Source organism: Phaethon aethereus (assembly GCF_964289735.1).
Source record: "Phaethon aethereus genome assembly, chromosome: 19".
Classification (NCBI taxonomy): domain Eukaryota; kingdom Metazoa; phylum Chordata; class Aves; order Phaethontiformes; family Phaethontidae; genus Phaethon; species Phaethon aethereus.
In genome coordinates this window covers 5365876-5437725 of record NC_138595.1, presented here as the reverse complement: position 1 = coordinate 5437725, position 71850 = coordinate 5365876, and the positions used below count along the sequence as shown (strand labels likewise).

The window sequence follows — 71850 nt, the reverse complement described above, 5'->3', positions numbered from 1 at the left end:
AGGAATTAACTTTGGGTATAGCTATCTAATAGATAAACTGGTGCAAATCCCAGATGCAGACATACAGAAACCTGTTTAGTTCTTCAAATGAACTAAATTTGCATCAGGAAATTAGCAGACTAAGCTAAACTAATTTAACTTTCCAGATGCCTACTACGATCATCTGCGAAGGCAGCAAGAGCATGCCTAATAGCACAGGACTAGAAAAGCATGCTGAATGTGCCCATTTAGTTTAGCTGTCGACAATAAACATCACAGTTTTCATACTGTCTGTTCCTTCAGAATTTCAGCAGACTTCTTCTAAACTGGTGGTCCACAGATGATCCTGTTTATTTTTGAAGCAGTCACTGAGTACATATCAAATGCAGATCTTATATTTTAAGTAAAATACTTGATAATTAATGGTAAAACATTATTCACATTTTTCGGCAGCCACCATTAGAGACTAAGGATTTTCACTTAGAGCTAGCATTATATTTTTATACGTGTGACAGAGAGAGCTGAGGCTCAGACTCTGCTGGTGTTTGCTGGGTTAGCTCCATGGACCTCACTAACTGAAGCTTTCACTCTCATAATTCAGGAAAATAGGCAATTTGTCTGCAGGAAAAAGTATAAGATCAAGATTCAGGAGAACCTGATTCTCAATTCCACCTTCTGACCCCATGGGCAGATCACTCCCTCTTACTGTTCCATTTAGTTCTCCCATCTGCAAAGTCAAATGATACCCGCTAATTTGACAAAACAAGTACAAGAACATATTTACATTGATAGGCTATGCTGAGCAGAATCGTGTTAAACACCATTGTTCCAACATTTGAAAATACAAATATTTACCTTTCAAGCATGTCCTTAATTTCCCCAGAAGCATGCCTCCAGACCCACATTATTTTAGAAGACAGAAACTGTAGTTTCAGAAAGTGGATGGTTTTATTTTTGTGCCATTACAAAAATGCCTTTTAACTTGTCAAATGATATGCTACAAATATCTTTGGCAGATGAATGAAACTAAGTTTCCTGTCATAGCTGCCAACTTCAAGGTTGAGATAATCAGATAAACCTTTAGTTTGCCTCTCCCAATACTTACAACAACATATGTTTGAAGTGATCCACATTTGTCTTACTTTTCCTACCGGGATTTGAAAAGGCAAAGTATCAGACCACTACATAACAAGTTTGCAAAACACTAGATGTGGTCCACAATTGTTACAGCCAACTTCTGTTCTCAATTTTCCTCAGGTTTCCCCTGTTCCAGGTTAAATAGTCCCCAATAGCTCTGCTTGCCTAAAGGTAAATGCAAAGTTTAGATAAATAGTGTCCAGCATCATCCTCAATGCCTGCTGGATACAAAGCTTCCTTATGGTACAAAATACCTGTTAGTTTATGGGAAAGTAGGAAGGGAGTTTGATTAGCTTGTTTTATTTCAGCGGTATCAGTAATACTGGATTTGCAGAACTGTACTATTTCATATTGGGGACACCTCAAAACCACTGATATTTCCAGGAAACTTGATAACCGAGAACACTGTCCTTTCAGACATAATCCTGAATTTAAAAGCGGAAGTAATCCCTACAAACACACCTTTTACAAACTTTGGTTCTTGTGTAACTGTTTCTATTAATTTATTATCAGGATGTCAGTACAAATTGTTATTTTGGTGATTCCTTGCCCCCACACTTCTGAAAGGGAAAGCAACTATAAACACAAGGGAGACTGACCTCAGTGATTTCCTCTGTTCAGACAGGAGCACAATGCTCTTAAACACCATGACAAGGAGAGGTGGACTGTTTAGAATTCCTCCAGCTGTAATCTATAGCAAAAACAAATAAACAAATACGTGACTACAAGACACGATAATTAATCCCTGCATGAAGCCAACTCTTATCTCTAGTTCATAGATGGAGATACCAAAACACAAAGGCTCAACAGCCTACCAAGTTCAAAACCCACCACTGAGCCAAGACCACAGCTCAGGAGGCCATGTGCTCGGTCCATGAGGGTTTTTTGGGGTTTGTTGGTTTGTTTTTTTTTTTTCCCTTTGCTCTTCTGGGCATAAACCAGATACAGTTCGGCCAAGGGCAGACAGTCTGAAACGCACCCATTTGGTCAGGCCAGTCGCACAAGAGTTAGCACAGCAGACACCTACCACCTCCTGGGATTATCGCCTCTAGCCAAGCTGCTCCCGGCCAGTGTGGCAGCTCCACTCAGCTGCAGGGCCTCTCCCCAGCCCCCCTGCCCCAAACCCACCCTCCTGTGCCCCAAACCCACCCTCCTGTGCCCCAAACCCACCCTCCTGTGCCCCAAACCCACCCTCCTGTGCCCCACCTAGCTCCCACCTGCCTCCAGGCCTCTCCCCTGCCCTCATTCTTCACCTCTCCACCCGTGTCCAGGCCCCACCTGCCACATCCCCAAGCCCCCCAACTCTCCGTCCCTCCTCGCAGCCCCCCGCTGAGCTGCCCCCACCCTTCCTCAGTTTCCCCATCCGCCTTCAAGCCTTCAGCCCCGCCGAGTTCTTACGGCCTCAGCAGCACGCCCCCACCATCTCCTCCCTCAGGCCCCTCTCACCCACCCGCCTCACGGTCCTCCGGGGCTCCCGCACACCCTCTCCCCCACACTCCCCTCTCTACCACCCCCGCTCCCCTCAGCGCCCCCCCCCCGCCCCGCGTTCCCTCCTCTCCCTCAGCGCCCCCTCGCCCTAACTCCCACCTCCCCCCGCATTGTCCCGGCTCCCTCAAACTGCCCCTCACACCAAGGCCTCCCCCGCCCCACTCGCCCCCTCCTCACGCAGCCCCCCACGGCCCAGCCGCCCCCTCACCCCGCCGCAACCGCCCCCCGCCCCTCCCGCCGGCCGCGGTGAGGGGGGGGGGAGAGGGCGGCGAAGTCTCGCGAGAGGGGCGGGCGGGGGCCGCTGGCTGCGGGCAGCGCGGAGCGGCGGCGGCGGAGCAGCCGGAGCCCGGGCGGCGCTGAGGGGAGGCGGCAGGCAGGCAGGCAGGCATCCCGGCGCGGCGCGGCCCGGCCGAGGGACCCGCTCCGCCGCGGCAGGCACGGCCGACGCCGCCCGCCCTCCCGCACGCCGTGCCCCCGCGGCGCGGCGCGGCCTGGCCTCGGCTCGGCGAGCGGGGCCCAGGCGGTGGCGGCCGTGGTGGTGGTGGCGGCGGCGGCTGGGCGCTCCGCCGCGCCTGCCCTGCCATCTTAGGTGCCGTGCCCCGCCGCCTTTGTGCCCGCCGCGCCCGGGCACCCGTGGGGGCCGGGCCCGACGCCCCTCCGGGGGCGCCTCCCCCCGCGGGGCCGCCGCCCCTTGCCCCGCTCCTCCTCCTCCGCCTCCTCCTCCTTCTCCTCCTCCTCCTCCGCGGGGGGCCGACCGGCGCTCCCAGCCCGGCTGCGGCGGAGGGTAAGGCGGGCATCGCGGCGGGGGGCTCGGCCGGGCCGGGGCGGGTCGGCGGCGGGGGCGCCCCCGGGAGGGGTGAGGGGGGACGAGGCGGGGGCGGCCCGGTGGGGCCGGCGCCTCCCCCGCCGCGCTCTGCGGCAGTGCCGCAGGACTCGGGGCAGTGCCTCGGCCCCGGCGGCGGGCGCGGAGCCCCGGCGGGGGAGCGGGAGGCGAAATGGCGCTTCCCTCGGAGGGGCGGCCGTCGCCGGCGGGGTGTTCCCCGCGGCCGCCGCTGTCAGGGGCCGCCAGAGGCCTAGGGCTGGGGCAGGGCGGCCGGCTCCCTCCGGCCGGGCGGGCCCTGCGCCGCGGGTCCTTTTTGTCTGCGCGGCGCCGGTGGGCTTCATCGGCCGAGCCCGGAGCCCCGGAAGGGCCGGGGGTCCCTCGGAGACCGGCGGATTCCTGTCTTTCCCCCCTCCCCCCTTTTTTTCCCCTACCCCTCGCTCCTCCCCAAGTGGTGAGTTTTCAGTGTAAATACCATTTTGTTCGTGCTGGTATGGGATTTGGATGAAAGTGACCTATTTTAAAGACCTTTTACTGCTTCCCCTCAGCAATGCATGTGGCGGCCGATTCCGTTAGCCAAATAGCGTTTCCCAACCATTTTAATTTGTCAAGATTAAAACATCTCATGGAGGCTCGATTTCTGTAACCCGCGTGTGGGTATGTCTTTAGAAATGCCGATCAGCTTGCTTTGCTGCAAGCACCTTTTGGAGCATTAGAGTTCACCTTTGTCAGTGTGAAAGCAGAAATAAATATAAACGCGATACCTGGGCCCCTGTAACATGCAGCTGTACCATTGTGTTGGGCGCGGTACAAGAAACAGGGGGGAACGGGAACCGGGGCTTAAAATGGTTGTTGTCAAAGGTACATCTTTACGTGTCCTCGGAAAAATGACAGAACAGTATTAGCCTTGAGGACTTTCATTTATTTTCTTAGAAAAGGGTTTCGTGTTTATCGTGCTTGTCTCTGCTGCTTATCATGGTGTGGAGTATTTCATTAGGTGGCATTTTAGTGGCTGAGTTGGTTAAATAGCAGTTGCATTAACTAGTTGAACAAATTGTGTCCTTCACCTTTGACTATTGCATTTTGAGAGCCCTTGCAGCAGTGTGTCCATGCATGCCAAGGACGGATTAATAAGATGTTACCTAAAGGTTTGGATGTTATTGATTCCTTACTATTAATGCTATTTATAGTGCGTTTGACATGGCTCTTGTTTTATGTATTTGGATAAAGGTTATCAGCTTGGAATGCTTCAAATGAAACGTTCCTGAAATACCACCCCTAACATTATATCTGAACAGTATAGTTCAGATCTTCAGTGTCTGAAAAACAGCTTTAGTAGATAGCACATCATAATAGTTAAAATATGGTGGGAAACTGTGATATATTTTGACACTAGTGAAGGTTTTTTCGTATTTTGGGGTTATAGAATAACGACTTCTGTTGCAATAAATATGATTTTAGATACATTTTTCTTGAAACTACTTTGAGCCTACATTTTCCTTGCCTTTGTGCCTGCTCATAGTGAGCATGTCATAGTTTTTGCTACTTATGTCCAAGGGCAAACCTAATCGACGATTGGTTTGAGCCTTCATATTAGATTCTCCACAATGTTGGCCTAGTTCTGACTAGTATGTTTGCCATTTTTAGGACTCCTCTTCCTTTTATCTGTAGACTCAAATACATTGATAAACTTGAAACTTAATTTGTCCTTTGAACTTGAGAGAATGTTTTTCTCCCCTGTTAAGAAAGTCTCACTGAAGAGAAAGCAATTCTGGTAGAACAGCTTAAATTAAATTTAATCCTGTTGAAAAACAACTGCCTGAAGTAAAACCTCCTTGGATAGTTTGGTATTTTTTTTCTTTTTTAACCAGGCTGAAATTAAGTGCTGCATGTAGAGGACCAGATGTTGGCATTAAAATTATGTACAGATAAGGTGACTTAGGCCTTAAGTTAGATTATTGGAAAAAGTTATCTATCATACGTCCTTCCGTTAAATTCTAGTGTAAGCTAAACTGGAGAATTTTAAATGTTTACTTCCATCTAAATAACATTTCCATTTGTGCAGCTTTCATCTTTGGCTACCTATTATAATTCAACAGTTTTTGTCACTAGAATAACATTTTTAATGAGTTGTAACACAGCCTAAGTTTTTATGCTTGGTGAGGTACACTAGAAGAGAAGCAAATATCACACTAATAATTACATCTTCAGATGTATCCTAGTAGTGGATTTCCTGTAATGAGGATGTTTTGTAGAGAACAATAGATACGGCAACAAATTCAGAGATTTGTTTTAAAGATGTTGTAGGTAGTTGACTCTGCAGTAGTGAGTTCCACAACCCTTGCATACTCGACAGCAACATTAGGTGGTTTCCAGGTACTTCGCTTTCAGGTGCTAATTGTCTTTCTAGCAAAGACAGGCTGGATGTACCACTGCTGTTGTGTCTCTCATCTATCTCTTCTGCAAGGGTATACTTCTGATCTAACTGAATAGAGACTATAGTGATTTGCACAATATGCCTCATATAAGTTTGTTTGATGATATAGGTGTTTTGTCCAATAAGAAAATGTTTAGGGTTGGTCTGTCTCTGTTTGTAATCCAGAAGTGGTAAGGAAGCTATGATAAATATCACTTGTCTTACTCCATTCTCACTGTATTTTGGAGAACACTTGTGTAATCACTAACTTATAAGCATTTTCTGTTGTGTTTCTTTTCATATTAAAGTCATGTACACAATGTATTGTTATGTTGAAGAACACACTAGAAACTATAAAAATCTTTGCTATTACCAGTGGTGACCCAGGCTCTTGTCTTCTGATTTTCAATGGTTATGGGTGGCCATTACATTTTTCCTGTTCAAGTATGCGATGTAGTGTGAAGGTTTTTCGTTTTATTTCCGTATGTGAACCTGGACAAAGGGAAGAGCTTAATTTCAACTCTGGACTAGAATCATGTCTGCATTGGAAAGTTATCCTGGGTCTGACAGCAGGGTTTCAGATATGGGTAACACAGATATCCTCCCTCGGTTAACCATGTCTGAGACAAGCTTGCCTATAGCAGTACGGAGAAAGATAATTTAATACCTTCTGAGACTGATGGCTGTCCTTTCTTCTATAACTCTTGAATGTGTCTTACTCTTCTCCATGAACGACTCATTTTTGAGTGACATGATGCAGGATGAACCCCCGGTCTGTGTGGTCTTGTGCTGTCTGATGAGTTCCTGCTATGCTAGAGGTTGATTTAGGCACGTGGTCCCGTCCTACACCTGCTTTTCCATGTATGTCATTCCATTGGCTCTGGTCTTTGATCCTGCATGGAGCCACATCAGCAGAAGGTTAACCTAAGGGAAAATGCAAAGAGTTTTGTGCCAGGCTGGTGATCTGAAATGGCTCAGCGTGCAGTTAGGTGATGCTAGAGCTAACCCAAGGGACTGGGCTGCACCACGACAGCCAGCAATTACATTATTTTATGCTTCCATAGAACGAAAGCTTGATCAAAGAGAAATGTTTGGAGACAGAGGTGGCTGGTGGCACCTTGTCCTCAACTTGTAGTAATTAGGTTTCAGGTTTCTTTGTTTTCATTGTTCTTTGACATGCTGAGAAGTTGCTCATCATACATTGATTTCTGTGTGGAGAAGAGATTGGAAAAAATCCAATGGATAAAGGGTCAGAAAACCACTAATCCCCTCATGTGAAGTTCCAGAGGGAGCTCAGCTGTGCAGAACTGCGAAGCAGAGTCCTTCCTGTGAAAGCAGAACTTAAAATATAAAAACGTGAATTCAGAGGTGAAGTGCAAAGTGTCTGAGGGGAAAAAGTGTGCACAGAACAGGAGGAAAGGATGGAGAGCTGTTTAAAAGCACAGTTGGCTTTTAGACACTGTATTCCCTTCTCCTTGTCTAAGTGCTCATTTACAGTACAAAACATGGAGGAAGGAATACTTTCTGAAGGTCCTTAGAAACACAATGGACATTAGGCAGCACAATGGGTGCTCCAAATGTCGTTTCTTAAAGCAGTTTTTAAACAAATATTTGATGATCACAAGAATTGACTGTATTTTTTTAATTACCAAAGGGAAGCCATTGAGAACTTTTAATACTTTGTCAGAAATTAGTGCATTGTTACTCTTGACAATTTTTTTTTTCCCTACATCCTGCTAAATCTTGGTTTCTTTGCCAGAAGAAAAGGCAAGGTAGCCACTGTAAACATAGCATGAAATTGCCAAAGCAACAATAAGTTTTGTCTAAACAGAAAAGTTTCTCCAGTTTAATCGGAGCTTGCTGAGCCCAGCTCTGCAGAGAGAGTTATGCACCTACATTGTAGCTTAGAGTTGAGGTTTTCCTTCTGTTAGGGGTGTGGTGAGGACAGCCCAACATGAGTTACAGTGATGATGGTTTCTTAATATGAGTGGACAGTAGCTAATAGTTTTGTCTGTTGTATTGCTTGGCTAGAAGCAGTTTTGATTTTTCTCTAGTGGTCAGGATGGGGTGACAGCATGAGATTTACATATTGAATATCGTCCTTAGAATGGAAAAGGCTAGAAATGTTTTGTTTTGGGAAAAACTTAGATCTTGAGGAAAGAAGTAAAAATCACAGAACTCTAAAGCTGGCAGGCACTGCAGTTTTCTGTGCCTGTGATCTTCCACTGACCCTTATTACAGTCCTGGCTACAGCCATGCAAATATTTTCTTTAGAGTGAGATGTAATTTTATAAAAACAGTTTTCTCCTACACTCATGAAGTGTAGCATGTTTACAGGGCAGTCTTCTATCAGAATGTGTGTGAGTGGTGGCGGTGAATTTAGTTGGAAGCTTTTGCTGCATGTCAGTGATGTCAAGCCATATTTGAAAAGTAAATTTTGATGTTTAATGTTAATCTCAGAGATTCTTGCTTATAGCTCTCAGACCAAAAGCCAATATATATTATACTTGAATTCTTAAAATGTGAATAAAGTTGCTTTCAGACTTTCACTTAGTTCAACTAAACTGAAAAGGCCCTTTTCCTTCCCTTTAGTCTGCTGCCAGTCACTGAGCATTAGTCAACACTTTTTGAGGGGTTAGATCCTTTAGGATCAGTCCTTTGCTTTGTGTTGCTGGTTTAGCTTCAGTTCATTCTGGTCTGGCTCATTCCTAACCTGAAGAAAGCTTTGGGATCCAGGAGCATGGGAAAGTGGAATATGCGAATGCAAGTATGTTGGAAGGGTAGGGAATGTTTCTTGTAACAGTCTTTGGCTTGTTCCCGGTCCATGTTTTCGGTCTGTTTTCCAAGCATCCAGCAATCCTTCCTCTTCCCTGACATACCGCTACTCAAAGGCAATAACAGACCTATGAGCCTGTTCCCAGAGAATTGTTGTATTGGGATTTCTTGGAAAGAATCACATGTGGTATTGCACATGTTTGTTATTTTTGCCTCTCTCCCCTTTCCTAATATGCAATTCTTATTTCCCGCCTCGGTCCCCTTTTAATTGGTGACTGTCACTCCCTCCCCCAGCTGAGGAGATGAGAAGAGAGGTTATTTTTGCGAACGCTGTTTCTGAAATAGGCCACGGGTACACAGTAAGTAGTGCAGTAACTTTCTCCATGGGAAGCCATCAGTTACTAGGATTTCTCAAGCTGCGTCCGGGTGGCAATGCAACATGTTTCTTCTTTAGTCCTGGCTTGCAGTTGTCACTAGCATTAGCTCCTCCCAGTTCCCACTTCCTTGTAACCCAATCTGAATAAAGATCATGGGATTTGAATGTGCCTTGCTTTTCTGCTGTTGCTCTGAATGTTTGGGTTGTCTCTGTGTTCTCCGTAAACTGTGCGCGGTGATCTTTGCTTTTTGGCTTTGCCTGTTGCAAAGACCAGTTGACAGTTGTTAAAATCAGTTCTGGGCCAGCCATTATTTGATGCGATTAAACTGTGTTAAATATGTTCCAGAACTGTTTCTTGGCCTAGATAGCAAACTAGTCAAACCCTGTTTTTTAAATCTATTTATTTATGATTTGGCCCTGTACCCCTAGGTAAGCTGTCTACCTCTTCAAGGGTCAAACAGAGCACAGGATCTAGGCACAGCACGTGACCTTCTGCCTTTAAATCCACCACCCTCCCACATCTCCTTGGGCTTTCTTAATACTCTCTGCGTATTAAAGTCTTGTCTTGAGAATTATGTACCAGACTAACTGTAGTAATGTGGTTTCACCACCCATAAAGACTAACTAACTGTTGCAGTGATATGATTTTCCCTGGCACCAGCTGAACTGGTACAAACCCCACTTTATACTTGCGCAGTATATATACATATAAAGATATGTATATATACATATCCTAGTATGCAGGCAGGCTCCTAGATTGAGGTTTTTATGAAGGTTTGCAACTTTAATTAAAAAAAAAAAGGGTAGCTTAGGCCTTGACAAAATTTTGTGCTGGCTTCTAGAAGTGCATATCAAAGTTGAGAAGGAAATAACGATACGTTTCAGATGCAGCGCCTTGCTAAGAATGCCAAGCTCCATTTTTATTATAGGTTAATTGCCATATAGGCAAACCCTGAACTCTTACCTGTGTTTTTGGCTTAATTTTCCTTCTTCCCTTTCCACACAAAACCCCCTCTAACCTGTGCTTTGAAGTATTTAAAACTAGGTTAGTCTCTGACTGGAGGTGTGCGGTAGAACCTCCTGTTAATTCTTGCTGGGACCTGCCCGTTTTGCAGCAAGAATGCAGGCGAACCCATCTGAATGCTGATCATCTGTCCTTTGTGGAGGATGGAAGATTATTTTTCCTTCATTTGACACAATACATGGGCAAAGGAATCCTAGAGCATCTCCATTCCAAAAGCCACGTCAAGTGCCCAGAGCAGGTACAAGCAAGAGTGCGTGCCCATGGAGGTGGGGGAGGAGAGCTTTATGAGGATGCTTGGTCTGAGTTTAGCTGGTTGCTTGACAATTACTGGAGATATTTCCTTCTCCTATTCTCAGAAGGTGTTGCTGTCAGCTGCTAGCTCAGAAGTTGACCACATTCTTACCAGATCAACCTACGCAGCAGTCCTGAAGTGACCAGAGTCTTTAAAATTTCACTCTGTTGCTGACTGGGAAGACAGAGTGCAGGGTCCCAAACACTAAGATAACTTGTGCTTAAAAAGAGGTCAATGTGCATGCTTTTTATCCAAAATAAGATGTTATGGAAGAAGCAAGTTCTCATCCTCACCATTACCTTTGATTTCATTGTAATACTGATGTTGTAAATTTGTTTGCAAAAACAAGACTGGGCAAAAGATTTGTTCCGGATTTGATAATAATAAGCAGAGTACTTTGGATACTAGACTAACATGAAAATAGTTTACTTATAAAGAACGTGATTTACCTTCACTAGCTCATAATTAGTCACAAAAACATAAAGAACACTTAATGAATTATTTGCTAGTTTATTGAAAAAGATTTGACATACAGTTTTAAAAAATATTTTGGAAAAGTCCCTACATTTTTCCAAAATATTTTAATGGTAGGTGCTTTTTCTTGAATAACCCCTCACTCTTGAAAATACTGACAAATTATTTTAAGAATCTTGTATTTTCCTCTGTTGCAGGAATTGGTAATTGTGGGTGACTGTGCAGGTGGGCCATCACGTGGGGCTCTGGAGTCTTTCCACAGTGGCTGGTCCAGCACCAGGGTGTATGATCCTCATTTGAACAGTCATCCCATTGCACTCTCTAGTATTGAAAATTAATTACTGTAGTGACTATAAATTGGTATAATCACTATGCTTTTTGTAGGTATTACAAATATTTTTATGTTTAAATAGAAATAGCTATCATTAATATTAATATGATGAGAAATGAAATATTAATACACAAATAGAATTTTAAGTAAGCTATAACACAGAAAGATTATCTTACATGGGTGATGTTTTTATACTTTTCTCTGAGTTGGCAGGGTAATAATAGTAATTCCCAGTTCTTAATTTCATCCATAAATCTCAAGGTATTTTAAACAAATTATGAATGCATATCTATTTTTCACGATTACAAGGTGGGGATACTGAAGTACAGGTGGAGGAATGAGTGATTTTCCCAGCGTAACTGGTGAAAGAGGTAGCAGAATTTGCCTCCTTAGTCCCCAGTTAACATCTGACCAGCAGGACTCCAGTACTGCCTACATTGTAGAGTAGAAGCAGAAGTGTATGAGATGCTGCATTGTCTGTGGTGTGTGGTGGAACAACACAGACCTCAAAGTTCAGCAGCACCACTGTCCCAGACCTCTTCCTGAAAGTCTGGCTGGCCTACTAATGATGCAGGGGGTTTTGTGCTCATATGGTGAAACTATGTAGATTTTTCTTATCATAATGGCAATTTAATGCTGTTCATGAATGAGCTGCCTAAATCTTGAGACTTGTAATATGAGATGTTACTGTGTGTTGCCTTGGCAAACACACACACAAAAAAGTAATTATTATTTTTAAAATAAATCTGAATAGGGCCTCTAATGCAGTGTAGATCAGTCCCTGAGCTTGATGAAAAACAAAGTCTTTTCATTTTGGGAGTCAGTCGCACACAGGGATAACTGAGGACTCCTCACCTAAGTAAAAAATATTATTGTGCATATATGATTGCAAGACTTGGGATTGTCTGGACATCTTTATAGGGATCTGAGGAGGCAGAGTGAATCCTTTTGTCCTTTTTGTGCAGTCCCTACTGCAGCTGAATCTCACATCTTCTTAAGGGTCTCGTTACTGTGTAATGCAAATGCTTACTGCTGATTCCTGTAAAAAGCTGAAAGTGTTCTCACCTGATGGCATGGGGAAGGAAGAAGAGCTTCAAGTCTTTGTACCTGTTAGGAGTCTGTAAGTGTTGCCGAGTGAGCCGTTGCTCAGCTCATCACAAGAACTTTCATCTGTTCTAGATTCTACTTTAACTGTCCCTGCAGAGGGGTTTACAGTGTTGATATTAATTTAAAACATATCTATGCAGTAAAATTGCTGAGACTTATTTGGAAATAATAAAACTAAGGATTTTGTTGCTTCAGTCATGTTACTTTTAAACTAGAATAACCCAAAAAGCATACAAACCTTGAAATTTGAGTACCTGTGTGGAAGTGCCCAGTATTGTGGGTCCTTGGTTTTCTGAGGGATTTTTGTTGAATGTTGCCACAGCTCTGGAGTATGAAATTTAGCAAGATTTCTTCCAAGATCTGCTTTCAGCTTTGGAACTAATGCTACCTGTGCTAGTTTGAAGTGGTTTGTACCTGTTTGTCATGCACATTGCAAAATCTATTTACCTATTTACATAGGTGTTGGGGAAACAAGGATGATACGGACTAGCATGAGTGGTACGGAGCAGCATGAGTGGAAGGAAAGTATGGTGTGAGTTGTGATTCTACTTGTCTGCTTATTTTCTGGTTTGGAGGCATCGAGCACCTGCTGATTTAGGGGTTTTCTATGTGTGATTTCATGCCTGTGATTAACATTTCTAAGGACATGACACATATGGTCTCACCACTAAAATACGTTCTGTAAATACGTAAACAGAAAATTACAGAGATGGTCATTGCTCGTCTGTCCTGACTAGTCTCCAGAGTTAAGCCAACAGGACTCAGCACGCTTCATCGGGCCCATCCGATATAACAGATCTCGGACTTCAAACTTAGGAGTAAAATTCCTCTCTGAGTGGAGTTACCACCTCCTTTTGATGCTTCCTTAATGGCAGTTGCTGGTCTCATTTTCTTTCTTTTTAACCCCTGGAGCAGGAGATTGAGATATTTAGATAGCGTATTCCAGTGTCTTACGATTTTACTGTTTAAAGTCTTAAAGTCAAACTATGGAAAACTTCAGCTGCTTCACAGAAATCTGTAACTGCATTTTATCTGAAATCAACCATTGGTTATGCCTAGATTTCTCAAGGTAGATGATGACTGTTAATAACAGGACTTGTAAGTTCTGGGGAGGTGTGAGAGATCTTGTATGATGGCATCTTTCTAAAAATGTTTTTCTGGACAAAATCTGAGAACGATACCTGTTCAGTTGATGTTACTGTTGGAGCATTGTCTCTAAGTTAATAGTGAGGCTATGTTTGTTTTGCTTCTTTGAGAAATTATTAGTATTCTGTCTGAATTGAGCAGGCTAGTAATACCAGTTAGCTTGTGCATAAGGTAGAGATGGCAATCTCCTTAATTTCATAGTTAATTACCAAAAAATCACAGCAAAGAGCTATCGAATGATTTGTCACCATTGTGCTGTTCAGTAGCTATCAGTGGAACCACTAGGTATTTAATATCTTCCCCTTCTGTAATTCTCCTTTTTTTTTTCCTTTGCTGTTTTTTGTTGTTGCTGTTTAAAATTAAGTCATAAATTGTTAGGAGCAAGGAAATCGTCATGTACCATGTAGCTTGGTGTCTGGAATCTCCAAGAAGCATCTTGGAGATTTGCTTCCAAGATCTTGCAGATATTTCTCTCTCAAAACCTGTTATTTCTGAGCTTGCCAGTCATGTCAATCTGTTGAGTTGAGGTATTACATGAAGGATAAATCTTGTGACGTGGAGCAGTCAGTGCACATGTTCTAGCATGGGCCTCTCTTGAGTTTTAATAAATACAGACAAGATATGAATGCCTCCTCACTGCGAGAGGTGTGTTTTTTCCCTTTGCAGGTGCTGCCTTCTGCATGCATACAGACCTAGCAGTTCCTCCGTCTCTGGTGTAGCATATGCACTTGCTCTGCAGGAAAGATGCTTTTTACAATGCTTACCTCATATGGAAGGAATAACTTTATAAAGCCTTTAAGAGCAGTTTCCAATTTACAGTGATTTAAACATGCTATGCTTTGCTTTTTTTCATCATGGTGGAAGCCACTTGCCTCTGTAACGTGAAAACACTAATAAGCCAGGCATAAACAGGCATAAAACAATGTGCTGTTCAAGGGGTCTTTATAGGCAGACAGCAGCTGAACACCTTTTAACTTTATTCTGCCTGGCCTGGAAAGCATCAGCGCTGTTGTCATCTTCCATTTTGATGGGCTGCCCTCATGGGCCAGGGGTCTGAAGGGAAAATTATTTTATCCCTGGACATGCTGAGTTTCGAGCGTCCAAGAGGTAACAGCCAGAAGCAGAGCTGCTGTTCTGAGCTCTTGTTTGAGGGAGAGCTGCTTCCCTCCTGTTTGGGTTTTGCCCCTTTTTTTTTTTTTTTGGTAGGTGTGATGTCATCATTCTGCGAGGTCTGCGCCGCCGCGCTCCAGGAAAACAAAACAGGGGACGAGACCTGAATGTCAAATGCAAAAAACAAGCAGATCTGATTCTTCCTCTCCTCCCTCCCCCTTTTTCTTTGAAAGGAGCTTTCAAGCTGACTTTATACAACAGGAATTAGCTTAATAGAAAAAAGAGAGCGAGGGAAGCACAGTTATTTCTTTTCAGTTCTTACTATCGAGTTGTGAAAAATAACTGCTTCCTGCCTCGCTGGAGGATGTGATGTATATTATGTGCCAGATGCAAATATATGGGCATTTTATAAATACCTAAGTCCTCCTTCCTTCAGGGATCTTCTTTCTTTTAATGGAACCTTTCTCTGTTTTTTTACTGTTTTGGGGGTATTTAAATAAGCACTGCACAGTGACTTCTTGTCACATTTGTGTTGGTTTCTACCAGAGAACTGTCCCATATGCTTCAGATGTTTGTCTAAATGTCATGGTAGCACTAACAGCAGCCTTCCACCAAGATTACTGTTGGGCCCTGGCCAGGGTCAGGGGAGCAGCCAAAACCAGCTGCAGGACTGATATAACCAGACTGATTTTTGTTCAGGCCTGTGAAATTTAATGTAAGAGTGCACCCGAGTTCTTCCCGCTTTCCGGGAGCCCACTCTGGCCTAGCAGCAAGTGGCTTTCATGCAGCTTGTTAGCTACACTGAGTGATACGGTTTGTGTAAATATGGGCAGGTTTATCCTTTTTTCAGCTGGAGCTTTAGATATTCCCTCACTCAAAATGACTTTGCAAAATAATCTGCAGAGAGGCGCTTTTAGGCATTTGGAGGCTATAAACGTTGTGAGGGGATAGGCTGGTGGTCTCTGAGAAGCTCTCCAGATGTAGTGAGAACTTCTGGGCAGTGAGCAACACTGGAGCTGATATTCTTTGCCCCTTTGTGTTCAGGAGCCTTAATTACTTCTTGGTTACTCTTTGTAGCTTGTGTCCAAAAAGTAAATACTGTTTTCTGGCATGGCGTGTTGAGTTTTCAGTAGCTCCCTGTCCAGCTGGGCTGCATGGGTGATCTGCATGCATGATGAGGGAGCAGTTCTTGCTTTTTGCTGGTTGGTTGTTAGGGGTGTATCTGCCCAAGGTATCAGGAGGTTGTCCTACTTTCCCAGCTCAAAAATCTAAGATCCTTGGAATTTGTAAAACGGACACCTGACTTTCCCTTTGTTTATTAGCCAACAGGAACAATCTGCAAATAGATCTTCTCTTAATAAAGGAAATGTTGCTTGAAATTTGGATGTGGTCCCCCCCCCCCCATTTGTCTGTTCCTACTGACAAACAAAAGGCATAATCCATTATTCCAAACTGCTGTAAAAGAGGCTTCAAATTGCCAGGTATGAAATTATGCTGCTTGTTCAGTTACCAGTAGGAAACAGCATATGAGATGTTTCAAAACCTACAAAGGAGAAAGTTCTTTGTATGTGTGAATTTAGTATTCACAAAAGGTGTCAGATTGACAGCCTTGGAGATTGTGGAGATTGGAATTTTATTTATCCCTAGAGTAGGTGCAGTGCAGACTGCAATAGTGCAAAAATTCCCTGTATTATTCTGCTCTTACACCCTACTAGTGCCCTTCCCGGGCAGGCTCTAGGGGCGAGGAGCTCCTCCTCTCTCTGTGCCCCTTCAAGTAGCTGGCTGCCAAAAGGATGTGAGGGTGGTTTTTTGTGTGTGTGATGTGGGTGCTTGTCTCCTGAAATCTAAACAGATGTGAAAGGAATTTGATAACATCTACCTCTAAACAGCCAGTGGAGCAGAGAAGCCTTCAGCCTCCATGTTCTCTGGTTGTATGCAGACTGGTAGTCTCGAGTCAAAAGATGCTAGCAGTCATGAATCTTATTCACTGACCTAGCTGCTCTTCTGCAAAGGTTTAACACTCTGTCCTGTGATAAATGTAAATTATATTGAGATATAATATTATAAAATCAGGTAAATAATACTGCCCCTTTATTTAATAGACTGGGCACTGGTAAAATGTGAAAAAGAAACACATACCCTATGTATTTAATGGTTGGCATAAGAAACGGGACATCAGACCTTTCTGTTCTTGCTGTGAACTTGGACAGGTCACCTCTTAGTCACATAGTTCACATGTTTGTAAGGTAAGAATGTTCACTCTACTAAGTACTCGGCAAGTATCAGGTGCTTTTTAAGCCTTGGTAATGAAAGGATAGGTCAGATGTGACATTGTGAGTTTTGGCAGTTGAATAATATCCTCTTATGAGAAAGTAGTGAAAATGAATTAAAAAAGGGAGATGGAGCAATCTCTAGTCAGCAGAGCTCTGGTCTTTCCACAGTTTTGCAGACCCAGCATAAGACCTGAGAAATGCCAAAGAACCTGTGACTGGAGACGTCGCAGGTGCCGTCTTTGCCATCCTGTCGAGTTGACACAATCGGCTGATGGTAGTCATGCAGAGCTGTCCTCCTTACTCTGCAGGCTGTGAAACCATCGGCCTGAGCTGTGATCTGCTTTCTTCAATCTGTGTGGACGATACATTTGAGTACCACAGACTGATAGCGTTTCAGCTTCAGAATGAATGGTCTTTATTTCACAGAGATGATTTTATTTTACTTTTCACCAACAATTAAATACCGTCAACTCCAGTGCAAACCATTGCTTCCATCCCAAAAGGAAAAGCTCTTTGTAAAAGCTTCTGCTGTTCACCAAGACAAAATTTCTAATACAGATTCTCAGTATAAAATATCTGTGGCATGATAAAATCTAAACATGCATAGCATGCATTAATTAAGCTGGATTTTAGGTAACAACTGATTGTCTTCTCATGTGCTCTTTTACTTTTGAAATTCCATGGGTTTTCTTAAAATTTAAGTGAAAAATGCTGCAATTTTTTTCTACCTCAGAATAAGGACTAGTTAACTGCAGCTGTAGCTGTGTATAAGGCAGATTCTTAAATACTGTAGGGAAGATAACCATTTTAAGGGACCTGGACAGATAATGGTGACAGTATGGAAACACTCATGCAGCCAGCTTCTCTTACTTTGTCTAAAAATGTTTGATAAACTCTCCAGGGAAATAAGAGGATCTCTGGGAGGGTGTCATGTAAAAAAAGTGTAGTGTTTTGTGTGAGTTGTCCATTTGCTAAAATAAAATGGAGAAAGAATACCCAGCCCTGTTTCTGGAAAAAAAAAAACCAAATGCCAAAACAAACCAGCAGGTGATTTATTTATGAACATTTCTTCTGTGCTGCTTTTCTTCTTCCATATCTTGATAGAGCCAGGCACCTGTGTTGCATACTTGCAGACAATCTTGAGGAAGCCCTTCAGACCATATAGCTTAATCCTACTCCAGCTGTGCCATGTGTTTATAGCTCTGAGTAGTAGCTTTTATCATCTCCAGATACCATCCCTCATTAGACGGCGTTATTGTGTGCCTCTCAGAAGCATGGTTTAGCTTAGACCAAATCACTGATTGCCTCCAGATCAGAGGCTCCTCACGACAGCCACCACTGCCATCCAGCAAGGTGCAGGGTGCTGTGCTGGCTGAGACAAAGGCCTTCCAGCTCAATCCCTGCCAGCTTGAATGCTTTAAGGAGAAGTATAAGATTATTTTAATTGGCTTTTTCTTTGCAATGCTGTTCCTTTACTATGTCTCTCAAAGATCGGGTCAGTCTTGGAAAAGTCACCTGTTGGCAGCTCCCTGCCTCACCTCATGCAAGAGCTGAGGTCAGAGTCCTTGAAACAGGCTGGACAGCCTTGGTTTCAGAAAGCCCAAGTGTGAGAGCAGGTTCCACCATATCTCAATTAACCTTTTATTTAAAGGCACAGAAAATAGTTTTGTCCATCGACTGAAGCAATCAAATTATTATTCACCTCAGCTAAAGGGTAGGAGTGGAAATGGTTGCTGATTATTTTTCGTTCATTTGCTTTTGTGAATGATTGCTGAGAACAGTTGGATTAAGCAGCTTTGTGTGTGAGCACACAAAGAACCCATGAAATATAAAGGTGTTTGGATCTGTGCTATTGGAGTAGACCAATTTCTGATTATTTTTCTGTCAGATGTAGGATGGATGTGTTCCTATTTGAGCCGAAATTGCCTTTTCAGCCTTAAAATATTGTAACGCTTACTAGGTACATTCAAGCAACTTAAGTGCTTTCCTCCTCTCTTCAAGCCAGAAGAAAGTGCAGTGTTTCTTGCTTGGGAGCTGAAGAGTTGGTGTACAGGAGAAGAATTTTTTTAAATGCTCCCAGTAAGAGTCAACCTGAGTAGGATGGACCTTGGGCATTAAAACCTGCTCTGTGGGCCTTGTTTCTGGATTGTTGTTCCAAGTATTTGCTTCAGGTGCAGATGCTGACCTACCTCTTTCATCCCTTGTGTTCAGCACAATTAGTAATACTGCCAAAACCAGAAAAGAGCCAGATAATTTTTTTAAAGCAGGTTTTTGGAGAAAAGATGTACTCATTTACTTTCTGTGTGTGCACAGTGATGTATTGACTTAACCGGTCTTTCTAGTGGAGAGGCAGTCATGCTACAGGATGTCTAAGTCTGTGATTTGATGGACTTTTTAGTAAACCTTCTGTAAGGAGAGATCTGCTGAATTTACTGGCTATGTTCCACTGCAGTGGATTCCACTCTTCACTTCTAGAGTGCTTGCAGATGCTGGTGTTCAGAGAAAACATAGCACTTGAGCATTCCATGCATGTGTCTTCCTCCTAGCAATATATATATAAAATAATGATTTAGGCAGGTAAGCATAAAGGTTAATTTGTTTCATACAAATTCCATCAAGATGGAGACTCTCTTTGTATTTGCAAAACGCCTCCTGGAACAGGGTCTTATTCCTTAATGGGACGCACTCTTGCAGTGCAATGTGCGATGGTAAACCATCGTAAGATGGTAAACCAGCGTTGCCTGGGCATTTTGCAGCTCCTGGTGCTGAGCAGGCAGTTATTCTTAGAGAGCAGCTCAAGATGCTCCAGCCCTGGGCTACGGGAGATCAGAAGGACTTTTCCCTGCAAGAGAGGCTCCTCGTGTTTCCAGTTCCTAGACTGTTGGGAATCTCTGTCCTGTGTTCACTGAATCATTCCTGGAGAGCACCCAGGCAGTGTGGAGGAGGAAGATGCCTGGTGTGAATGCAGGAGGTATAAAAGTCAGATGAGAGAGGAGAGATAAGAATACGTCAGGACAGAAGTATAGTGAAACTGGGGCTGCCGAGGGATTGGGGAGGAAGGAGCTACAGCTGGTGGAGAAACGGAGCTGGAGGTTTGCAGGAGAGGTGACTTGGGAGCCCGGGAGATGGGGAGGGAGGGAGGCAGCAAGCGAAGATGGGTTGGCAAGGGAGATGGCAGTCTGAATTCTGATGCTTTCTAGTTCTGGAGTGCTTGCCTTTGTAACCTTAATAATTCTGTTCTAATATGCCAGATACAAAAAATACATTATATTTCCGAGGAGTTTGGTTACTATGGTAGTGGGTATATAAGTACATAAGAGATAAGATGTCAGCAAACGGAACAGCCGTAATGTAGCACACAAACCTGTGACAGCCTGAATTTGGGAAGCGGGCCGTTACAACCGTCTCTTGCTTCAACCTCATACCTCGCTGCCGGGACATCTGTTCCCGTGTGAAAGTGATATCGGAGCTTTTACAATAAATCGTTCGGGTTTATGGAATTTCAGCAGATGTGCCCAAAATTCCTGTGTATAAACAGACCACCTACCGCCCTTCTGTGCCAGGATGGGGAGGTCTCTGTGTTCCCACCTGGCCTCTGGAAGTGCAGGACCAGTGCTGACCGGCCGGGCCGGGAGCGGGCTGCTGCCTGCGCTCTGCCCTGGCACCTTCCTTGCCCCTGCTCGGGGGCCGGGGCAGGCTGAGCCACGGGCGGGTGGCTCGTTCCCACAGTTGTGCGACCAGTTTCCCCCTCCCCACTGCTGGTGCCCTGTCTAGAGGGATTTTGGGAAGTGCAGCTGATACCTAGTTCTTAGTCTTTGCTGGAAGCCCTTGATTTCATTACGGCAGCGTGGTCTTGCTCAGTCACGGCAGTCGGGGAAGGTGATGGGGAGTAAGAGCATCCCGGGGAGTGTCAGGAGGACCTGTGGGGCAGCTGTTGGCACAGGAGTGGAAAGGACAATGGTTCTCACACACTTCTTGTCCCATCGTTCCCCTTCCCCCATCTGCAGCAAGGGTATGTTTTGTACGCCCACCCTTACCTTCTGATGTAAAAACTACTTGTGCGCTGTTTCTCATGCTTGGGGATGGAGGGGTTGTGAGGGAGGGAGGGACTGTCCTTGCCAAGAGAGGGTTGCTGGAGAGCTGATGGAGCAGCGCGGCGGCGGGGCCGGAGGAGCACCGCAAGTACAGCTCGTCTTGCGTACCTGGATGTCAGTACAGCCCAGGACGCAGCACCACGTTGGGGAGTTCTTAAAGCAGCGCGTGGTGTGTACGGGAAGGTGAGTTAGTCCTGTTGAAGGAGGAAGCGTGGGCTAGAGGGAAGCTGCTAATAGTTTTCGAGGACCAATTTTCAGGTAAATTTTAAATAGTGTTGTGGTCTTGATGTACACATGAAAGGACTGCGTTAATAAAATTGGCTGGGGCGAAGTTGGGGGGCACCGTCGGTCCAGGGCACAGGAGTCTCGACAGGACTGAACGAGCTGGAGGATTTGCAATAATAGAGGCATAAATGGGATAATACGGATAATACAAAGTGTATTGTCATGTAGTAACAACGGGTATATTGCAACATATAATATATAGAAATGTTTATCATAATATATGTGTACAATATTAAAAAATATATAAATGGGATTTGCCAGTTAGAAATGGGAAGGTGTGAAAAGCTTGGTAACATGGTGATTTTAAAACTTTAATGCTTTGTGATCAGGAAATACACAGATGTGGAGAATTCTTCTCAAGGATATTTAAAAAAAAAAAAAAAGGCTTTAGTTTGGGACAGATGTGAGGAAGGGCTGTTACCATGGTCTGGGAAGTGTCTCTCTTGTGTCATAAAGGGAGGCAAAATTGGCTTACTTTTTTCAGCTAACAGGCTAAGAGGACACGTATTATATCTCTGTACTTGTGCTTATCCCTCAATAGTGAAAAGGGAAGAAAACTGTTCAAACTTTAAGGACAGTATGGGAAAAAGAGTAAGGCAGTGTAAACTGACAAATAATAAATACAAACTGTGAACCAGTCTTAATCAGGTCTTAATCTTAAATAGGTTCCCAACCGAAATAGGAGTGGGGTTCTGGAGCAGCCTTGTAATCAGAGCAGTGGCTTTGAGAAGTTCTCAGGAGCTGGTTATTATTTGATGATTGGATTCTATTATATAGTTGCTTAAAATAGCAGGAACAGGACTTAATAGGACCTTCAGTCCTATGATCTTAACTATGCAATTGAGACATACTCTGTGTCTGAACCACTGCTACCTAAATTGGTTTGTATATTAGATGAAATAAGCATTTTCCCCACAAAAGCAGATAAAACTCATCAAATTAAAAGGGTTTGCTTGTTAATACACACTGAAAACGATTTTTTAAGTGGAAAGCATAAAGAGAAGTAATCTAGGCTGTGCAGAACCCAATGGAGAAGCATTTGTTCAAGTAGGTGCAGTAGTGAAAAAGGTGGGTTTGGATTTGCTGTTGTTTCCTTTTAGTTGTTTGACTCATCCCATTGCTGTGTGCCGTTTAAAAAATTGTTCTGCTCAGTTGTGTGGAGACAGGAAAAATAAATACTCAACCCGAGCGGGAGTAAAACTGGACAAATTGCCATGACTGTGGGGAATTCCAGCAGGAAAGGAGGTGCTCACAGGCTCTAGAAGTGTGTGAAATAATTGCTTAGTAAAGATGTGCCATTTATGGGTACAGATAATCTGCTAGAACAGATTTAACAGTTATAGAAGGTTTTAAACTCTTTTGATGCTGCAATATGTTTGAACCCCTTTTTGAATCTGCTTTAAGTTACTAACACATTTAAGCAGCTGTATAACTGTGCCGTACTGCTAATGCCTCTTCCCGTGCGCTTGGTTACATTGGTCACTCCTTCATAAAGAACCAAATAGTCTTTTACTGATAAGCTGTTCCTGAGCAGCTTTTCTGCATTTGCCCAGTGATGAATGTCCATCACATGCGTGCACCTTACTAGAACCTAGTAAGGCACTTTCTCATCATTTCTGTGCGGTCTTTCAGTAAACCTTTTTCCTGTTTATGATAATTGTAGTATATTATATAAACTCCCGTGTTAAACAAAATTGACCCTTTTCATAACAAAGTGTGTTTTGATGGTGCTTGTTTGACCCTAGAAGAATAGCAATATAAAAATTGTCATCCAGAATGTAATGGCCTGTCTGATCCTATCTGCTCTTTCTAGCAGTGGTAACGACTGGATGCTTCAGAAGAGGTGCCAGGAGCATTCAGGAATACCTTACCTGACCTCTCTGTGGATGTTCTTACTTGTGTAAATGTCTAGTTTAAAAAGCAATGTTTGTATCTCTTGGGCTCAGTACCTTGCAGTAATTTCTGCAGGTTAATTTTGCTCTTTATAGCTTGATTGGTTGAATTCCTTCACTGTTATAAATATGCTGCTCTTACATTTTATGGACTCTCCCGTTTTTCTTGAAGTCTGAGCACTTGACATGGCCTTCTTATGTATGGTTTTTAACTCTTACACCTTTTCTCTTCAAGCTTAATTTGTCATCTTGGGCCTTTACAACTTCCTATTTTTGAGGCCTTTTTGTACTGTACTTCCATTTTGCTGCTAGATGTGAGTGAAGAATAATAGCCAGGAGCAGACCATAGCAGAGGCTTCCTTCATGTATTGTCAGAAATTCTGTATTATTTTCCTAATTGATTCTTCATGTTGTTTTTTTAAAAAAAGTCTGACATTGTCTTTGCAGAATTGTGCAGTTATTTTCATTGAGCTGTCTCCACAAGGCTCGGCTCCTGAGTTATATTTAGTTTAAGAGCAGATAGGTGCTTGATGGTACTTTACTTTTTGACCTTTCATCTCATGCCTTGTTGCTCATTCACGTTGTTTTTTAAGGTTCCTGTGTACTTTCTGGTACTGTCACCTGCCCTAAGTAAAATTCGTCATGTTCCTTTCCCTCCCATTGCAATGTGAAATGCAAATATTGAGCAGGGTCTGCACAGTATCTGGTGGTCACTCTGGTTGCAAGGGCCTTTACTCTTGCTCAAAATGTGTAATTATGTATCTGACCTCTTGCTTTCTTCAGTTTTGTATCAGTTCAGAGGTGATGTTTCTGCTCTCCACCTATAACTAATTAATACTCGCAATAATTTTGTGAGTATTATCACACCAGACTCTGACCACTTCTTTTTGAATATCCTTTTGAGTTCTGTTATTTTAATGACATATAGTCTAGTACATAAATGTTTGGCTTGTTAGTTCTTCGTGTATCACAGTCATCAAGTGATTAGCATGTTACTTCCACTAATTATTAGTTCAATTAATTCTTCTGTTCAGTTTGGCTGCAGCCGTTGCGGGCTCTTTCTCTGGAGCAGCAGCTGTTGGAAGGGGACAGCAGTTGTGACAAAAGTATACGTCACTCGGAGCTACATCAGGCTTTCAGGGCAGCTACTTACTCATTTCCATAGGTCAGTCATGTTTAATTTACGAGTTTATTGAAGGACCAGCTTTCTTGATGCATGGTCTGTGACAGCACCATACCTTACACCAAGTTGTTGTCTTTGTGCAGATAATTCACCTTCTTTCCTGTCCCCTTGCTCTCCTGCGTGGCATTTTTCCAGCCTGGTAGCAGAGCAGGCTGGGTGACCGCCTGAGGCTTCTTGCTGTGACAGCTTGGTTTTTAAAATTATTCCCACAGAATCTTCCAGTTTTCTCTTGGATTTTTCTGTTTGTATTTGACTGTATTTTCTACCTTAGGTCCTTCCTACTGGCTTCAGTTTTGCCAGGTTCGTACTTGCTCAAATAAGAGTCTGACCTGTGGCCTGGCGGCTTGGCCATAGCCTCTGGCCGCGGTGGACATGCATCCTGGCGTTGTTCTCCACTCCAGTGAATTCAATTGCAAGCTCAATTTAAACATCTGGGGTTTTTTGGGGGTGTTTTTTTGTTTTTACTTACTGGTCAGAAAGACTTTAAATTACTTCCTTTCAGGCCTCCTTTCTAAAACTGTGTGTGATACTGCTACTTTTTAGTTACTTCTTTTCTCAAGGGTAATTATCTATATTGTGAGCTTTAGTAGCTTATTTCTGAGTTATTTATGCTGAATCCAAAACAGCTAATCTGCTTACATTTACTATATTTATTGTTCTGGGGCAGAATTGCTCAGGGGTCAAGAAAAGGTTTCGTTAAACTCAAGTCCCATTAGGGTATCTGACTAATTTTTTTTTATGGGCAACTGGAGTTTCCCAGTATTTTTGCCTCTAGACTTAATTGACTCTCATCAGCTCGCTGCTTGCTAACCTCTTCCTGGCCAGTGTGCTGCCAGCACAGCATCTCCTGCACTGGAATCGTTGTAACGCGTGCTCTTTAGTCCAAGAGACGTGGCCACAGAGTGTTGTCTGTAGGTGATGCAGTCACAGAATGTGCACTAATGTGATGCTTTACGTAGTAAAGGAAAAAGAGTTGGCAACGACTGGGAGCTTAATGAATTGCAAAAGAAGGGTGACGGAAGATTTCATTTTTTCCAGTTGCCTTCCTCATAGCTTTGCTAGCCTAAGGAATTACTAAATTTAGAGCTGACCTTCTTAATAAATGTACCAGAACTATCACAAGCAAAGACATTCAGGAGATGTTCATGTTGAAGATGTCAGGGCATGGTTAGCACTCCTTGAACTTCCATGACCTTGGTTTTTAGAAACAAATACTGGCTATTCTTCTGCTATTCTGTAGGTCTAACTTTTGATCCCATGGGATGTTTTATTTTAAATAGGAGAAAACATACAGGATGCTCTTTGGCATTAATGTTTCTTTCAACTGCATCAGTAATGTCTTTTATTTGTGTTATTGAAGTGGTAGGGTCAGCAGTAGGTTTGATGTTTCTCAGGTGAGTGACATTGCAAAAATTGCCAGTTAACCAAACTAGTATTTTCAGAAGTACTGGTAGCGTTAGGTATATGTGTGTGTGTTTATAACTGGCATATGTAACTGGTCAAAATAGATTTGGTTTGTTCAGGATATTTGACTTTAACACAGGAACAGGCTTACCCAGTTAGAGGTGTTTTTTCTACTGCTTAGAAAACTTGAAAGATTGTAGAAATAATCAGAAATATAGAAAACTGTTTCCATTTTGTTTTAAATGGAAAGCATAGGATAATTGTTGGTCTGTTAGCTTTACTGCTGGTGTGGATCATCCTAACAAATACTTACACCCAACTCACAAACACAGATCCTGGGCTTGTTGACAGAGGTTTGGGAAACTTAGCTTTCTGTCCCCTTTGCTAGTGATGTTCCTGGAAAGTAAAGATCCAAGCAGAACAGCTCAGCGGGATCAGAAAATGTGCTGGGGTAAGTAATTCAGGGAGTTGATGATGGACATTTTAGTGTTGGAATCTTGAGAGGAAATCAAAGTAAGCCACACAGTCTACAAGTGCATGTATAAGAGAAATGCAAGCAGTACTCTAACATAAAAGTATCTTCTTGAGGCTATTCTGTGAAGAGGTATAATACAGGAAAAAATACAGGTAGAGAAGCAGAGGAAAAAAAGGAAAAAAAAATCTGAAAAGAGGTTCTTCCAGGAGAACCATTCCTCAAGAATCTTTTTAAAAGAAATTGAAAAAGGAATCTTACTGGAATGATAGGCTTGCTCTTTGTCAGATGAAGAAAAATGTACCATATTGAGGAAGAAAAGCCTGCTTGAACATAGGTTCTCACAGACAAAAAGGTGCCAGAATTCGTCACAATATCCAGGTGCAGACTAGTCTTATTCTTGTAATCTATTCCTTCCAGAAATACATAAATGAAGGCATGTGTAAGATATAAAGGGGACAGCATTTGATGACCATTCTTTGCCGTAAACCTCTGCTCTGGAGCAGGATCTCGGCTGGTGTGCAGTATTGTTGTGACACGGGCATGTGTGGGGTTGGTGACCACATGAAGTGCTCCTTGCTGTCATAACATGAGTTATGGAAGCATCCAGCACGGCTGTAAGATCTCACCTGCTTCAGGCTTTGGCAGCAGAAGGGGCTCCTGACTCGGAGATGGGACACTCTTATCTTTTCCCTTCCCCTGGGGACTGGCAGAAAGCAGAGGAGCATCTCACGTATACATAAGCTTGAGACTGAAAAGCAATGTAGCCAAGAGCAATGTCTCAGTGCGGCTTTCTGTGGTCCACCCATACCTTCCACAGTCTAATTTTCCCAGCCTATTCCAGGTGTCTTTATTCTGCTTGTAGTTGGCACTGTTTCAGGATGGTTACTTTTTTAATCAGTTTTGTGACAGCATTTTGGATTTTTTTTCTGAATATTAAACATTTTTCTAACAGTCTCCTGTAGAATGCCATTCATCTACACCTCTCTTATCCTTAATGGCAGATAGTCCTAGTAGATCCAGTGTGGAGAACAAGTGTGCCAAAAAGAATCATTTTAAGATAATGAAGAGAAAGACAAGTTGATGACTTTGTCAGCATTTTTTTCATATGAGCTGCGACTCACTACTAAGTGGTAAAAGTTAGCAGGATCTTGAGGGAGATGTTCCCAAGTACCTCTTGCCCCTTTTGCATGGTATGGGAGAAGCCAAATACCACTTGCTGCATCTCCAGGTTTTTCTTGTTTCGTTTCTGGGATTCCCTCCCCTCCCCAATTACCACTCTAGGAAGATTGCCAAGTTGCAGAACTAGGAGGAGAAAAAGTAACGTGTTGTTAGCTTGGTGGGAGAGGCATACCCAAGTAGTGTGTGGTATGTGGTTTCACATGAATCAAGTGACCAAAATTGCCGTCCGTTTTGAGAGGCCTGAAGATGCTGATAGACTTTCCATTGTGATAGTCACCTAGAATAGAGCTGTCTTGATACCATCTGCCATGCTGTAATTGAGCATGGACGGGAAGCTGATTTTTCAAGGAAAACAGCCTTTTTTCTGCTCTGAGCAGAGAGTAACTCATCTTCCATGTGTGCAGTGTATGTTATGGCACTTGAGAGTTGCTCTGCTTTTGTCAGAACAGGAAAAAAGAATTGACTGGGTGGACCAGAGCCTAGGTTAAGAGAGTTTTTAAGGAATGTCCACAGCACTTGGTGGGTTGCCAGGACTTTTTTTTTAATTGGGAAGCAATAAAAAACATGTTATATAGTTTTGACAAGCTGGCTGGAAGGAGAAGTTGGGCACAGGGATCAAGAATGTACTTTCCCAGTGACCACAAAGCACCAGATCAACAGGCGTTCCTGTGTTTGCTGAGATCTGCAGAGAGGTGGATAGAAGACGATCCTGAATCTAGCAGTACTGCATGGGCTGCAGGTCCCCTGAATTTCAGACCAGCCAACAGAACTTCTTCTGTCTGTGCCCTTAGAGAAAGGACCCACTGACTCTGGTCCCGTTGTGCAGCCCCACTGCAGCAGGCTGGCCGGCACCTGGCTTTTGATAACAGCAAATAAAGTGTTGGGACGTACAGCAGGTAATCTCTGTCTGCCCTTTACATTTCCAAATCGGGTAATTCCACACATACAATTCATCTGGCTGAAATTTTAAAGGATTATTTATATGCAGATCACAAAATAAGTCAAAGGTGGTAGCATCGTTCCTAAAGTCACATGTATCAGCACTGCCTGGTGTGATGGGTGTTCATTTCTTCTGATGCTGGACCTTCGTCATCTTTTCTGATACCTCCCCACCAAGCGTGCAGCCCTTCCGCTTCTGATACCAGGTTGGAGTCAAATCGTCACACTTGCATCCCTGCGGGTTTGAGGGGTGGGTATTGCAACACACCGTTGTTGCCTGAAGAGAGTACACTGGTATTGCAAAATACCAGTTTTGCCTGAAGAGAGTATGTTTTCAGAGTAAAATGAGTAATATTTTTCTTTCGTCTCAGACAATACATATGCTGTTCCTCACATTGTCTTCTCTTTCCATACATCGTGGCCTTGTTTTGCGGTGTTGTAGATCAGGTATTTTACTCTCGATCCCGTAACAGCCAGAGCTCAGCCTCCTGTGCTCGGCAGTGCAGTCTTGATGCAGTGGTGATGGGCCTGAGTTGTATGTTGTGCTGGGAGAGCCTCTTTGGCGTCTCAAATATGTGTCGGAGAAGAAGTTTTCTCTACCCAACAGGCAATATTATGTGATACTGAAAGTCCAGCTGTGGTTTCCTCCACGGGGTTTATAACCAAACAGTTCATACTTGCTGATATTTTTTGTTTGTATGTTATAAAATTCTTATTTAAGTTTGTGGGGTTTTTTTTTTCTGAAAAATGCATGAAATGATACAGGGATTACTTCACATTTTGCTTAAAAGCAGAAACTTGCATTGTATAATTTTGCTTACTTTTTAAAATCTTACAGGCTTTTATTCAGAATTGTAAAAAAAAATGGGGAGTGATTTGTCTGCTCCTTCCAAAATAATTGTGCTTTTGGGTCAAGCATTCAATGCTATACGGAAATTTTTAAAAGTCGGTATTTTAAGCATTCTTGCCATTTAATAATTCTTTAAGCATTCTTACCATCTAACTCTCACCTCAGGCATAATTGCAAGTAAAAGAAAAAAAAAATTAAAAGTAATTTCTTTCAACAGTCCCAGTTTACCATATTTATGATAGTGGTGGAAATTTTCAGTGTCAGCTGGAAGCCATTCAGGAAATTTTTAATAGTGTGTTGAGAGGATAATTTAATCTCAGCTTCATATACTCCCCGGATGTGACCCACATGCAAGTAAGAGAAAATCCCTTTTCCCTTTTTTGACAGTTGCATGATGACACTCATTCCCCATCTATTTGATGCTTTTGCATTAGATCCTGCCAGAGGAAATTTAAACTAAAATTTAGCAACTGTTTGCACTACATGCAATGCAGATGCTTTAAAAAAAATCATCTAAATACCAGTTTCCAAACGAAATGGTGTTGCAGTGGGTGGGCTGTGTTGGGTTTTTTGCTGGTTGTTTTATTCCTGCTCTGACTTTGAGTAAGACAACCTGCAAAGGACCAGTAGTTTTCTGTGCCGAATATTCACTTTATAGTCTTTGCTGTTTGAGTGTGCAGCTCTGAAGGTCATAGGTTCTATAACTGGTCTCCTGGTTTGCTTTTGAAGTGTCATGTTTATTCTGTCAGGGAAAAATAGATAGTGCACCTACGTTTGATACTAAAGATAGGTTTTTATAGATTTTACTGTGCTAAGTGTATCATGTAGCCGATGACTAGAGACATAAATCTTGTTTTATGTTAAAATTGCAAATAATTTTTTGTTTCTAATTCAGTAATGGAGGACAGCATTCTTGTCAGCCTCATTAGCCATCGTAGGAGTTCACGTAGCATGTCTCTTGGTACCCAGTGAAATGGAGGTACACAGGGTGATGGATGCATAAATCTGTTGTTTCCATTTTGTGCTCACGTGGTATTCGTTCAACTGCAGGTATAATATTCTTGTGTATAGAAGCTGAAGGATGTTGAATATGTTGATTCCCTGAAACTTGATTTGTACAGACAGTGTGCTGCTTTTTAATGTTAATAATCTACAAGCAAGCCTGTGTTGTAATTTGGTTTCTGCAAACTTTTGAACCATCTTAAGGAACTGCAGATGCTTTGATGCATCTCATGGTTAGTGTAACTGAATACCTTCTAGTCACTGTCACTCTCACTAAGTTGGTCTGGATGTGAACTTGAGAAATAACGTGATGGATAGGTGGAAATCTCAGTGAGTAGGTTCTCTTCTCCTTTGCAGGGAAGGCTAAGTATATTGTCATCTTAGTATGTTGCTTTATTACATGAACACAGTTATATATGACACTGACAGCTATCAGATGTTTTAGTGTAGTGTGCACAGATTTTAATTTCTGAGGTCTCTGTAGTGTAAGGCTTAACTATGCAGTTTAAATATGGCAACTGACCGTTCAGAGCTTTGCTTGTTCTGCTCTGCAGGATCCCAGGAGATGTCAGTCACAGGGGTGGGTCTTACTTGAGCTTGAGATGACATGGCAGGGAGGCAGAAAACTCGGAATTCTGAGAACAGGTCTTAGCCCATCCTCATCTTCAGCTTCCTTATGTCAGTGGTTCAAGGAGAGTGTGTGTACATTTAATATAACCGTAATTACAGGCAATGTAACATCTTATCGATTCATAGACTTTAGTGGGTGTGTGCATTTCTACTAGTTGCTAGTTGTTCAGATGAAAGTAATCTGATAAAACATTTTGGCCTGTAATCGGTGTCATTTACACTAGTAATGGTAGCCTAACTAAAAGTAGTTGGTTCAGCCTACTATATGGAAATGGAGTTGGTCCAGTCTTGTGCTTCGGCCATTCCCTTATTTATTTTATACTTTGTTGTTTGTGAGTGGGATTGATCTAAGTGCCAGTAGCTGTGTTTATGCAATGCAATATTCTCTTTTTGTACGAGTGACAACGAGGAAAAAATAGGAGTTTATTTTATCTAATTTTAGCAGCCTGTAAGTTGGCTTGTAGGTAGACTGCCTCTTCAGCCAGCAGAGAGCTGGGCAGAGTCAGAGGGTGCCGTGTCCTATTTGCAGTGCCGGTCTCTTGGCCACAGCCAGGATCTGGCCACCTGATCGGAGCCGGCTAAGGTGAGATGATTAGTCCCATCCACTGGGAACAATTGTGTTTAACAACACAGCTGCATCGATGCAAAAAAATCTGTAGTAAAGAGACTGCATTGGTGGAATAATGTAAAATACCTAAGTGCAACTTGACTGTAATTTAGAAAACCAGCTGCCTGCTGGTATATGATTTAATTTTCAGTGCAGTTTAGTTGCAGGGTTGGCTTTTTTTAATCTTAAGACTGGTCTGTATTTTTAATACGTTTAAAACAGTGCAGTAAGTATGTTGCATGCCACTGCTAACTTCCCTTCCATTTCCCCAAAGCGTTCAGGTGCCATTACTGCAAGGCAGGAGGCAGAGCAGCTCAGCTGCGGGCACTGCCGGGCTTTGGCAGGCAGCGCGTGTTTGGGTAAAAAAGAAGACTAAGGGAATTTAATATTGTAGCTTCCATGAAAAATGGGAGTGCTCTATTAAGTGAGACTGTGCAAAGCTTTCTCATGGATGGAATTTACATTAATGCATTTTATTGTTCCATCTAAGCAGATCAAATGATAAGCGTAGTGTCACATACGCTTTTGTGACTGTTCTCTTAAATAGGTTTTAATACATAATGTTTTTATTCTCATGCATTTCAAAGCAGCAATTATTTCCAAGAATAAAGATAATTAAATTTGTCTTGATGCTGTCAGGATTAAAGGGGAACAAGCTATATTTTAAGGTGTATCACAGTAGATGAGGAGTTCTGCTCTGATGTGCCATTCGAAGTCCGGCAGCGCGGTAGCCAGTCGCGTGCCGCTTCTGCGCGTATTGTCAGTGAGCCTGGGAAGAGTTTTAGCCGCGGTAGAACGTGTTGCCTGTTGATGATATTTCAGAGGCGTGCTCAGAAACGATGCCAAGAACGAATCTGGTGGCTGGTTTGGCATCGGGGGTAGGTGGGGAGGGGGAGAAAGCCGTAATCCATCCGGCTGCGTGTGCGCAGGACTCTTCTCCTCGCTCTGGCTCTCACACGCACGCTCGCTCGCGGGGACATGTGACTTTTGGCCATACTAGCAGGTTTATCCAAGCCTAGCCCCTCTGACTAACAGATGTAGGGAAAAGGGCATTCTGGGATTGCAGCAGTTGCTTTTGAACAACAATGTTCTTTTTGTAAGAATCTGATGCTTCTTAAAAGATGGAACATGACATCATTACCGTCGATCCAAGAAACATTCCTTCAATAATACTGAGAGTGCTCTGGTTATCAGTTCCCTTCCCCCAGCTCCTTTCTCGCTTTTCTGACTGATGCTTTTTGTCTATTGTTTCGTCGGGGGCTGTAAATGTGAAACAGTTGTCTTTCAGTGTTATGTGCTTGTTAGAGCTGGAATCAAGTGGAATATTGTTGGCTTATTTGAAAGAAAGAGAGAAAAATAATAGAAAAACTCAACTTTTCTTCCAGTCTTCATAAATGTAGCGTGCTTCAGGTACAGGCTGAATTGAAGCTAATTACTTCCCTTCCCACACGGTATTAGTTACTGCGTTATGCAACGGAAGGTGGAGATATCGCAGTCCCGTTCCGGTGCATCTCGCTCGGCTTCATTGGCAGCTGGGTATGTCGTGTGCTGACACCGTCTGCTTTGAAGGCTCCTATAATGGTCCTGCATCAATACGAAATGTGTGTGTGCGTGCTCACGAGTGCAGTATAGCAGAGTTGTGAACAGCTGCATATTTTCTCTCTCTGTGTGTATGTATGTGTATGTATATATATATGTTTTTATACTTGGTCCACCGCTGGGATTTAAATGTTGATTTTCCTTAGCCCCTGAGAGTGAGCTATCATGGAAACACGTTGGGTTGCATTATAAATCTTTTTGAATGCTGACTGCTTGGAGGAAAGCTATGAAAATGCTGGATTTCGCTTCCCTGCGTTCTCTCTCCCACGCATGTCTTCATCAGAAAAACTGGAGACTCTTGCAGACTTTACAACTAGGTATGTCTTGGCTGTCTCTTGCACAATCGTGCTCTCCTTGTAGCGATGCTGGCAGTTATTTAAACTAGCAAGAAGCCGGCAGTCTTTGGCACTTTCACATGCTGCAACTGTCTAGAGGAGAGTACCACTGAGCATAAACATGCAGGAGTATGTCTTTTTCCATCCTTGTAGGAATGGCTCTGCAGGGAGGGGAAAACAAATGATTCATTGATGATCTAGAGGCTTGGAGAAAGGTGGAGTTACAGTGTCCAGAAAAGGAGGAAAAATGGACAGGGATGGGGCCTTCTGATACACTGGTTAAACTCAATGTTTATGCTCGGGTTTTTTTCCACTATGAAGATGTAGAACTTTTTTTAAAAACAAATGGAAACATGAATAAAAAAAGCACAAGTCTTGACCGGACAGGGATTTTTGGAAAGAAGTGAGCTGTGTGATTAGCTGTTTGCCAGTGACATGGAATTGTTTTTATTGGTGACAGCTTTACAGGGAATTGAGAGGAAATCCCAATACCCAGGCCCCTCCTTTAGGAGGAGGAGGAAAAAAAAAATGCATTTTACTTGTAATGGTTATTTGGCTTTACCTGTTGTAGAGATACAGTAAGATTTTAGCACAACTTGAACGTATACTGTTATTCTGGGTAGATTTCAAGACACACTTTGAGTAGATGAAAGCATATGCATGGTGCACACAGAAAGGGTTTCATACATTCCCAATGGTGTCTGAAGTTGCAAGTTCCTCTGAAGAAAGTGTTTGCCAACGGGCTGTTGTGGAAGGCTGTTTCATGTGCTATCACAACTAAAATGTATGTTTGCATCTGCTGAAGCTGAGTAGAAAGACATGCATGGTGTGTGGAACTGCCTATCTCCTGTTCTGGTTGCAATTCCTCTAGACGAGGGGGTTGCAAATAAGAATCTGAAGAGCAGACACTTTAAGATGGAGGTCTTCAATTTAGATAAGAGAAAAAACCCAAAAAGGACTATGACTTCTGTAGTTGTGGAGGGAGAAGCTTTAGAGAGATCTCTGTATGCATGCTGAAATGAGTAAAAATTGATCACTGGCTGCTGCTTAACTGGAGTACAGTTGCAGAAGAAAAAAATGCTGAACTTAATCTAAAAGTGTAAATACAGGTTATTAAATAGCAGTGGTGGTTCGTACATGTCATACTATGTATCTTGTCTTGCAAAGACCATGAGATTATATATATAGAGAGATATGTGTATGTGCAATTGTGTCACAAAGTCCAAACAATGCTTCAAGACAGCACATGTAACTCTTCAGAGGGAGGCTGTCAGGGTAATACGGGCTCGCTAGTGACAAACTGGTTATCGCTGTAGGTCAGAGAGGTTCTGTTGACCGCTCTGCAGGAGACTGAGCAGATGCTGGAACAAGGAATGTGTCTCATTTTGTGTTTCGATTTTGCTGTGTGTTCTGTAGAAATGTTTGACTGCTGTCACAGTGGGACTGTGACATTATCCCAGCAGATAGGTTGCGTTGCTTCACGCCCTAGGGATGCTTGCTCTGGAAGAAGTGGAAGCTGCTCTGCTGTTGCTTTGTTTCTGGCTCTTTGAGAAGAGGATAATCAGTGAAGGATTGCAATCTTTTTCTTGCAGTAATCCATGCTGAAGAGGCTCCATTCATACAGATGAACCAAGGGTTGAGGCAGCACTTTAAACCCAGATAGTCGGTCGGCTAACTGCCCAGCAGGATGCCATCAACCAGCCGAGCGGGCAGCCTGAAGGACCCAGAAATTGCAGAGCTCTTCTTCAAAGAAGATCCAGAAAAGCTCTTCACAGATCTCCGAGAGATTGGCCATGGAAGCTTCGGAGCAGTTTATTTTGTAAGTAGTTCTGTGACTTGTGAATTACAGCTCTGTCTCTTTTTACCTTTAAATTGTGGACGTAGACTTTTTTGAACATACTGAGGAAAAGAAACTACTGTGAATCTTTTTATATGCCGTTTGGGGCAGAGATGTTTTCTTGTGTGACTGTACAGTCTCAGTCTGTTCAGACTCGCGGTATCTGTAAGGTGTTTGCATACAAACTGAAAAGAAAAACTGGAAATGTGGCCCTGGCCCTTGCTTTTAGGTGCATCGTTGTGCTGTGAGCAGGGATTTATCTGCAAATTAAAACATGGACTTCTGCTCCATCAATTCTGACTGGCAATGCAGTTCTCTTGGTCTGATTGTCTCCTTATCATCTCTTGTCACTGAGTGAAATTGAGTTCTCTCTCCCTTTGTTCATACCCCCAGGCTCCCTTAAAGCCATTCTTCCTGTTTGACACCTGAATGTTGATGCTTTTGTTGTCGTTTGTCCCGTCACATCCTTCCCTACTGCAGGCAAGAATCCCAGTATTCATCTGCATAAAACTTACTTGACGTGAACGTCTGGACAGCAGAATTTTTCCCAGGCTGCTTGTATAGTTCAACCGGAGGTGGAGTGTCTCACAGTAACCTCGTTTGCAGGTTCCTGTATGTTAACCAAAGTGCATACTGTGAGACCTTCATTAAAAACACATTTTCCTCAGAAAACCTTTTCACATTTATAATTATAGGAGGTGTGGCCAAACCTGCCAATTTTCCTTCAGAAAGCCATTTGTGTCAGTATTTTATGAGATGCCTATTCATTGTTAATAATTGCAGCAGACCATGTTGGGAACTTTCCAGCACAAATTTAATGCAGCACAGATGAACTAATTAGGAAAAGCTTCTTAATTTTGTTCGCTGCTTAAAACTATGAGCTGCCCCTGTCTGGGAAACAGATCTGGGGGAGGAAGTGTTTTCTAACGAAACGGTGCTCACCTGCGGCCTCTACTTCATCTCACTTTGGTTAAAGAGTGGATATATATATATAAAAGGAGGGAACTGAGAAATCTGTCTTCCTGCTATGGAAATATTATTGAAGAAATATTGTTGTGGAAATATTATTGAAGTTTTTGAGGAGCACTGTCTTACAGAGGCTTGCATGAGCCACGTGGGTATGGAAAGCCAACGTACAGCTAGAGGTAACCTGCGAGCTGTGTGCTAACAGCGCTGCCAGACATCAGCAGGGAGCTGCCGTCGTGGCATTCGTAGACTGCCTGAACTTTGTAGTTGTGGTAAGGGCTGATTGCCCATTACCAGCTCCTTCTACAAAGAGATCGAAAGTAAGAGGTCATTAATCTAGGCCCTTCTTTCTCTTTTTCCCCCACCATTTTAGACTACCAGTTCATTACGGGTTGGTATTTATTCGCTAAAGAGTGCGATTACTTGATGGTGTTTGGATTGTGCCGCTCTGACAGAAAGTACGTCTAACTTGGCACTTGCAAAAAGACAAGTGCAAGCAGTGCATCGCACTGCTCCAACCCCTTTGGGGGCTTGCTTTTTTGTCAAGTAAGAGAGTTTCCAAAAAAGAACATACGCTGTTGCTATTTCTGTGTTACAAAGTTTTAACCTATAGGTTTTGTGTTGTATTATGGTATGTTTTTACTAGGAGCAGGTCTAAGATCTTGATTCTGAAACTGTTTCATGTAATGTACGGGATACCTCAAACAGAAGCCCAAAAGATGAGAAAGAGGGAGAAATTTAGTGTAAATTAAATAAGCATAAAGACCTAAGGTAGAGGAGTGTATGTCTTGGGTCCTTTATTCCTTTGTAAAGCTAGGGAAACAACTTCTGTTAAGTTTCTTTAAGAAGATTTTGATTCTGCTAATGCAAGCAATTAAACTTTCTCTAATCAATGTACTATTGGATTGTGGTTGATAACTCCTTAAAAGCATATTACCAAAGCCGATGACATGCTCCACCTTTTCTTTGCTCGTGCTTTGGTTGTATCGCTGCTGAAGTTACTCTGGTCACCAGATGTTGATCCTTTGTATGGAGTTTTTGGAGCAAAGCAAAATATATCCACATAAATGCCTGCCATAAAACAAGCCTCATTCATTTGGGTTGTTTAAGTTAGCTGGCCTTGTAACATCTTCATGCCTTTCGTCTAGGAAACCTCTTTTTTCAATTATTCAAGACCACAACGAGACTAAAAAAGGAAACGAAGCTCCATGACTGTAACATTCGTGGGGTGTCAGCTGTGGTGGTTCTCTCTCAGCCCCGCTGTAGCGACGAGGGACTGTCGGTGTTAGGGGAACACAATCAGGGCTTGCTCGCTTGGGTTCTCTAAGACATAGCACACACCCCCCCTCCCCAGTCTGCTTTCCTTGCATACAGCCTGGACCAAAAATGTTGATGGTAAATAGATGTGGGAATAATTAACAAGTAGAAAAATCCATATAATCCTGAAATCTCCCCCTGCCTTTTTTAAAATGCAGTTGAGTCTTTCATTGTTAGTTGTACCTACCTCTCTTTCCTTTTAGTGGTGATCCCGAGAAGGGGTGATATATTATCTTGTGTGATAACTGGCTAAGAGTGTTTACTCTTGTCCTCGTCTTTGTTTCTGTTACATCCTGCAATGGGAAAGCTTTTTGTTTTGTTTTTTTTCTTTCATAATTGACATGAATTTTGCTGGTTCACCTCATGGTTTTAGTTTCTTAGAAACTGCAAGTCTGGCACCTCTGAATCATTTTGGTATTATCCTTACCCTACTCCCTGCTCTGCAGTGTAATAATAGCTTTCACTTGACACAGGAAACCTACTACACTGGAACACTGCAGATGGAGCAGAAGAGTAACCCACTCTCTTTTGTTAGAGTTGTGTTCTTTCTGCTCTACTCTGGTATTTTGCTTGCCTGTTTTATTGCAGTTTTTCACTGATTTTGAATGTGTCAGAGATTGTCTTTAGGTAGTAAAGATCTAGGAGGTGGAATTTTATTCTTTGTTTTTCATCTCAAAAACCAAAAATAGTCATCCTCCCAGTCTTAGAGGTAGTGCAGTATCAGTGAGATGGTAGGAAGGTTCCTCTCAAACAGAAAGAAAACTAAAAATAGTATTGGTTCAAGCTTATCATAACTGGTTGAAATAAAGACTGACAGCGAACCTTGGCAATCTCTTTTTAATGAATGGCAGAATTAAAACATGACTGAAAAACCTTTTTACAAAAGGCAGCATCCCATTACTTCATTAGTCCCTATTCTGATAGGCTGTGCTTGATAGTACAAATATATTAAAAATCAGCATTTTCATCCATCATCAGTGAATGCTGTGGTGCACATTATTTTGATTTACATCATTTGACTTCGTATCCAAGTTGAGTATTCCTATCAGGAGACTCGGAGGACTTTCCTCCACCACCCTCCCCTGCCACTGAAATCCTTAACAGAGGAGAGGCTGGGGTCTTGTCTGGAGCCATCCTTCCTGCAAGGTGGAGCAACGCTACCTCTTCTCCTGCCGGGGTGAATGAGCCATTGCTTTGGTGCTAAATTGAACAAAACTTCTTGTCTAGCCTTTTCTTGATTTGTTGCTGTCTAAGTCAGGAAGTCTGCCTTTGAAGTGTGAAAAAACATGTACATCTATTGTGCAGTGTGAGTAATAATATTATTGGACTGAGAATTTCACTTGATGCCGGAAACCTACTACACTGGAACACTGCAGATGGAGCAGAAGAATAACCCACTCTCTTTTGTTAGAGCTGTGTTCCTTCTGCTCTACTCTAGTATTTTGCTTGCCTGTTTTATTGCAGTTTTTCATTGATTTGAATGTTTCAGAGATTGTCTTTAGTTAGTAAAGATCTAGGAGGTGGAATTATTCTTCCTTTTTCATCTCAAAACCCAAAAATAGTCATCGACCCAATCTCAGAGGTGGTGTAGTATCAGTGAGACAGTAGCTCTTTCCGAATGGGAATCGGAAGATGGGCCACTTAGATTGCTGGCGTCTATGTAATCTGCCTTCCTTCAAGACACAATAGGTAATTTGTGGGAGCACTGGGGAGAAAGCTGGTGGTGTCTGGAGCAGGTATCTTCTGCGCATCCTGTGACATCTTTGCTTATGTTTGGAACAGAGCAAGGGGACTGAGCCGGGCATCTGTTTTGTCTGGAATGGACCTGGGCAGGGCGAGAAGTTGATTTAGGGAAAATCCATTCTACTTGAATCAGAGGTGCTTTTATAAGCAGTGATTTTTAGTTTAGAAGTGATGGTATTCAGCTCCTGCAGAGACTTGCTGAAGGTTGAGCATGGAAAATTGTCGTACCTTGTCTCACAAACAGGAGGTGATCTTTAACTTTGGAAGGAATTTTCTAATAGATGTAGCAGTCACACCCCTGGAAGATATTTTACCTTAACTCTGTAAAAGTTAAGCGATGGATAAAGATCTTCCATTTATTCAGTGTGGGTATATTTTGTTTACATCTTATGGGAAATCACGATCTGAAGACACTGATGCATCATGTTTTCATGTTACAGGCACGTGATGTGCGCACCAATGAAGTGGTGGCCATCAAGAAAATGTCATATAGTGGGAAGCAGTCCAATGAGGTATGTAGAATATGTTGCATATTAAATTTTGACCATTGCAAATACTTATTATATGGGATGATTTTAATTAGCCTGGGCTACAGCAAGAGGGATCTTTCCTATAACTGTAGAGGTGAATGATGGTACCGTGTAAAGAAAACTAATTTACTGTTCAGAGTGTTTTTCTGCCTGATCTGCTGCTGGAAAAGATGGATAGGACTCATTGTTTCCAGACACAAAGGGGTCTCTTATGGGATCACATAAATGTGTAGAAAGCAAAAAGAAAATTAAAAATGGTAGTTCTGTATGTTAGTATGTCTTGTTGCCCTTAAACATTGCCTTTTAATTACCTTTTAAAACAGTGCTGTTGCTTACTGGACAAAGGAATAATAGTAATGGATGCAGTAGTGAAAGATTCGGAGGGAATCTTGCTTGTACAAAGTAGTGAGGCAGAGTGCTTCCTTCCCTGGAATGACTGTCCTGATGAAGAGCTAAAACAAAAGCAAAACAGCAATGAATGAATGAGTGTGAAAATCTGAACAGCAGCATAGTTACGGAAGAACTGCCAGAGCTGGGGATTAAGGCTTTGCAGAGAGGTCTGTAAAAATGGGCCTCTCAGATTTAAACGTCGTGTTTTCATGGCCTCCCCAGAAGTGTGTTTTTTCCCTAGGATGCTTAACAGAGATAATTGATTTTATCCTTGGAATGTTTAAGTGCTAACTTAAGTCTTGAAAAGCCCGACATGACATGAACAGCTGATTTGGTATTATTTCTGGTAAACACCATCTATCAAATTGTGGCATGATTTTTCAACAGAAGTATTTATTGTAACCATGTTGTTCAAGACATTTATGGCTCCCTCCCTTCATTCTCTATATTCCAGCCTTAGAAGCAGTCTTGCTCTGATGAGTTTGACTAACAACTCGTTGCTTTCTGTGCCTGCCTTTTGTGCTACAAGGAGCTGAACTATTTCTTCCTTTCTCTGCGTGTGCATGTATCTGTGTAGGAGGCAGAGGTGGCAGTGTCTCTCCAGCAGTCCTAAATTCTAGCTTCATAGTTAAATTTGCTATGTGTGTTTCTATTTTGTCACTGCAGTGACTTGTTTAACTGTGTACTGATGAAAGAATAATTTGTACTTACTACTTGTCCTACTGTTTTAATTACTGTGAGCTATAAATACTCAATTCACATGAATGAAACAAACTGTGCATACTTCAGGAATAGCTTTTGTTTGTCTTCAATGCGTATGTTTCTTTATTTTGAAGAAAGTAATAAGACCAGGATTAAAACACTTTCTATTTTACTTCTATTTTTATTGTTTTGTTCATAAGTTTGCTAAAGTTATGATCTAGCCTATGTAAAGAAAATTGATTAAAGGCATTCTGGTATCATTTATATTTACTTTGGTTTCATAATAAGATTTTCTCATTGGTGGGAACAATTACTTTCTAAAATAAGAACATATTTTATTCTAAAAATAAGTTTAAAACCTTTGAAATATGTAGTACTGTGCTTTTAATGTGATCTCAGAGCTTTTTTTTTTTTACGCAGGAAATTATGAATACATCTTGACTAATGTATCACCTCTCTCTTCCCAGTACAGAAGTTTAGTGTGGCGCTTTCTTGGTTTGGCTTTTATTGCTTAGTACCTCAAAACCTTTGAGCCTAAAGTTAAAAGGCAACTAAGTCATTCTTGTACTGGAACGAGGGTGTCAGTGAGAGAGTTTATCTTAATATAGTTGTGCTAATGCCCCTCTCATGAAATTTGTGGTGTGGAGAAATGCTTAGTCAATAAGCTGCCTCGGTCATGGCTACCATGTTCCCTGGTTTGATTTGTTTTTCTAACCCTAAAATTCTTATTGGTGGGGATTTGGGTTTTGTACGTGTTTTCCAAAGGATTTGGGTATATATGGACCTCTGTCCATCTGTGAATCCTAGCCATACATACGCCTGAGAAGGTGTGTGCTGAGAGATTAACAGGACCTGGAAAACAGCTTTTGAACCTTTTCGTGTTGGGTGAGGTTTCTCTACTTCTGATTAACTTCAGAACCGATAACTCTTTCTCAAAAACATTTTCAGTGTCAACACTGTTGTGTTGACGTCTGCATACTTCAGTGGTTTCAGCTACTGCATTTGTTTTTGAAAATTGTCCAGAAGTTGTAGTTTTGCTGTTGCACTTACAAGCTTCTGCCTTTCTTGCCTGAGGAGGTGTGGCTGTGCAGCAAATAGGAGGACTTGGTGATTTCCTCTGAGGGGAGTAATGGCAATGTCCTGGCAGACATCGGAACGTGACGTTTTGGCCTCTTCTGTACTTTAAAGTTGCACTGGCAGAGTTCCCCTTATTATAAACCTGGATTTTGCTTTATGTGTTCATTCTTTTATTCCTGCAGAACCATTCCCTTATCTAGTAGGTAACTCATTTTAAATCAGACCTTGTAAAGACTAAACTAGTAATGGAGAAGCATCAAGAATGTAGTCAGATATTTGGCGGCTGATAAATGGAGCCTCATCTGGTGTAATATAGTTACTGGTAGGGATAAGTCTTTATGTCTACAATGAGACAGCTGATCCTGCTGAAGGACACTTATCATCCACATCTCTTTCAGGTTGGGATGTATGTTTGATTTGACAACAGAAGTGTCCTTTAAAAAAGGATTGCTGCTTTTTTTGAGGACTTGCTCAGATATTAAGTGTTTACCAGTATATCCTATGCATCCATACAAATAGGTAGTATTACATTGATGAGAGATCACTAGACCCTTCCCATACAGCCTAATGGATCAACAACTTATTTTGTAGTTCTGTTGAGGAGTTAAGCAGTGAACATCATGTTGTTGATGAAAATCTTATTTTGATTTGGAACCTTAAGATGGTTTTGCCTCTTAAAATAATTAAATGTCATGCTAACTTAACAACAATCAAAAAAAGGTAACAGTTTTATAAAGTCTTTCTATTCCTTTTATTTTCTACAGAAATGGCAGGATATTATTAAGGAAGTCAAGTTCCTCCAAAGAATAAAACACCCTAACAGTATAGAATACAAAGGCTGCTATTTGCGGGAGCATACAGCATGGGTAAGCATCTGCTGCACTCTGCACTTCTCTTGCCTTGGTCAAGGGTGCTTTAAAATATCTCCAGCTGGCTTTCAGGAGGCACCTGAACACTTCCATTGCACAGATTCTCAGATGAGAATAGCCAAGGACCTCACAGGTGATCAGCAAAACTGAATGTAGTTTTTTTGAAACAAGATTTAGGGAAATTTTCCCTTTCATTTGCGGAGTAAGGTGACTGTGCTGTTGTTCTGGTGTATTTAACTTGATGGACTGAGTATTTCAAATTAATAATAATGGAGGAAGGTGGCGAGGGAACAAATTTATCCATCGCTTTTCTTGCTGTAAGGAAAGGTGAGAATTTCACTTGTGCTGCCTGGGTAGCAAGTATGGCAACGTTATTAGATACTTGCAGGTTGCTTAATGCATTTGGTGTGCCACTGAGTATTAATGGTTCAGTACTTTACAGATGGACTGAATATAGTGTTCAGTTGTACTTTAATGGAATAGGTTAGAAATCCTCCTGATAATTCATTTAAAGTATATTTTGAGGTGTTAGTATTTCTGTTATTTAAATAAATTCTTCTGTTGTATATTGTTTACTTTGGCTGTCGTTTTTGTGTGTGTTCAGGTGACAAAACCAACTAACTGATTTTATCTCTAGCTGTCAGGTCCTAATTAATTTCATACATTTGATTTAAACAAACAAAAAAAACCCAAACCCCCAAACTAAATTTGATTTGAGTTTGTGTGCACAAAAATGTGGGTAGGAATAGATGTGATTGGCTATGCAGAGGAAGCATTTTGTCAAATGAAAAGTGTGATGTAGCACCTCTCATTGACAAAGTTTATGTAGTATGATACGCTAAAGAAATCATATTGTTGAATTAATAGTTTGAATTGAAAGTACTGTTCATGTGTTAGCGTCAATAAATCTACAGGACAAAGTTTCTGTTCCTTTTTTTGAAACTTGACTGGGACAAAATCTTAAGTAAATCCCTAAATAGCCCTTTAATACTCTGATAAGCTTGTTAAGTGCAATTTAACGTTCCTGTTAAATACGTGCATATAAAATAAGATATGTAATATAATACTTAACTGCTTATGAATGTGCTTTTGCCTTCCTTACAAGTTTTGTTACTTGGTACCTTACACAGGAAGGTTGTGCTAATTCCATAGAGGTGTCCTTGTGGGAGGGATCAGTGTGACAGTGCTGGGATGGGGCTTATCTTACAGGCAATACTTGTTTTGTTATGGCAGTCTGCATTGTATGCACCAGTCATTATTTCTAGATTTCGCCGTAGAAATCTAGAAAACATACATGTACTATTAGTGATTTCTTTAACAACTATTTTGATTTCTTCCCATACAGCTTGTTATGGAATATTGTTTAGGATCAGCATCAGACTTACTAGAAGGTATGTCATGCATGTTTGTTTGATTGAAAGACAGAAGTAGGAGATGTCAGCATCACAAAATTGTCCTGGAGTATATAGTTTTGTTTGGGGACAGAGTGTGTGTGAGCAGTTATAGTTTTTCAAATTCTTGCATGGCTGTAATGGTTTTTCTGTAGAATATAGTCTCTCCTATGATCCTAGTTTCTCCTTGCTTCATATTATTTTAAAGTTGTTGGTCAGCTATTTATTGTCTTCTGAATAGGTTCTCCTGTCATGACAGTTCAAGATTTATTTCTGAAAACCCTTGCTGTTGATCCTGATGCTTACTAACAGCTGTAGGCCTGTTGACTAAAATAGCACTGCAGCAGTATTAGGGTTTTTGTTAAATGGTCGTTTTTCTATCAGGCTTCTTGAAGTGAACTTTCTTGGAAGATATATGTGTGGCCAGTAAGTTGGTCATCTCCTTTCCTTGCCAGAAGCATTTCAGGACAAGCCTGAGCTGCCGGAGAGTCATCTGTATTGCTACAGTTTGTTTATTCATGTGTGAATTGTTGTAAAGTTCTAGAGTTTGGAATTTAGTTTCATTAACGGAAAATTTAATATTGAGTCTCAATTAGATATTTGGGAGAATGGTCACAACTGTCAGGAACATAGTTTATGGTTGCAAAGTAGTCTCTTTTTGATAGTAAATAGCTGCCATTTGACAGTTAGAAGATGACCTCTGATTGTAGGATGTACTCAACACTCTGAACTGTTTTTGCATTTGCTTTTCATGCTGAACCTAGTCAAAATGAACTTTTAGTATTTTCTCTGTGTTTACATTGTTAACAGTACTCACTTGCATGCTGCAGACTGCATTGTTTTCTTTAATATTGAATTTCAAATAAATTCTTTCCTCAAGTTCATAAAAAGCCATTGCAAGAAGTGGAAATAGCAGCAATTACCCATGGTGCTCTCCAGGGATTAGCATACTTGCATTCTCACAATATGATCCATAGGTAAGTGGTTATACATTTGCTGTCTCACACACTTATAGGTAACTTACTTTATTGACTGTATCCCCTTCATCCCAAATTTCATATTTGTAAGCAGACATTTTCTTTTCACAGTATCCATATGCTCCCAAACTAGTGATTTATAGTAGTCAAATACTAGCAAGCTATGTGTCTCCATATGCACTGTCTCTTATAGTTGGTGTTTATAATTTCTGCAGAATTGCTTTGAATCTGCTAAGGTTTTCAATACTTGATACGATGCTGATTGTTCCCTGAAGCAGTGAGTAGCAAGGCAGGCTGAGTTCACCTAAACAGCTTGTAGCAACTGCAAGGCGGCAAAGATTGCTGGGGCAGGGGGGGAGCGCTAATACTTGAAAAATTAGCTTTACTTGAACACACGTGTTGAGAAGCACACAGTAATGTTGGATGCAAATGTTCTTTGTGTTTGAAGTACCTGCTGCATTTTAGTAGGATGAAGGATTTGAATAGTTACATTATTAGGACTTTCTGAAAAACGTTTATAAAGGACATAGTTGATACAGAACGTTTTGCTGAACCTTATATCTGAAGCTTATCCAGGTGTGCCTTTTTAAGTTGATTTTTAAGACAAACTAGATTCTAAGATCAAGGGCCATGTTAAGCTATTAACCTAAAGGTTAAAGACTTTGTGTTTGGAGGAAATGAGGCTTGAGCATGTGAATACTGGAGTGCTTTGTAGTCAGTCCTATAGAAGGTTTTCTTCTATTGAGAGGAATAACACTGACATTCATATTCTATAACCAGAGATATCAAGGCAGGAAACATCCTGCTGACAGAGCCAGGACAGGTGAAACTTGCTGACTTCGGGTCTGCTTCCATAGCATCTCCTGCCAACTCATTTGTGGGGACGCCATATTGGTAAGCCAAGAGTTTTACGCATTTCTGGCTCTGAAGTAAAAGGATCATTTATTTGGTATTTAATATACTTGGGCTTTGTTGGAGCTAGCTTTGTAATCTTCGCTTGTGGTAGTGATAAAATGTACTTTGCAAAAAAAGATTAAATAATACTTAGGCTCTGACTTCAAGAAATCGTGAATCCTTGTATTTTTCGTTCACAGAAAGTAATAAAAAATTTTGTTGTTCTACTTACCCTGACATTAAGTGGTAGAGGTGGGATTGAATCATCTGTAATATATTTTAATCACTCCCCCCAGTGGTTTTAACAATTCGTATATTCTCACCACGTCTGGTTGTTGAAATAACTGAAGTGTTTTTTCTTTCATAGGAAAGGCCAGGTTCATTGAACAAAACCCTTTGCAGATCCCTTGTATGCTTTTGATCTCTTACACCTAATCTGTGGTGTTTACACAACTGCATGCTATAATTATTTCACCAGAGTTGGTGAGCCAGCTAAACTATTGGAAATGTGGGAGGGTGAGAAGGTGGTGATACTCATAAATGGAGAGCTGGACAAAGCACAGGAGAACATCGCGCAGCCTCTGTATAGGCTTGTACTAGTGTGGGTGCTTGGTCTTTGTTCCCAGTATCCCATCTTCATGCCTGATACCTTGGGGAATAATTTGCTTACGGTAGCTGAAATCAGTGAAACAGTCTATTTCATTGAAACACTGATGATGAGAACATGTTCCATTGCCCAGAATTTTATGAGCACTGATTTCCTATTTTAGGATGGCCCCAGAAGTGATTTTAGCCATGGATGAAGGGCAGTATGATGGCAAAGTAGATGTTTGGTCTCTTGGAATTACCTGTATTGAGTTAGGTAAGTTATTTTCTTTGAAAAAATTATAAAATGGTGTTATTTAATACCTAGAACTTATTCAGCTGAATTACAGTGCAGAAGATCTATGCTTCCTTCCTTGTTCTGGTTTCTCTGAGACTTACACTTTAGAGAAGGGAGCTAAATGTGCTCTCTAGAATTCAAGACCAGCTCTCCAGTTTGATGTTTATTGAACTGGTGTTTTCATTACCCAAAAAAAAGAGGTATATAGACAAAGAAAATAGTCAAGCTATATCGCTGAAGGTGTTCACGTTCTGTGGGAGAGGCAGTTAACTTCTGAACTGAAAAACAGTCTATTTGCTGAGCAGCTCTAGAAATGAGCAATTAAAAGTGCCAGTGTAAAAGTATATTTAATGGTATAAATTGATATTGTTTGCATGAAAATGTAAGATATATTAACAAGTTCTGCAAAAATGATGTTTGGGATAAGTGGGCAGCTTCAAAGCTATATTCAGTGTATGTTGTCACTTGTGAAGAGATTCAGCTGGAAAATCTCTTTTTAAAAAAGAAAAAGATATGGAATAATCCAGTTTTGAAGTGGTAACCTATAAGCCAAAACCAAAAGAGTTGATGGCATTGCCATTAGAACAGACCCCTTAAAGCAGAACGTCAGTTCAAAAGGGCTATGTTAGTATGGCATTCTATTTAAATTTAACCTACGGTGTTTTCTTGAAACAAAAAATACACTCACTGAAGCACAATGCTGTGCGCAGCACTACTCAGATTTTAGTCAGGATCCAGCTCTGTAGAAGCACTTAGCTGTAAGTTTTTCTTGGGATGGTGAGGTTTAGTGCTGCTTGTTGCACCTGAGGCTGTCCTGCCATCCTTGTCAGATCTCATTGCTCGTACTCCAAACCGACCTCGGTGGAGGAGCAGCCTGTCCGGGCAGTGAGAGCTCTCAGGAACACACTAATCCATGTGAACTGCACAGTTTAGCTAAAAATGCTGTCTGGCATTCCAAACTGTCAACTTCACTTTCTTCTAGGACGTGAAATAGATTCTTTCTTCTGAGCAGAGATTTTTTTTTTTTTGGTTGCCAATATAAAGCAAGTTGAAGGGGTGTGACTGTCATGACAGAATCCTGCTCCGAGTGGAGTAAGGAGACTTGGCTGGCTGCAGAGCTGCAGGAATGCAGTGAGCTCATGGCTACCACACCCCCGGGTGCCTTCCTGCACGCTGCCTTTTTGCAATATGAAGCGTTAGGCTTCGTCTACAGCTTCTAGCGTGGTGGGAGGTGAGAGTAGGTCAAGGCGGTGGAGCGTTGTAGGCTGGGTTGGTGTGGTTATCTCATTTGCCTTGGTTTGAATAAGCATGGGAAGAAGGCAAAAAATGAGACATCTAGTAGTCTTCTCAAACTATTACTTAGTCTTAGAGATAGCCCTCATTGAGGGCTCAGTTTCGGTGTTTCCTGAAGTTTTCTCTTTTATTCAGGTGAGGTAAGAGAAAGAAAAGCTAGGGAGAACAGTCAGTTAATATAATTCAAGGTGTCAGTTAAAATAGTTTAATGGATAATCAGTCTAATCCTAGATAGCAGCAACTGGTTATCTGACAGATTAGAGAAGGTAAAGTGCTACATATGAGGAAAGGCTTAACTCCTCAATTTACCTGTTCTAAGGAATTTGTAGGGCTTAGTCCGTCCTCTTGATAGCGATGAGTTAACTGGGATCTCTGATACATAGCTCACTGCTACTATTCAAGTCAAAATTGAAAAGCAGCATTAAAAAATTAGGGTTATTTTTTCTTTCTTTTTTTTTCCCCAGGAAGGAAGGTTTTCTGTTGCATTTTCACTAGTGTAGGAACGTCCCCGTGGCCTGACCAGCTTCATTGGAATGTTTATGGCAAGGCTGAGCTTTATAGGTTTACCCCATAAACATTCTGATGAAGCTTCAATTTTGTTGTTACAGTGAGATCATCTCCTTCCTCATTAAGCTTTCATGCTGTGTCAGTCTATAAGAGTAACACAAGCTTGAAAGAGAGAGAAGAGCCAAAGAGAATGCAACTCTCAAAATAGTATAAAGAGTTGGCCTGTTACTGACTTCCTGCCCATGTGCTTAGTCAGTTAAGTGTGTTTTGGTGGTTCTTTTAAGCAGCTTTTTCTTCATCACTGCTGTCCTGCTAGAATTAAATATTTGTTAGCTTTTTTGCAACTGTAGCTTAAAAAAAAAAAGGGGGGAGTGGGGGGGTTATGAAACCAAGAATGCTTAGTGGCTAAACACCGAGTATAGAGCTTACTGTTAACTTACTCCTATTTTAGTACATTAAAATGACTCAGAGAACTCAACTATGATAAACCACGTAATTTAAAAGCTTGAGAGGACAAGGCATTTGATCTTCAAAGTGCTTTCATCTTCTGCAATGGTATAGGACATATGCCAACATATCTGTCTGATTGCAGGGTAGGGTTGGTTTGGGGTTCCATGTTCAGGCAATAGTGATTCTGCTGATGTGGTTTTCTTTTTAAAGATATGTAAACTAAAAAAAGGCAAAAACATGAGACTATCTCCCTATATAAAAAATTATTTTCTTTTGTGTGTAGCGGAAAGGAAGCCTCCTTTGTTTAATATGAACGCAATGAGTGCCTTATATCACATAGCGCAGAATGAATCCCCTACACTACAGTCTAATGAATGGTGAGTATTACTAAGGGAGGAATGTTGTAGGGAATTGCTGTAAATGGAGTGCTTTGTCATGCTGAGTTCTTGAAATGGCTGGATTCCTGTTGGGAGGATGTGAGCTTGAAGGTTCTTATTAGGTTCATGATGCATTTTATATACAAAATTGACCAATTACTAAATATGAATTTAGAATCTAGAATGTGGTAGAAGCAGGACATGCTGCTGGGAAGAGCATAAGATCCTGTAAAAAATTCAGTTCATGGGTCAGTAAACATTTGAAGCTTCCAGGCTAGCCAAAAATGTGGTTTTTAGTGTTTTTTAATCACAAACCACACTGTCAATTCCTAAATCTTCTTTTGTTGAAATATTGCTTTGCAAGATGAAGACACTGCTTGTGTGCAGCAAGTGTCTGTTGCATAAACTTCAGAAGAAAAAAGGACAGTAGTAGCATTTTGTGCCTCCCAGTCTCAACAACTGTCTTTTGAAAAGAGCACACACAGTAAACTACTTTCAAAAGTTAAAAACTTCCTAATTACGTTTTTTCTAAGCCATAGTCCTAGGCCTCTACAAAGTACATTGTGCCATATTTTTATAAATTTTTTTCTACTTTCGAGAGTTTCTGGTTAGGCTATTTCACACCCTGGTCCTTGACAAAACATTCAACTCATTTTATGCATTTTTCTGAGCCAAAAATGCAATAATTTAATTTACTGAAAAATGTCAGTAGCAAAAACCCCCATTTCGTGATATGAAAGGGGCAGCGGTGGGGGAGGAAAGAAATAGAACCCGTACAACTGACGTGCTGCTGTTTTCAGGGTATAACCCTGCCCTTCTGAAAATTGTGTTCGGAGAAAGAAAGGGCAAAGTACAGAATTTTAGCTTACGGAGGGAGAGATGTTACTAAACAAGTCATGACCTTAAGTCTTGCTTGTGACAGATTGCACAATAGCGTAGAAGTTGTGTCTGAGGGGCGAAAGGCGTTTCAGGAACTGTGTGTTAACACAGTTTGCAGGTGAAACGCCTGCGCACAGAGGTGGAACGGGGCGGGGGCTCTCATGAGACCTTGACGAGTTTGTGCAATATAGAAGCTGACAGAGTTGATGCTCACACTGAGATATGGGGGTGTCCGCCTTTATACGGAACTTCCCTTCCTCTTGAGTTGCCCCATATTTTTGCATTCTTGGGCTGAAACGTTTTGCCTGGAAACTGTGGTTGAAGGGATCTACCTACTAACAGCAGTGGGCTTTGCCTTGACTGGCAGTATTGGTGGCTGTAGTACGACGTACTGGGTCTGTGTGCTTCCTCCCCACTCTTTCTACTAGCAGCGCCCAAATATGAATGTCTTGATTCTTTAATGAGCTTTGGAAATTAAACTGGGTAGCTAACTCAGATGTTTGTTTGGTTTTTTTCACTTCCTTGCCACAGGTCTGATTATTTTCGAAACTTCGTAGATTCTTGCCTCCAGAAAATTCCTCAAGACAGGCCTACATCAGAGGAGCTTCTGAAGGTTGGCTTGCTTCTCCTTTTTGTTTTCCGCATGATACTAAAAAAGGGCTATGCCCTGGGACACTCTTCTGTCTCGCCTGCCGTACCAGGTTACAGTTAAGGATGCTCTTTCTGCCGCTATCCCTAACACCTTTGAGCTGAGGGTGCTGGGGAGCGTACCGAGCTGGCGCTCCTAGCTTTACTGCCCATTTGCAGTGTCTCGGGCAGTTCCCTGGGTGACTCTCCAAGCCAGTCTTGTTCTCATCCTAAAAAGGACACCCCAGCAAGTGACACTGGATGACCATCAATTTGTCAGGAGTTCCAGTTTCTTAAGCTCAGTCTATCCTTCCAGAGATTATAATGAATCGTGACAGAGCTGCCGTGCATTAGTTAACAAATACCTCTTTATTCTATGCTATATATACACCCCTAAAGGCTTTTTATCCTCTCCCATCACCTATGTGCTTTACACGTAGAACTGATATTTGCTATTCTGATAGTATCCCTGGGCGAAGAGGGCAGAGGAAAGCAGTTTTTCTTCCCCATACTTTTCCTTGAAGTGAATAAGCCTCAGCCATCTGCAGGTTTTCTCCTGCTTTATTTCTCAGCCTTTTTTTTTCTTCATTTGTGTTCCTGTATGCTGCAGATACTTGATTTTCCTTGCTCTAGTCTGGAAGCAACGCCAATGTGGTAGATTGTTGCAAAAAGCTGACGTGTTCCTAAGTGAACGCAACTCACGTAGAATTTAGGTGTTAGAGCTGCTTTATTTTAAGTGTGACTTTAATGGATTTCCTTTGTGGCATCAGGTGGCATTCGGAATTTTGCGAACTCGTCATTCTCTTTACAGTGCTCATGACGTTGTTTTGGGGGATCTTTTTCCTGGCCATGTTTGTGCTAAACAGCGATTTTCCAAAATTTTGCATTAGTGGGAAATGGATGCTATTTATGTTTTATCATCACCCTTTTGCATGTTTTTACTTGGATGGTTCTGAGGGCTTTTGCCTTTTTAAAAACTATGTATTCAGAAAGTAAACACAATTATCCAGTAAGAGTTTCAGCGTGGGTGTGTAGTCCTGCCATTTCAGAATTCTGCAGATTGGTTTTATTTTGAGCAATGCACTGCAATTAAAGAGAACATTGATGGAAATTAAATGTTTGGGAATGTATTCCTTGCATATCTATAGTCTGAAACAGCTGCATGCCACTTTACAGAGATAGGTAGGGAATGTGACATGTTGGAAATGGCAATGCAGTTCTCCTAAGGAACAAAACGAAACTAGCGGTGGTATTAATAATGACTCACGCTTGCACAGCACATTTCATCTGGAGACTGCAAAAGCTGCTTCTGACATACATAGACAGGACTTGTTTTACCTATTGGTAAAATGTAGCTACCTTTGCAGTGAATTGCAGTGAACGTTTCTAAAAAAAGAGCATAACATGGCTGGCTGTTCTAGGCTGGGCTTGAAGGTTCACAGCCTATTTTATGACTCAGAGCTGTATGCTGAATATTTGATGCTCAAGCTTTTCTAAACAAGGAAAAAGGTTTTATAGTGAGAGTTAGCTAATTAACATTTGGTTAGAGATACTTAAACAGTCTAACACCTTTCGCATTTGTATGCTATTTGTTGCTCTTCCCCCTTTAAACCACAAGTAGATAACGTCTCTAAATACCCCAACATCCAAAGAAGTCTAGGTTTAAACTGAGCCCATTTTCATGGTATGTGAAATACCATTTCTAGTTATTTCACATCTTTACTTCTTGGTGGATGTCTCCCATCAGAAAGCAGTCATTCCGAAATCTGTCTGGACTATGAAGTTTAAAAGTAGTGCCAATGTAAGCTGTGACGGTATTCTCCTCCTGTGCAGGGAAGAGGGCTAACAAACCCAACTAGAGCTCATAATTTTGAACTCACAAGTATGTGCGCTGGAGGCATAAGAGGTCACTCACCTATTTGTGTGTTCTACAGCACATGTTTGTTCTTCGGGAGCGGCCTGAAACAGTGTTAATAGACTTGATTCAGAGAACAAAGGATGCAGTGAGAGAACTGGACAACCTGCAGTATCGTAAAATGAAGAAGCTCCTCTTCCAGGAGGCGCACAATGGCCCTGCAGTTGAAACGCAGGAGGAGGAGGAGGTGAGAGAAACTTTGGATTTCATCACTGAACCAGAGAATGATGCTGTCATTTAAATGACTACAACTCAGATATTGCTAAAATGAACGGAGGCTGTTACACACCTGACTGTAAACTCCGTCTTCCTCTCTGTGCTTGGAATAAAGCTACCTCAAGGCACGAGCAAGGACAAACAGGGTAGATGCCTAATGCCGGCAAGAAGCTGTGCCATGTGTTCATGCTTGAGCAGTTAGCTTCCAGTTCTGTAAATCCTAACTTTCTTTGTCTGTTTGTAAGGCTGCAGGAGGACTCTTTCAGCAATGGCAGTTAACCTCTATTTTGACCAGATGTACAAGGCCCTTGAGAGTCCTCTAGTTTTGTCTGGAGAATGGCATTCTAAGACATAGAAATTTGTACTTGGTTTAAAAAAAAAAAAGTCATCAAGGAAATTAATTTGTCTTTTTTGGGGTTTCATGCTGCAATCACCATGCAGAAGTTGAGACTCTCTGGACTGCTGTTCTCTCATGTACAGAAGGGAACTGTGCGAGGTGCAGGGTCCCAGCTGAGCGTGTATATGATGCTGCTGTCAGAACAGTTTCTGGTGACAGCGCTGTTTCTGATACATGATAGAATTCAGCTTGCTAACAGGCTCACTGTTGAAAAGAATCTGACATCAGCCAGTTAATCTTGACAAGGTTGATTCTTTCTCGCCCCAGCATCCCACAAGAGAAGTGTTTCATGGCAATGCCTGGAGGGTGGGAACTGCCATGACGTGGCAGGTAGATGCCTTTAGAAAGGAATAGAATGAATATTTCATTTGGTAATTTCCATAGATACAACTGTGATGGATTTGGGTTTTCTTAATAATTCCTTTCTCCTAGGAACAAGATCATGGTGTTGGCAGGACAGGAACAGTGAATAGTGTCGGAAGTAATCAGTCCATTCCTAGTATGTCTATCAGTGCCAGTAGCCAAAGCAGTAGTGTTAACAGTCTTCCAGATGCCTCGGATGATAAGAGCGAGCTGGATATGATGGAGGGGGACCACACCGTGATGTCAAATAGCTCTGTTATTCATTTAAAGCCGGTAAGCATTGGATTTTTACTGGATAACTTTGAAAGTGTAAAATGGAAGAGACTTTGGCTGGTATGATGACAAAAAGTTGAGTGCTTCCTATCCTAAATCATTGTCTACAGGTTCTAATATTGTGTTCCAGTGTGCACTGGAAACTTTGGAAGATTGCTGTAAAAATTGTTTATTTCTGTTGATTCACTGAAAATTATTGTACTAATTGCATTGTTTCAAAACGGGTTTGCTTTACCATGAGGAGTTGGAATGGTAGCTTGTGAATAGGTTTATTTAGTTGATCCCCTTAACTTGCAGAGCACTGCTTCATGGGGCAAAAGGATGTGAGAGTTCCCCCTTTTTAATTAGTGAATTCTTAAATATAAGACCCTCAGTAGGGATTGAAATCTGTTCCTGAAGCACCCAGCTTCCCAGCATTTGGTTCAAATATTCGGTTAACGAACAAAGGCGCACAGAAAAAGAAACGCAGCACTCTGGTCATGGCAAGCTGTGAAACCACTTCCCCTGCTTTACCCCTGCACGATGAAGGATAAGCTGGGGAGCGTCCCTCTGAACCACGCTGCTCTTGCTATGGAGGGCTTATCACTCCTTTTCTCAAACCAGTAACGTTTCCTTAGCTAATGATAGGTGTGGTTAGAATGTTTTGTTCTGCCCAGATACGCAACAAAGATGCAGGTATTTCCTCGGGGAGTTAATTAGTATATCATATCTAACTACTAATCGCTCTGTGATGAATGACAAACTCAAAATAAGAATGTAGAATACACCATGACAAATTTTAAAATGTGCTTTGAGGTATTTCTGTAGTGGGTGTAATGAAAATCTTCTCTATCTTGCAGGGTTACAAAGATGATGGTTCTTTCTTTCAGACTTGATATAATCTACTTTGTAGCTTTTACGTTTTGTTGAAGTAAACAATTTAACTCAGTTTTCAGTTTTCCATTTATTTTTCTCATTTTCAGCTTTAATTAGTAGTTTTCCTCCTAGTAATAAAAATGTGCAATGGGATTTCCAAAAGCAAGGATCCTAGATCAGAGCTGTTGTTGCAGTATATTCCTTCATCGAGTATGTTGGTAGCAGGGTCTTTCAGGGCTACTGAATGTAAAATGTTTTTTCTTCCTTTTAAATGTCTTTTGAACCAGACCAAAATAAAAATCTTTAGTAACACAGTTTCTCTTTGTACTCTAACGTTAATATTTGCTGATAAGGAGGAAGAAAACTACAGAGAGGAATCAGATCCTCGAACAAGGGCATCAGAACCCCAGTCTCCTCCCCAAGTCTCTCGCCACAAGTCTCATTATCGCAACCGAGAGCACTTTGCTACTATACGCACAGCATCGCTGGTATGTTAATGTTTTTATTTTGAGGAAGTTGTATAGGGAGGGATGCCTTTGAACACAGGGCTACAAAACTACTTAGAGCTGTTAGGATTTCATCAGAATATGAGCTATCCTTGTTGACTGAGATATTATCACTGAAATAGTTTAACGTAAGTTAATAAAAGCTTAAATGTGACACCTGGGCAAATGTAATCTGTGTATATTAGATATTTTCAAAACCAATATGCCTAGCAGAACGCAGGAAACTGTTTATAATAATAAGCTGTCTTTTATTTTCGTATGCATATTATGTATATTTGTGTGTGTATGTGTGTATATATGCACACTCATTGCAGTGGGCTAAAAAGACATTATTTAGTACCGGCTTTATAACAACTGTACAGTTTTTCTGCTGGAGCCCATGTGAGTTTATCGTCTACAGCAGAATTCAGTTTTTAATCTGCTCTGCTGCCATTAGGATGTGTGCTTTTCTTTGCAACAGAATCATATTTCTTTAATAAATAGTTTTCTTTTGTATTTGAAGGCTGCCGAAAAGCAGATTAAGAAACATTAACTTACCTTGGCCTGATGTGGTTACTTCCTAGGTGACAAGGCAAATGCAGGAACATGAACAAGACTCTGAACTCCGAGAGCAGATGTCTGGCTATAAACGTATGAGACGGCAACACCAGAAGCAACTGATGGCATTAGAGAATAAACTGAAGGCAGAGATGGACGAGCATCGCCTCAGGTTGGACAAAGATCTTGAAACACAGCGTAACAATTTTGCTGCAGAAATGGAAAAGCTAATTAAAAAGCACCAAGCAGCCATGGAAAAAGAGGTAGGAGATTACAGTTTAGCAGACCAGTCTATATTTGTTAATTACATTGAATTGTCCACTTCCCCTCACTGATGGAGAGATGACATTGTAGTCTCTTACATGTCTGTTTTCAGGAGCCAAGCAAATTGCTAATTAGAAAAAGGCTAATACATCACCTCCTTACAGGGGTATATGTAACTAGAGGAAAGGTATGTCCTTCATCACAGTGTGTTATACTAAATGTTAGCATACTGACCCCAGAAAAAAATACTGTAAGGGTTTTCCTTTCTTTTGCCATGTATATGCTGTCAGTCAGTGACTGCTATCAAGTGTTACGGAGGCAGATTAGCCTGCAGAGAAATGTGCTAGCTATGCTTAAATGTTCACCCTCTAGCTGCTTATGGATATGGGGGCTTTTATGCTTTTAAATAATTGATAATGAAGTGGTGCCGCCTACAGCGATTATTATTGATTCTTTGTTCGTCTTGGATATCTCGGTGGAGGGCTAAGGATACAGTTTATCATAAGGTGTTGACTTTGTTAGGCAAGACTAGCTGAACAATAGGCATGAGGAAATGAAGCGCTGAAAAAGGACTCCTGCTGGGTGCGTTGATGGGGGGGTGGGATGAGAAGAGAGTGAGGGTAAGCTGAGACTCGCACTTATTCACAGTCATGGTGAGTATCGTGATGACTGGTATTATGGTACCATGAGTTCCGGGTCGTGGGGCTGAAATGGAACTTGAGCTATAATCCATCGGGACTCAAACTGATTTGCTGCTGGATTTGCTGTAGGCTAAAGTGATGGCCAATGAAGAAAAGAAGTTTCAACAGCATATTCAGGCCCAACAGAAAAAAGAATTGAACAGTTTCCTGGAGTCCCAGAAGAGAGAATATAAACTCCGTAAAGAGCAGCTGAAAGAGGTAACTCATCTATAATGAGAAAGGTGAATATAGTACAGTGTACGATACAGTGCAAGAGTGGTGAACATTCAGAAATCAAAGTGCCACTATGCGCAAGAGATCTTTTGCTGGATTGCAGCATGTTCTGCATTTCATGAGCAGAGTCCCGTACATACTGTATCTGTTTCATATCTTCGACCTCAGAGTAAGAGGGTTTATTTCTATATTGGCACCTATAGGTTTATCTTGTGAAAGTACAGAATTCTCCATTGTGTAATACCACTTTTGAACGAGAAACATGCAAATTTGGCAATCCTAAGGAATGAAAAAAGGTAGTTTAGGAAAGGTCATGAGCATTTTTCTCATACCTTGTTGCGGCAGATACTGACCATTGCACTACAGCAGTTGGTGAATTTTCTTATCACTTAAATCATATTTCTGTAGCATCAGCAAGAAAACAGAGCAGTAAAGATGACCTGTGGATTTTTTTTAAAGGAAAATATCTGTAAAACACTATTTAATTTTAATGGAGAATGTAATAGTTTAATAATCGCTGTATTGTAGGGAAAATCATGACCTTTGTGAAATGCAGAGAAACTGTAGAATCAAACTTCCTTATTCTTTGTGTGGAGTGACTGAAACCATAAGCACTATAAATAGTTTTTTTGAAAGAACCATTTAGTGCTCAACCATCAACTTGTGTGACGCAACTTTGGAACTTGCTCCAAAGGGGAATATTCCCAAACATAGACATTTCCCAGGAGAAAAAAAGGCTAAAGAAAGCAGCAGAGCCAAGAAAAATCTTAACAAAAACTATAGTAGCGTGGGCTCTTTATAATAACATAGAATCTTTTTCTAGGTGGGCAGTAGATCACAGAGCACCAATAAACACTGATGAAATACAGAGGAGTTCTGTCTCATTCTTAAGTTGAAATGTATCACGACAAGTCTAGTTACTGTATGCGCATCTCTGGTATGCAACTCAAGCAAGCAGAGTCTTTTGCCAAAGATGCTTGAAGCTACGTATTGAATTTAATACAGATGTGGAAACTGTGGCCTTACGTTTCACCCGTGAGCTTCTTTATATCGTTTTTGTAAGTTATGGCATCTCAGTGAATGGCTTTGCTTTGATCTGTACTTACAAAATGTGTATGTGTTCTGATCAGGCAAGACACAAAGATTTTCTGATGTGCTTCATGTGGCTGGAGTTTTATTTGAACAACAAGATGACGCTTTCCTTCTCCTCTCAATCCTTTGGGAGCCTGTAAGAATGTTTGTCAGGCAGCATGGCAGGACCTCCAAGTGTCTTTGTTTTCAGTGGCAAACCATCGTTTTTACATCTTAAGCTAATATATACGTCTGGAAACTGTGGACATGAACCAGCATTTTGGCCAGTTAAAATGGTCAATGCCAAAAGAAGTTGCAGTTAAATTTGCTCCACTGTGAATTGTCTCCTGATGTTCCCTTAGATATGTGATAGGATGCATATTACAGAGGCTGGGATGGTAGCAGCCATGAGAAGACAAGATGGAACGGCCTTGAAACATAGTTTATTAGGCAGGTCCATCCAGTTGTTCAGGGCCAAGGAGCTTAATGTGACTATTCCACAATTAATTACCTTGCTGTTACCAGGAGCTGAATGAAAACCAGAGCACTCCAAAGAAGGAGAAGCAGGAGTGGCTCTCCAAGCAGAAGGAGAACATCCAGCATTTCCAGGCAGAGGAAGAAGCCAACTTACTGAGGCGTCAGAGGCAGTACTTGGAGCTGGAGTGTCGCCGCTTTAAGAGACGGATGCTCCTTGGCCGCCATAACCTGGAGCAGGACCTGGTTCGGGAGGTAGGAGAATAGGCAGAAATGAGACCTGGAGCCACCTGTGTGAAACGTATCTCACAGGAGCACCTGCAGTCCAACTCCGATCTCACTGAAGTGTTAATTACCACATCTAAAGTTTTTGGTAAAATAACGGTTTGATATGTTTTGTAACGCCATTTGGTGGTTCCTGTGGCGCTTAGGGGATCATGTGGAATCAAATGTTCAGATTGGTGTCCTATTGTGGGAGAATTGTTAGATCCAAAAAGTCGAGAGACACAACAGTTACAGTCCTTTCCAGAAAATGCTTACTGTGAATCCTGTTGAGCACCTAGAGCAGGAAGAAGAAAAGTGAAATGAGGAAGGAAAAATTACCAATGGCAGCGCTGTTTGCTTCTGATAAGATGTAGAAACTCTGTGCTCTGTCCTAAAATGCCTTGGAAGGAGAGAAATGCCCTTGTGAACAAAGTGAAATGTCACATTGTGAACAGAAATCGAAGTTAGTACAAAGAATCTAATAATTCCCTCTGTCCTCCTGTTAGGAGTTAAACAAAAGGCAGACGCAGAAGGACCTGGAGCACGCCATGCTGCTGCGTCAGCACGAGTCCATGCAGGAGCTGGAGTTCCGCCATCTCAGTACCATCCAGAAGATGCGCTGTGAGCTGATCCGACTCCAGCACCAGACCGAGCTCACCAACCAGCTGGAATACAACAAGCGCCGGGAGCGGGAGCTGAGGCGTAAGCACGTCATGGAGGTCCGGCAGCAGCCCAAGAGCCTGAAGGTACTAAGTGATGTAGGAGCTCTGGGCGCGAGCTGCTGCTGGTGGTGCAAAAGTGGTACATTGCAGCTCAGTTCTCATTTGCAGTGTATGCAGGTCCAAGGTATTTTGAAGCTCGTTAATTTGAAGAGGTGTCTTATTCTATAATGAATACCTTTCTTAAAAAGTGTCGTATTTGTCAAGTTGCGTAACTGCCAGGGTGCAACTGCAGCCCTACAACCTACGTATGAACCATAGCAATGGTGATCAGGGTTGCAGTTTATTGTAGGCAGGCCATAGCAGCACTGTTCCCTCATTTTATTTTAAAAGCTATTGTTCTCAGCAATGTGCCTTCCTTTTTGTGGTAGTTTAAAATGCGTTTAATCTTTGCAGTGCCCTTTTTCCCCCCCTCTTCCTCCTACACTGTTTTCTGATCCTCTTCTCCCCTGATATACAAGAATAGATATTATTCTTCTGTAATGAAGCAATGTCATTTAAAAGCAAAGCAACAACAACAAAAAAACCTTTGTGTTCCTGTGTGCATCAAAATGAACTGCACTATCAGTCTCTGCTAGCTCACCTTGTTACTGTTTTTGTATTAAGGCTGGTATGCTAGCAAGTGTGGGGGGAAGAGGGATACCAGCCAACTGCAGTGTCCTCAGGAAGCTCCAAGCCCTGGCCTTTGCTGTGTTGTGCTCTCATGGGTTTCTCATGCTACCATTGTAACTGTGGTGGCTGACCAGAACTGTGGGGCCTCTGTAATTGAGGCTCTTAGTGTTTTCATTGTAAGCCTTCACTTCATCCAAAGTCCAGTGGTTTATTCTGAAGTGTCTGAGAAGGGAGTATAAGGCCTTTCACAAAGCTGCCTGGTACATTTCCTTTGAGGAGGCAGAATTCTTCTTTCCACGCAGTGTTCAGCTGTGCCAGTAACAAAATGAGTGTATAGCATACTGAGCATGGGGTTTCTTTGTTGTTCTAGGTCTTTCCTCTTCGTGATATTTCCCATCTGACTTAGTTTTCACCACCTGCAAGTTACCTTCTTACAGCGAAAATAACCAACTTGAATATAGAACTTCAGGAAAAAAAAATAAATACCTGATTTGTCAATATTACAATAATATTAAATTGTGAAAACCTAGCTTGTGAGAACAAGGGACCATCTGATCGCTGTTGAGAATCTCCAAGGATATAGTGTATAAATAGCTGATGACTTCACAGGGAAGCTGCGCTGCACTCTGAGCTGAATAAAACTGAAGCAGCTGTATTAGGTTGATCCTTCTGAGATTAGCATGAATGAGTTCCTCCTCCCCAAGGTGATGCGGTGCAAACACGAGTGGGCAGCATGTCCGTTCTTGTTCCCTGACCGGCAGGCGGGACAGCAGGATCGGCAGTCTGGGCTGCAGAGACTTGGCTGCCCTCTCACCTCTGCAGACTCTTCAGCCCCTTCCCTTTTCCAGTGAGGACAGGGCTGGAGCGTTGCAGGGAGCATGGAAAGCTTGCGTTGTGCTTTGCGTGGCTGTTCTAAGATTAGTGAAGGATTTCAGGCTTGAGCTGTCAATCCAGCACCTTTGTGTACACACAGTGCTCATAATGCAGCCTGCTGGACAACTGTTCAGTTTGTAGTACAATCCCCTATTTATTGAGGCTGTTCCCTAGTATTAGCTCCTTCTCTTGCTTCTGACTAATACAGGCAAGTATTCTTAATGGAATAGATAATTTGACTATTTGTTCAGTTTCTCTCTCCAGGAATGTTTTCCCTCAAGGGCACATGTTTCAGGCTTTCCCTTTGTTATTTGTGAGGTCCTTTGTCCTGAAAGCAGGTTTTTAACGGTCAGTGTCTGTTGCTGCTATTACAGCACCAGAAGGACCGATAACTAGAATTCACCCTTCAGTGAAAACTGCTGTGTTATTATTTTGAGTGTGTTAATTGTGATGCAAATACCCGCTTGCTGGTATTTCACAATACTAGGTCAAAATGATCTTGTCAGAAGTCTGACTGGAAATCTTACCCCTCCCTTCTGTTTCCTGTTGTTAAAGCTTTTGGATTGGAAGCCTGTAAACAGAGTCTGGTGTCCAAGCGAGACTTCACAGAAAGTGAGGATAAAATAGATTGCTAGTGTTCTACTGTGACCAGGTCCCTGATGGGAATGTGTAACCTGCTGACACTTCCCTTAAGGGCAGGGAGAAACAGCCTTAAAGGTTTCGTGGAGGGAAATAACTTCCTGTGAATTTAGAAAGGGTAAAAGTGATGTATTCCTCTCTGCATTACATGTTTTGGTTTGAATGAAACCTGTCTTTGGCCTGTTTTCTGCATCAGGTTAGCAAAGGGGAATTGTTGGTTTATGCAGTAAAGCATGGTGATGTCTAAATTGGGCTGGATATATTGTTTGATCCTACTGCATCTTTCTAGACAGCTACAAGTGCTGTGCTTATCCCCTGCCCTGCTGAGCCTTGAGCTAGTGCCAGGAGCAGGCAGTGGAGGAGCTGACGAGAGACGTGCACATATATCTGCCTTGCTGATTCAGATCCCAGAGCTCTTTCAACTTACTCAAGGGACAGGAATCTGATCCCATGCTCCATTCCTGCCCCCGGTGCTTCAGGATTTGACCATGGTGGTTGACAGTGGGGATGGCCCAGGGTGTATACTGGCTGCCCTGATGTGGGGGTTTGGTTGGGGGGATTGTTTGTTTGTTTTTGCTTACCATGGTGAACTTGACCGTCAGTTAACCACCATCGCTCATCACTTCTGGGTTTTGCTTAGAGGTATTCCTGCCAGCACTCCTATTGAAAGATACAGGGAACTCCAGAACACCCTCCTTTTCAGGGCCTTAAAACACTTAGTAGATGTTAACCCTCACAAGCTGTTCTGGAGGCAGATAAGGCACGTGGAAGAAGAAAATAATTAATTTCCTCAAGGTCATACAGCAAAATCAGATCCAGATGCTCTTTCCAGGATTGATGTCGCCCAGCCCTGTATGCAGTCACAAAGTTGATGCCTCTAAACAATACAGAGATGCTAGCAAGTGCAAAGGGAAAACTCAACCTCCAGTAAGCCTCCACTGGGACTGGGCAATTGTTTTGTTTGCTAGACTAGCACAATACTAATGTTGCTTGTGGTGTACATTTTCAAGTGTCTAATCTTTCCCAGCTATTTTTGAGTATCTGTATGAAAGCCAGGCTCTTAATATCAACAGTTAGAATACATCTTCTCTTTATCAAGCCCTCGATGCAAAAAGTGTTGCTCTTTTTCCCTGTCCCTTCTCATGCACCAGATCTGCTTCTTTTCATAACATTAAGTGATGTTCATATATATGTGCCATACAAGCGCAGTCATGTGCAAGTATGGCTTTTGGTGTTAATAAATATTAGTCCTGTCCCTCAAGAACTTTTCTTGAAAAGCATCACCCAGGACTGGATCCAGTCCAGTGACAAATGTGAGGCTCTTTGTGCAGACACAGCTGTATTTAGGCTGGAGCTTTGTTATAAAAGTGTCTGTATTGTAATTGTTTTGCACAGTAGCAGTGTCAAAGCAGCTGCAGCAATAGTCATTGCCTCTTGTGTATTTTGCTTCCCTCCTTGTACTGTAGATGTTAATATACATTTGTGGATTCTTGAACTCATATCCTTAACGTAATCCTAAATATCCATTTGAATGGATATTTCTCTCATTTGAAACATGCTGGTTTTTTCTTTGTGTCCCCTCCATCTTTCCAGTCAAAAGAACTACAGATAAAGAAGCAGTTTCAGGATACATGCAAGATCCAAACCAGGCAGTACAAAGCACTGAGAAACCATCTGCTGGAGACCACGCCAAAGAGTGAACATAAAGCTGTCCTCAAACGGCTCAAGGAGGAGCAGACCCGGAAGCTGGCTATCCTGGCTGAGCAGTATGATCACAGCATTAATGAAATGCTCTCTACACAAGCTGTGAGTCGCCTCCGAGGGACCCAGGGTTCCTCAGCCAAATAGGGATGTTTGCATTTTAACCGATCTGTATCCTGACAGCAGTCTATCTGCTTCGTTGCTACATGCTCCATACCCAGCACAGTCATTCCTCTGTATATAAAAAGCAGCATTCAAACGCAGAGGAAAGAGATATTACCCTCTTCAGGCAGGTTGAACTTGAAGGTGCTGTTGCGGAGATGCAAAGTGATGCATCTGTGTGGCCAGAGGGCTGCTTTTGCATGAAGTTTGACAACATAAACATCCCTGTTAGAGCATCGTTAAATAATGTGCAGCTTGCCGTCTTAAGTCATTTAGATTTTTGATTTGTCAATGATACCAACCAAAGCATGTCCCACTGGTGGAAGATGCTCGTTGAGTCATGGACGAGTCCAGAGTTTTGACTGTAAATCTGAAAGAATGGTAAAAGTGTTGTGAAAGTTCTGTGATTCCTTAAGAGATTCCTTCTTTAAGGAATGACCACATAAGCAATGCTTTGAGTCTTTGCTACAACTGAATGTGCAGTTTTCTTTGCACTCTTGCATATTGCGTCCTGCTCGCATCGCTCTGTACCGATTTGACACTGTGAGGCAGGGTACCTGGCTTAATTTATGTATGGGAAGGTTAAAAGTTCAGTACCGTATTGCTTTCAGGTTTATGTCGTTTTATTCTTTTGCCTGAAGCCCTGCACTGGCAGGGATATGGACTTAAGTCTCCTGCGTACAGGTAATTGGTTAATCCAGTTGAACAGAGCAAGAGATCTTCCCTTTGCCTCTAGCAAAAGGAGAGCTGTGGATGTTAGCACCTCCAGCACTCTGGTCTCTGCAGTATGGATCTTGGTTCCTGAGGCGCCACTGCTCAGCAGCATCACTTGCATCAGCGCTGTGGGCTCACTGTCACCAGCCTTTGTCACTATAGGTCCTCTGTTCAGTGAAACGAAGTACAATAGAGACCAATTGTATTGCTAAGAAAACAAAGTCCCATCCCATTCTCTCCCCTTCCCCGCAGCCCTCCCCCGGAGTGTCATGAGTGGTTACCCCATAGTGAAACGTCTCTATTGTCTGTCTTTCCCAGCTGCGTTTGGATGAAGCACAGGAAGCAGAGTGCCAGGTTTTGAAGATGCAGCTGCAGCAAGAATTGGAGCTGCTGAATGCATATCAGAGTAAAATCAAGATGCAGGCAGAAGCCCAGCATGATCGGGAGCTGCGTGATCTTGAACAGAGGGTATCCCTCCGTCGGGCCCTCCTTGAGCAGAAGGTAAAATGAGCATGCAAGCATCATTAGCACGCTCCCTGTTTCAGATCTTAAATTGCACTGTACTTACCAATAGAAAGAGAAATTGCTTTTACCTTGCTGTATATAGTAACACAGATCTTTTGGCTATTTGCCTCTGTGTGATGATAGCTCAGTGGCACAAGGCTAAACTTTCTGCCAGCTCATCCATCCTATGTGAGCAGCTTCTGGCTGGGATAGAGCTGCTTGAAGTGTGCCAGAGGGAGTCATGCCTCTCTGGGCAGAAGGGAAAGTGTACTATTCTTTCTGTCTCTGAGCTGCAGATAGCTTCCCCAGATTGTTAGAGGACAGATAATAACAACCTAAAGCTGGGGTGGGGGCTTTTGGAATTTGCATAGTATCAGTAGTAGGTATCTTGGGGGGGAGAAGAGGGGGGAGGGAAGGTCAAATGTATTTGTGTTTTCTGGTAATACTATTTTGCTGCAGATCTGCTGCATTTGTCAGTCTGTGGAGACCAGGTTGCAGTTTCCCTATGAAAAATTATGCTTGTTATATGGAAATGCTGCTGTCTGCAGCATTTCCCTAAGCCAGCTGAAGTAGCCAGACCCACAGGCACTGGGTGACCTGCTGCTCCCGAGATTTCAGCTTGTAATTGGCTGTGTGTATTAAGGTGCTCCTTGTTGAAGCGTGCTTTTCCATACAGTGCCAGACATGAGGTGTGTATAGAAATGTGAGTGGCCTACACAAACCAGGGGAAGGGTAACACACAGTCAGCCTTCCTCCTGCAAATTTTTTCCGCTTTGATTTGCCCTGTGGGTGCCAGCCATCACCATTCACGCAACAGTTCCCAACTTTGCTGATCGGCGATTATTGAATTAGGGCAATTACTCTGTGGCCTCGAGGTTCTTTGCACTTAACTTCTCCCTGAGGCTAACCGATGGATGCTGGGGATGATAGAGGGCCCTTGTTGGAATAAAACTGCTCCATCTCACGGTCAGCCGAGGGGGCATCTCTGAGAAGACAGTACAGTCTTTGGTCTCCTGCAAGCAGACATGAATCTCTAGAAGTAACTGAATTCGTGAAAACAGAATTCCCGTGTGGCGCTCACATGTGTAACAGCTGTCTTTAGACCCCATCGCTAGTTATTTTACTCCTGTCCAGAAGAGGACAACTCCCGTCGCAGCCTGGCATTTGAGTGTGTATTTATGCTGGGTGTGCATTGCCCTCTGGTGGCGTGATCAGCCGAGGGCTCTGGGAAGGAGTATGCCACAGCGAGCCTGCTGCTTTTGTCTGGGGGGGCAGCATATATTGCATGGCTTGTAGTATTATCTTAAAAGTTGAAGGCCAGTGACTTAAGGAAACACACATCAACCACTAATGTTGTATACGTTTTCCATTGTGGGCCAGGATTGAAGTCTCTGCCCCTAGAAAGCCCCTGTGAAGCACTTGGCATCAGTAATGGTGATGGGAAGCTTAGCAATGCTATTTCATAGAGGGGGAAGAATGATAAAAATAAGACTTGACCTAATTTTTTGTGTGTATTTGTGTCCCTATGTTGCCTTAGAATAGCAAAAAAATGGATGGTGCTTCAACTTCCATAGGTTTATTTAGCACTACATGCAGTCCTAGCACATTGCAAGTCATGAAGTCATGGACCAGCGATGAGGCTCTGTTTCTTGGTGGGGTGACTGTAAGTCACTTAGCAGCAGCTCAAGGGAAGACATGTGGGTGCAAAGGTAGATGCATCCTTCTTTTGCAAGTGTATTTTTTGGGAGGGGAGGTGGTGTTCTGTTTTTGTAAGAATTAAGAGTTGAGAGAATTCTGGTGTGGGTCGCTCAGCAATGTCACCTGGTGTTCGCTTGCGTGTGCTAACTGAAACTGGCAGCCAGAGAAAGGGCAGGTATGTGCGCAAGATCAATGTCTGAATTTATACAGACAAATATATTCTTAGCCTGTGGCAAAGTCAGTCCCTGATGTTCAATAATAAACCAGATTCCAGAAGTTAGTGTGTGCATAGGACTCTGCTTCCTCCTCAGCACAGTACTTTTTATTTTTGACGGTGCCCATCACCATAGTAACTCACCAGAGCGTACATGTCTGACTTGGGCTAAGGAGGCAGCAGCCAACTCCATCCACGCGCAGCCTTCAGCGCCAGCGACTGAGGCGCTGAACAAGCTATACCCTGATGCTGTGTTGTTTGTGTTGCACCAGAAATGAACATGTCCCAAGGGTGTCTTTAAAAGACTTCAGATTTACTCATTTCCTCCTCACGTGCCTCAGGCACCTCATCTTCAGAGTCCTGCGTCCTGAGGTCGTTCCTAAGTGATGTCATTTTAATGCAGTGTGTTAGGCATGGCCTTTCTGTGAAGTTCAGTTGCTCTGAGTCCCATGTGTTACACTGTCACAAAGACTGAAAACTGTGAGCAGCTGGTCGTGGTGAGGACATTGAAAAAGGAGGGTTCTGCTTAGATAGCAGGATTGGAAAAAACAAGTGGAGCACTTTAAAGAGCTAATGTTAGAGAAGGCATCTTCTTCCTCTTCTGCCTTTTCCAAGCCAGCTGACCACTGCGTGGCTTTCAGTAGGAGTGAGCAAGACTGCTCTATGGAGAGAGTCAGTGTCACTCGCCTAACGCTAAGAAACAGGCAAGTGGATAAGGCAGTTTCTGAAAGCCCCAAATGGCTCAGGAGATGACTCACGCTGGAGCAGATTGTTTCCTAAATTCCAGATGAAGTCACTTTGCGTATTCCCTAACTAAGGCAAGAGAGTGCTTACAAGTACAGCGCTCTGCCCAGTACCTTCAGCACAGACCAAGATAATACTGCTTGGTTTACATTGCTGCAGACGGCAAGGGAGATGCCAGTGAGCTATGCTAAAAGTCTTGGCTGCTGCTTTTTACCCGTTTGGTCTTTTTCACTGAGGCCAAAAGTAGCTTTTTTCAGTGCTGGCAAGAAGATAATGGGGTGATTCTTTGGTTCTCCACCTCACTGCAAACATTTCAGTAAGAAAGGCTTTAATTCCTGTCTGATGGGCATCAGGAGGCCATAGCCCCATGTTTTCTCTAGAGAGCTGATCCCAGTGCCCCTACCAAAGTACCATTGGAATCCGATTTGGAACGGGATTATAGGGAAGAAATTGGAGTTGCTAGCTTACATATCATCTAGCAAACAATCTGCCATACAATTCAAACATCGTCGCTTACTGTCTTTAGCCACACACACTGGAGAAAGTGTTAGGGTAATGAAACATGAGAAACCGATTTAGGAAAGGGGTAGATGGGAGATGATAAACATGAGCTAAGAACATGGCCGGTGAACATTGGAGAGGAAAGTGAACGTGGGCTTGTACATCGAATCCTGGAGAAAATAGCAGTTGTCATCATCAGATTCAGCTACAAAGAGTGAAGGTCACATTAAGCTTGTGTTGGCAGGTATCTGACTCTATAGGCACTGTGCTTGGCTGTATCTGAAGGTTCTTTCCCAGGAGTCTGTGGACTTTGCTGCATCTTAAAAGATTAACCTATGTCAAGCTGTTAGTACCACTGCAGACTTTGGATCTGCATCCCTAAAACTTCTGTATTCACCAGGGACCAAGACCCTCCAGCTGGTATCCACCATGCTTTGGCGAGTGCGGGTCTATGGGACTTACCCTTTGCATTCAGAACAGATCGTGTGTCAGCGGACATCTGATCTAGATCTGGTCTCATGTAGCTGGCTGGTTTAAGTCCTTCAGAGACTTGAGGCCATTCCTGTAAAGGAGTCCTGCTACTACAGACTGTCTCTTCTTTTTTGCTTCCTAGATTGAGGAGGAGATGCTGGCGTTGCAGAATGAGCGTACCGAACGGATACGAAGCCTGCTGGAGCGTCAAGCTCGCGAGATCGAAGCCTTTGACTCAGAAAGCATGAGGCTAGGTTTTAGTAATATGGTTCTTTCTAATCTCTCCCCCGAGGCGTTCAGCCACAGCTACCCGGGAGCTTCTGGCTGGTCCCACAATCCTACTGGGGGTGCAGGACCTCACTGGGGTCATCCCATGGGTGGCCCACCACAAGCTTGGGGCCATCCAATGCAAGGTGGACCCCAGCCATGGGGTCACCCCTCGGGGCCCATGCAGGGGGTACCTCGAAGTAGTGCTATAGGGGTCCGCAACAGCCCCCAGGCTCTGAGGCGGACAGCTTCTGGGGGACGGACGGAACAGGGCATGAGCAGGAGCACAAGTGTTACTTCACAAATATCCAATGGTTCACACATGTCTTATACATAACTTAAACAATAACTGAGGGTGGCAATTCCACTGGAGCTGTCTGCCAACAGAAACTGCCTACAGACACCAGCCCAGCAGCCTCCTCAGTGCGGTGCTGACGTGTGGAAGCTGGGTGCACATGGAATATTGTATTCATTTTGTAAAGCATTACGTTTTGTGTTTACTAACTGGGATGTCATAGTATTTGGCTGCAGGGTTTGGGGGGGTGGTTTTTTGGTTTTTTTTTTTGTTGTTGTTGTTTTTTACTTTTTGGAGGGGTCTTGGGAGGGTGTCTGAGAGATATATGCAATTAGTCAGAAGAGTTGGCTGGTGGTCATCACACTGACAGGGCAGAAGGGCCTCAGACTGCCCTCGCTACGCCATCCGTAGGAAGTCTGAGGGAGAGTGGAGACCTCCTCCCATGTCCATAAATTTCGAACTGCCACCCTGCAAAAACCAGGCGAGCTGCCTTTAAACCAATGTCCAGGGGAGGAACAGCTGGATCTTCTGTTCCATTTTTATTTGTCATTAAATTGGATACATTTCTAGGATATTGCCTCTGCCAAGAGGCATTTTCAAAGACTTGAGAGCGAGGAAGAAGGGTGAGAAAAGAGGCCAGGAGACACCAGGGCTCAGCAGGGCCCTTCTACCCAAGTGCCCGCTCCGTGTCGTGTAAGAAGTGACGTTCTCTCCGAAGGCACTGGTCAGCTTCCTGAGATCTCTGTAGGTAAACTTGTCTGGAGGGAACAGGCTAGAAATGTTTGAAATTGTATTCCTGCTTTGGCAGTCCCTGACTGTGCTGCTGGTAGCTCAGATGAGGTTGGGCAGAGGAGAGTAACGCACTTGTACAGCTAATACTGTGACATCTCATTTTAGCTAAGCATCAGAATACTGCTTGGAGCCCAGCGTAGTCCTTTTTGCTCCATTCAGAAATGTTTAGACTTTCAGCCAATCAGTCTCAAATGCCAGAGGTATTTTGAAGGATGCCATAGTTACAAAATGCCATTGATCGGGTTTTTCATTATTACACTACATCCACCAATTTATTACCTTTTTGGCTTGTTGCAATTTCCTGTTTACATGTAGAGTGTAGCCAACTGTTTAAATGTTTAGTTGCCACAGTGTACCAGGAGGAGCTGAGCCAATGACTTTCCCAGCTGATGACTAACCCACATCACCACTGTAGATCTTGCTGCATGTGAGGCTCCTTTTTATTATTTTCATTGCTGCAATACTTCACAACTTTTACAGTCCCTTGAGATGCTGTGATATTTTGGCAGCATATCACACCATGCGAGAAGGCACTACTTCAGAGGCTCGTTGGAGCTGCTGTACTACTGAAAGGAAGCAAAGGTGGTTGTGAAACCCATACGGTGATAAAGGGGTCAGGGCGTCTCAGTCACCGAATGACTTTGCGGCATCGTGTCATCCCTCAGTGCTGGGAACTGGAGATGCCCCCATGCTCTTGTGCCAGTGCCAGGGCGGTCTGGGTCAGCCAGCGCTGGGGGGGGTAGGGGAAGAGCAGGTAGATGAAGTTTGGCTTGAGGCAAAGATTTCCGTCTTGGGGACTGACCAGCCAGGGTGCTTTGTAAATGTTTTTCCTTGCACACTAATCATCTTGAAGAAAACACTAGCTGCTAACTCTAGGATTTGCCTTTAATATGTTTATAGGGCTCAAAAGCAAGGTTTTCCGAATGTGTTTGTCCATGTGACATATTTATATAGTAAATACTCTAGTGTCTCGCTGCTGTTCAGTACTCTCAACAGGGCGACGTTCTTTTGTTAGCTAAATTAACATCCACTCCCAATCCTTAACTCTCTGCCAGTGTCCGGTGAATCTAACTGGGATTTCTAGCATCTTGACGTAGCATATCACTCTAATGGAAGATGGAAACTCTACCAAAATATGTTTGAGCAGCCCCTTAGTAAGGAGCTTTGTAGTACTAACAGTTGACAGAAGCCTGGGATGAGGTGGTGGTCCCACGGGGGTGACTCTGGTTGCCTCCTGGGGTAAGTGGTGACCCTGAATTGTCCTGTTCTTTCCTCTGCTATGTTTTTATGTGGAATTGGATGTTTTGGGGTCATTCTTTAGCATTGCAGTGTTGTTGAAATGCAGCGAAACCGATTTAGGAAAGGTACCTGTATTTTCCTGGGGTTAGAAAGACAGACAAAGATGAAATGAAAAGCCAAAATTGTATTGGGATTTACCATGCGAGTGTGGAGGGTGTGCCCAGAGCATGGTGCTAACAACAGCATTTTGAAGTTCAGCTCCTCTATCACAAACAGCAGCAGCGACAGCGGGGACAGGCTATACCTGCAAGTTCAGTGGGTTCATTCTTTTGCTTCTGTTATGGTTTGAATTTGGTCAAAGTCTCTGGCTTAAATTGAGCTATTTCAACAGAATTCTCTCAACCCATCTCTTTGTGTAATGTCAAGCATGACTGAATGCTGAATCCAAATGATGGCTATCCCATATTGGCTTTTTTGTATTCAAAAAGAATTGTGTAGTAACCATTTTTACATGTATATCATGTGCAGACCTGGACTATTCCAACAAGTTAATATTTTAATTAAAATAGTTTGCAAAAACTGATTCAGATCAACTGGTCTAAATGTGTGTGTCCCTGTGTGTACGTGGGGGAAGGAAAGCTGTCCCAAACAAGCCTGATCTCGAGAGAAAGCACCCCATTACGCAGCTGTAGCCAGAGGGCCTCAGGGTCAGGCTGTGCCTTTGG

The 71850-nt window shown here is 42.4% G+C and overlaps 1 protein-coding gene across 3 annotated transcripts; it reads left to right on the top strand.

The window, feature by feature from the left end:
* Nucleotides 1–34909: 34909 nt before the first annotated feature.
* Nucleotides 34910–69808, top strand: TAOK1 (TAO kinase 1; the record flags this gene model as incomplete). Of its 3 annotated transcripts, none has more annotated exons than XM_082008468.1 (19): nucleotides 34910–35041; nucleotides 39526–39597; nucleotides 42549–42650; nucleotides 43999–44044; nucleotides 44925–45021; nucleotides 45802–45915; nucleotides 46686–46777; nucleotides 49332–49425; nucleotides 50836–50917; nucleotides 52866–53033; nucleotides 53892–54095; nucleotides 55304–55438; nucleotides 56020–56256; nucleotides 57028–57156; nucleotides 58768–58971; nucleotides 59487–59726; nucleotides 63417–63629; nucleotides 64719–64901; nucleotides 68675–69808. In XM_082008468.1, 19 exons carry the CDS (start codon nucleotides 34910–34912, stop codon nucleotides 69134–69136), a joined length of 3006 nt encoding a protein of 1001 aa, XP_081864594.1. In that variant the 3' UTR covers nucleotides 69137–69808. The 3 variants fall into 3 exon arrangements, with proteins under 3 accessions (XP_081864594.1, XP_081864593.1, XP_081864595.1); XM_082008467.1 differs by having other exon boundaries at nucleotides 55238–55438; XM_082008469.1 differs by lacking the exons at nucleotides 58768–58971; nucleotides 59487–59726.
* Nucleotides 69809–71850: the final 2042 nt, after the last annotated feature.